Source organism: Hibiscus syriacus, unplaced genomic scaffold (assembly GCF_006381635.1).
Source record: "Hibiscus syriacus cultivar Baekdansim isolate YM2019G1 unplaced genomic scaffold, ASM638163v2 tig00112079_pilon, whole genome shotgun sequence".
Taxonomy (NCBI): Eukaryota; Viridiplantae; Streptophyta; class Magnoliopsida; order Malvales; family Malvaceae; genus Hibiscus; species Hibiscus syriacus.
Window position 1 is genome coordinate 236,434 of NW_024063250.1, and position 72,089 is coordinate 308,522.

At 32.9% G+C, this 72,089-nt stretch overlaps 6 protein-coding genes and 1 pseudogene across 7 annotated transcripts; 5 read left to right on the top strand and 2 right to left on the bottom strand.

Annotated features, from left to right (window-relative positions):
* Positions 1–11,395: 11,395 nt before the first annotated feature.
* On the bottom strand, positions 11,396–13,640 carry LOC120174412 (annexin D2-like). The gene is made up of 5 exons (XM_039181272.1): positions 13,436–13,640; positions 12,610–12,755; positions 12,294–12,512; positions 11,987–12,199; positions 11,396–11,909 (listed from the first exon to the last, which is right to left on the bottom strand). Exons 1-5 carry the CDS (start codon positions 13,509–13,511, stop codon positions 11,613–11,615), a joined length of 951 nt encoding a protein of 316 aa, XP_039037203.1. The 5' UTR covers positions 13,512–13,640; the 3' UTR covers positions 11,396–11,612.
* Positions 13,641–34,896: 21,256 nt separating this feature from the next.
* Positions 34,897–38,196, top strand: LOC120174405 (UDP-N-acetylglucosamine transporter ROCK1-like). The gene is made up of 7 exons (XM_039181268.1): positions 34,897–35,217; positions 36,081–36,129; positions 36,225–36,451; positions 36,836–37,034; positions 37,115–37,258; positions 37,475–37,549; positions 37,879–38,196. The coding sequence occupies exons 1-7, from the start codon at positions 35,090–35,092 to the stop codon at positions 38,038–38,040; spliced, it is 984 nt and encodes a 327-aa protein (XP_039037199.1). The 5' UTR covers positions 34,897–35,089; the 3' UTR covers positions 38,041–38,196.
* Positions 38,197–39,415: 1,219 nt separating this feature from the next.
* LOC120174404 (ras-related protein RABH1e) lies at positions 39,416–41,584 on the top strand. Of its 2 annotated transcripts, none has more exons than XM_039181266.1 (6): positions 39,416–39,668; positions 40,105–40,175; positions 40,663–40,766; positions 40,889–41,063; positions 41,223–41,313; positions 41,436–41,584. In XM_039181266.1, the coding sequence occupies exons 1-6, from the start codon at positions 39,552–39,554 to the stop codon at positions 41,580–41,582; spliced, it is 705 nt and encodes a 234-aa protein (XP_039037197.1). In that variant the 5' UTR covers positions 39,416–39,551; the 3' UTR covers positions 41,583–41,584. The 2 variants fall into 2 exon arrangements, with proteins under 2 accessions (XP_039037197.1, XP_039037198.1); XM_039181267.1 differs by having other exon boundaries at positions 39,418–39,668; positions 40,663–40,751; positions 40,952–41,063.
* Positions 41,585–42,936: 1,352 nt separating this feature from the next.
* LOC120174395 (50S ribosomal protein L29, chloroplastic-like) lies at positions 42,937–45,010 on the top strand. Its single transcript, XM_039181258.1, has 2 exons — positions 42,937–43,325; positions 44,746–45,010. Exons 1-2 carry the CDS (start codon positions 42,990–42,992, stop codon positions 44,920–44,922), a joined length of 513 nt encoding a protein of 170 aa, XP_039037189.1. The 5' UTR covers positions 42,937–42,989; the 3' UTR covers positions 44,923–45,010.
* Positions 45,011–47,401: 2,391 nt separating this feature from the next.
* On the top strand, positions 47,402–47,575 carry LOC120174427 (annotated as a pseudogene).
* A 10,275-nt stretch (positions 47,576–57,850) lies between these two features.
* On the top strand, positions 57,851–61,174 carry LOC120174396 (programmed cell death protein 2-like). Its single transcript, XM_039181259.1, has 7 exons — positions 57,851–58,093; positions 58,189–58,278; positions 58,369–58,466; positions 58,583–58,884; positions 59,211–59,445; positions 60,518–60,722; positions 60,851–61,174. Exons 1-7 carry the CDS (start codon positions 58,001–58,003, stop codon positions 60,974–60,976), a joined length of 1,149 nt encoding a protein of 382 aa, XP_039037190.1. The 5' UTR covers positions 57,851–58,000; the 3' UTR covers positions 60,977–61,174.
* A 759-nt stretch (positions 61,175–61,933) lies between these two features.
* On the bottom strand, positions 61,934–63,828 carry LOC120174407 (uncharacterized protein At5g64816-like). The gene is given in 4 exon segments (XM_039181269.1): positions 61,934–62,224; positions 62,227–62,247; positions 62,250–62,449; positions 63,716–63,828. Coding segments are annotated over 3 exon segments (372 nt in total). The 5' UTR covers positions 62,386–62,449; positions 63,716–63,828; the 3' UTR covers positions 61,934–62,009.
* Positions 63,829–72,089: the final 8,261 nt, after the last annotated feature.

The following is a 72,089-nucleotide window of genomic DNA, read 5'->3' on the forward strand; positions in this document are numbered from 1 at the left end:
AAAGGGGATGATATATGAAGTGTTTGAGAGGAAATGAAGTAATTTTCGGGTTGAAAATATGATTTCTGGGCAAGGGGAATCGGTACCCATTCAAGGGGAACCGATACCCCTTCAAACGACAAAATTTCCAGAATGTCATGAGGGAATCGATACCCCCTCAGTAGGGAACCGATTCCCCCTAAAGGAAAAATGGGAATATTGGTTTAATAAGTTCGTTTAAGTTGCTAGTATCTAATTAAAAAGTGTAGGTATCTAATGATTACCTCGAAATGTACATTTATGTAGATTCTACGCATAAAGAAATTCCGGAACGTTTGGCAAGTAAGATCGATCAAGGGAAAGATAAGAGATTGGAATTGACTATTGAGGCCAGGTGAGTGCATATTCAATAGTATACGATGTGCGATGGGAATAAGACTTGCGATGAGTCTATTTCCTAAAGTGTTACACATGAATTCATGATTAAAGGCATGAGTGGAATATGCATGTATGTATGCTTGATTATATGGATTGATCTGTTCTTTTATGTGTTGGATGATAAAGTATAAGTAATTCCATAAGAAAGGTTATGAATTATATGAGATATAAACTATGTGATCATAGAAAAATATAATTATTATTATATGATAAGTGAAATAAGCTGGATAATATTGATCTATAGGATGAAGTGAGAATAGTACACTAACTAGGAGATTTGAACATAAATGATAAGATGAACATATAAGATAAGCTAGATGGGAAAGATTCATATGTTTAAATAAAACTATAACACATGGGTTGTATGATAGAAAATTATGAAGTTATATGAGAAGATTATAGGAGTTATATGAAATTGAATTAAGTAAACATATTAGATTATATATAGAGAAATAATAGAAGTGAGATATGTTTATAAGTCTACCCTAGATGAATATGAATACGAAATATAAGAGTGCTATATGATTTATATTAGGATAATCTTGAGGATATATATATATATAGATAGATATGAAATGAAATGAGTTATATGAATACACAATTATGTGATGAAATGGTGGATTACCTGAACATGTGAATATATATATATATATATGTCTAAGAGAAGGCATAAGATTAAGATATAAGCAATGTGACTATAAGTATATGTGCTCTAAGTGATATGACTTATAAGTATTTCTATTATAATGTTACATGATATGTTATGTATGTTAAAGGAATTATGTGATGGTATAAGAATTGATATGAAATATATATGTGAAAACAAGTATATGTTATGAGACAAAACCTATGATTATAAGCTATGTGAAAGTGTTCCTATCTGTTATATGAAGTATATGATCATATGTGAACAAGATATGATGAGTATGTGTACATGAATAAAGGTGATTGGGTGAGAAATGATAGAAATTATATGAAAACATGACAATGTGACATGTGAATTATATGGAAATGATCTACGTGTAAGTGAACTACGTGACTATGTGATCATATGAAAAGAAGCTATGTGATAAGTGATATGTGAAAGTGAATTACAAGTTTATGTGAATATTTGAAATGAAATAAATGATAACGCCCATGTTATGTGTCGTGAGAGCTAGGGGTATAGTTGGCATGCCAAGAGTCGAGGGTCTACGCGGTTCTTCGGGACATATGTATATTCTTTGGAACATGTGTGAAGTCTGGAAAGACACATACTTGATCCCTAGAATATGTATATGATTCTTAAAGAATTCTATGTGGTCCTTATGGACATTATTATATGGCACTACGGTGCAATTCTACGCGGTTCTTCGGGACATATGTATATTCTTTGGAACATGTGTGAAGTCTGGAAAGACACATACTTGATCCCTAGTATATGTATATGATTCTTAAAGAATTCTATGTGGTCCTTATGGACATCATTATATGGCACTACGGTGCAATTCTACGGGGCACTTCGGTGTATTTATACGAGCTGTTGTGACAGCATAGTGCACAACCTCTATAGACTCACATATCGATAGTTCTCACATATGTACATGGGCTAATCCAGAGATATGAACAAATATAAGTTAGTGGTATGATAAATGCTATAGAAATGATATGATGTTGTGTGTGTATAGTGTTTGATTGAAAAAGTATGTGATTATATGATAAACTGTTAATGATGAATTATGTGTATGTGTGTATTTACTGTAATTAATCTGATATGATTTTATACGATATGAAAAATGCATGGAATTGCTATAACATGATAGAACAGAACATGCATGTATCAATATATGTTTTAAAGTGCATTATAAGTTGTTATGCCTCACTAAGTCTTCAACTTAGCGTGTGATTGTTTCACACGTAGGTTTCGAGAAGAGTAAGGAGGGATGCGGAGCAAGACAGGTCAGTTTTCCTTACCAAAAGATCAGATCAGAAATATTTGACAAAGTATGTATTTGGTTATGTATAAAGTGTTGGCATGTAATAAGGCATTAAGTACGAGCACTCTGATAAAGTCTTTATTTTGATTTAAATAAAGTTTTAAATTTCCCGGGATTTTTCTTAAGAGTCAAGGTTTGAAAAGTCAATGTGACACTTCAGACTCGTATCCGGGTCGGATACGGGTTTGGGGTGTTACAGATATCAGTGCTGACATCACCTTAAATCCGCGAAGAAATGTCACTCCATATAATCTGAATTGTGAAAGATATATCACCATCCGCTCATGTGACTCTTCATTCGTCATTCCTCGATGACGAATAGTTCGTTCTTCTCGCTACAATTTGAAAATAAATTATTTAATACAATTACATAAATAATTATTATTAATATTATAATTTTGTCAAAACTAAAATGAAATAAAATAAATTAAACTTACCGTTGTCAACTTAATCGACGAAATATGAACATCATCAAGACGTAACATTTCTTCTCTTGAGGCCATTTTAACACAAATTTGTCAACAGAAAAGTTTTTGCTCTCAATAGAATGTTTGATTACAAGTAAAAAAATCAATCCAACCCAAACCTCTATTTATACTACTCTACCCAACAACTAGTTTTTTCAAATTGAAAATAACCATTGAAACTCGTCACACCGGAGTGACGAGTTCCATTGAAATTTTAAAAAATTCGACCGTTGAACAACGATAAAAAAAGTCAAAATTATACCCATTGGAACTCGTCACACCAGCGTGACGAGTCCCTTAAGATATATTAAATTTATTTCAGTTGTGGGGCCACCTGACATGTCCCATTAAAAAATTATATCCCAGGACTGCTGCAATTACCGTAGATCTCATATTAAAAGTTTGGGTGCCCTATTGGGCCAAATAATCTACATGGTGGATTATTTGCTCAATTTGGCCCAAATCTCTCCATTTTATATTATCAACCACTAATATTCACCCTACAATATCAACACTCAACACTACTAACAATATTGAGTTTGTAACGAAATGTTGAAAACGAAGTCTTGGAGAGAGGCTTGGTAAACCCATCCGCCAATTGAAAATGACCTGACACATAGTTAATACAGACTACTCCATTCGATACCCATTCCCGAATAAAATAGATGTTAAGCTCCACGTGCTTAGATTGAGTGTGAAAAAAAATATTAGCACTCACCGCCACCACACTTGTACTATCACTTTACACAGCTAGAACCATAGTAAATTCAATCCCCATTTCACCAACTAGTGCTTGCAACCACATAATTTCTAACACTACATCATCTATTCCCGGGTATTCAGCTTCCGTAGTCAAACGAGATTCAAATATTTGTTTATTTGAACACCAAGAAACAAGATTATCTCCAACATATACACAATAACCTGAAACAGATCGCTGATCATCAGAATTACTTGTCCAATCTGCATCCGAAAAAGCACGTACCTGAAGATCATCACTAGAAGCTCGAAACAACAACCCATAGTTTATTGTATCACTTAAGTAACGTAAAATGTGTTTGATGGCTAAACAATGCAACTCACCCGGTTGATGCATGTATTGATCCTTTCACGTTCGTGGTGGTGATAACTATCAATCTTGATCCATTGTCTTTTGAACATGTTACTTCAATGTTGGTTGATGTATGTATTGAGCAACCCGTCCAACACTAAAGGATATATCAGGTCGTGTATGACTAAGATATTGTAATCTACCCACCACACTACGATACAATTGTGGATCATTAAGAATTTAACCACTATCTCGAGATAACTTAGGAGAGGGTAATATCGAGGTTGGAGTAGGTCTAGCATCACTCATATCTGCACACTCCAACAACTCTCGAATATATTTTCATTGACTTAAAAGTAAGGATCCTTCATTGCGATCAACTTCAAGGCTAAGAAAGAAATTCAAGTCACCAAGATCTTTTAAAGAGAACTCCTTACCAAGAATACAAACCATATCTTCAACAAGATCATCACTAGTACCAGTGATAACAATGTTATCAACATAAACAAGAACATAGACACACTGAGTTCTATCTTGCTTAATAAAAAGAGAGAAATATGTCTGAGTACGAATAAACCCATTGTTAAGTAAAAAAATCACGAAGCTTCACATACCAATTTCGAGGTTCTTGTTTTAGACCATAGAGAGCTTTTTGAAATTTACACACAAGATGTTCACCTATAGCAGACTTCTGTTCAAATCGAGGCGGTTGAACCATGAAAACTTCCTAAGTCAAATCACTATTAAGAAAGGCAACCTGTCAAAGCTTCCAATTATGTTGAACTGCTAAAGCGATAATAATATGAACTGTGGATGCCTTCATAATCGAGCTAAACATATCGCGAAAATCTTGACCCAGAATTTGAGCAAACCCCTTTGCTAGCAACCATCCCTTATATCGATCTATAAAACCATCCAGACTTTTCTTTATTCGAAATAATCACTTACAACCAATGGTCATTCGATTTTTCAATAAATGAACCACTTTTCACGTCCCATTCTTGATAAGCACATCATACTCATCAATGACCGCCTGCTTCCATTTAGGAGAAGCAAGAGCTTATCGTATTGTTGTTGGCTTAATATCTAAGCTACTCTCTACTGCGTGAAAAACTCTTAGCTTAAAAATACCCTCTTTATACCTAGTCACCATAGGATGACTATTTTGAACTGTAGCTAACGATCCTGATGAAAAAATTTGAGATTCCTCATGACCATCAAATTCAATTTCATCATGCCTAAGCAGAGCACCATACTCTCCACATAAATTAATTGAATTGGGCCCTAGATTTAACAAAAACATTCAAATAAATATCCGAAGATGAAACCAGAAAAGAAACTATAGTACCACCCGAAGCAAATGTAAAAACAAGCTCATCAAAGATATCATGACGGGATATATACACATGACCATCCTTCGCCAATTAAAAATATCCATTGTGGTCCGAACTATAGACAAGAAAAGTGTATAACTCTGAATGAAAATTAAATTTGTGTGGGTGATACGGACGTAAACAAGGATAACAACCACAACTAAATACATGCATATGATCATACGATGGAGAGTTACTGTAGCACCCCAAATTCTAGGTAGTAGTTTCGGGTTTAACTGAGAGGTAAGCGGGCTTTTTGAATTTAATTAATAAAGTTGTTGGGCTTAATTGGGTTGGTTTTGGTCCCAATTAGACATAAAAAAAAGGGATTTTTAATTAAGGGACAAAATGCAAAGGACTAAAAGAGAAATTAGATCATTGTTGGAAACTGAAGCTAAAATCGGGGTTTTATTTCAAGTTTGAACATAAGCTTCACATTTTCCTCTCAATCTTCTTTATTTTTTATTCCTTCATTTTCTCCATGTAACCATAGTTCCAAGGTAAGATCTTGAACCTTTTTCTTATTATATTTTCGTCCTAAATGCCTCCCAACAATATCATTTTGGAGATTCAAGGTTTGGGTTTTTATTTTGCAAGAAAAAAAGAGGTTTCTTCATCCAAGCCTTGAGGAGGGTGATTTCTAGCTAAATGAGGTTTATTTCGAAATTGTAAAATCAAGGTAGTGTATTTCTAATCCTTTGGAGTATTAAGATTTTATAAATCATGAGTATTGCTAAGATTTGTGAATTTGAGTATATTAGGGTTTAAATTTGATTTCAAGATTTAAGGACGTTTTAGGTGTTATTAATGTATTTTATGACACTTAGGGACCCTAGTTAACTCCTCAAAACTTTAATGCATGAATCAAACTATTGCCTTTAGAATGATTTTCAAGTGTTTTCTAAGCCTGAAATACCTATTCCAGAGTTTGAGTAGAGTTACTGGGATGAACGGCGTCGATACTAGTTGGACCGAGGAAAAAATTAGGGTTTCTAGCAGGGAGTATTGATATTGTCGTTGTAGTATTGATATTGATTTTGCAGTAACGATACTGCGAGTACATTACCAATAATTTTCAACACCAAAAGATTCAAAACATCGCTCGTTGCATCTGAATATCTATAGATTGCAATAAAATGTACAAGTAAGTTTAGGGAGGGGTCCTAAATTATGAAATGACCAAAATGCCCCCTAGATGGTTTAAATTACCAAAATACCCTTAATGAGTGAGAAACTTTAAAAATACCCTCAAAAGAGTGCATATCAAATATTCGTGAATGATGGACTGTTGCGAAGGACATGCTTGCAAGAGGGTGGTGTAGTATACGAATAACATGATAGAAAAGTTGTGTACCATGTAAAATTACTGAAATACCCTTATTTTCCTAAGTGAATAAGTTAATCTATGCTAGTAAGAGTTAAGGATGATTCGTAATGGTGGAACTTAGTCCGTGGGGGACATAAATGACAAAATATACATAGAAACACTCATAGGAGTGGGTTACAACAGATGTAACCATATTATGTAAAATACGCCGAAGTATCTTCGATCGATGATACATACGAATAGTTGGGGGACCAAGGATCGTTACGTGAGACATCTGATAAGTGGTATTATGAATATGTCAAATTCGCTAATAACGAAAAGCATGAGCTTCAAGAATGTCAATAAACTCAGGAAGAGTGAATCATCATTTTCAGTTCAAAAGGTTTTGAAGGGAATTATGATAAGTCCGAATAGAGTATCGCTACTCATAATTAACCTGAGCCAATTTCACCAATAATAAGTAAGCTTTCGCATAGCGTTCTAAATGAAAGAACGAGCGAGATAATAGTCAGTTTGACATTGACTTCACTTTAGTAAGTCCAGTCATGTTAAGATGTACCCATGTTACCTTAGTTGCCCTAGTGGGGCATTGTCAGTGCGCGAGGCGCTTCAAGGGCTAACTAGGGTGCGAGACCCGAACATTCGGTAGGAGTGGGTTGGCGATATCAGTGTTGTGTGGCCTTTAGGCCTTAGATATGCATGGGTAGTTATGTTTGATATATTTAGTTGCGTAAGCTTTCGATGCATGTAAATTTCGTTCTTACCCTTACGATGTTTCGTATTCAAGGTAGGTTGGGGTATTGCTTAGAGATGCACTTAAATTCCTCCGACCACACCACTAGACCTTTCGCATGTATGTTTGTGTTTGTTATGCATGTGTAGTCCCATCATTTCAGTATGTCAGATATGTTAAAGATTGGCTTGAGGGCTATGTGAGACCAAGTCAATGCTTCAGTTTGTGTGGGAATTGTACCGATACTACGTGACACCGTGTTCCCCTCAATGATCTACTTGATGGCTATGTGAGGACCATGAGATCATTCAGTATGTTTTATAGGAATTACACCGATGTTATGTGACACCTGGGTTCCCTCAGTTACTAGTGTCTAAGAGTTATATGAGACCAGATACTAGTCAGATTTGCATTCAGATAATGCACAGTATGACAATTTTTCATTTAAATAATGTATAGCATGCTTAGTCGTTAGGGTTAGAAATGCTTTAGAGGTGTACTCATGGAGAGGCTCTTAGCAGAGGATTAAGAGAAGCGTGAGACCCCTACTTCAGTGATAGAGTAGTAAAGCCTTAGGTAGGTAGCACTTGATCTAGGTCATAAATGTACCTACTGCTTAGTATCACGTCTCAACATTTCTATGTTTATGAAATTCTTATGTTGCTCTAGATTAGCGATTATACTACTAGGCTTTATAAGCTCAGCCTTCGGATGTTTTCCGTTAGCAAGTCATTAGCTTGGGCAGTTACTGGAGCTCCATTGTAGCAGGACTTCTAGCATCTCCGACAGAGTATCGTACTGTATCTTTAGTGGGCATGTGTATTCCTAGAACATTACTCATGTATTTGAGTTGTAAACTTCAAGATGTATTATTTTGTTTTAAATTATATGTCACAGAGCTCTGATTTTGTAAAATGTTTATATATCAGTTATTTATGTTTTATTATAATACCATTTAGTACGTTTGAAAAGAAAATAAACATATTTTGAAAATTAGGGGTTGCCTCGGCAGCCCAATGTGGCACTTTAGGCCCAATCGGGTTTAGAGTGTTACAGTTACCAAATAATTTCTCATACGGAGACATACCATGGAGAATTTTAGTCAGAATACGATTAATTTAGTGAACCAGCGAGACCACCGCATATGACCAATACTTCAAATGCAACAAAGCTTGTGCTAACAAGGTGAGAGCCATGTTAATGACATGTCGATGTTTGCGCTCAACAACCCTATTTTGTTATGTTGTATGCAGACAAGTAACCCGATGAACCATACCACTATCATGGAGCACTTTCGACAACGTCCAATACTCTAATAAGTGTTTTATTTGGTTAATATTTTGTTATTAATTATTCTGTGTTACTTTCTTTTATAGTGCTAATTTGGGTTATTTATGTTCGAATCTGTGCATGACTCTATTTTCCAATAAATAATAATTAAAAGTCAAATTAAATATATTTTCCTATTTATTTGGGAGAAGTTAGCGCCAACTCAGATTCAAAGATCGATCCAAGCACAAACTTTGATTAAATAATCCAAGTAACAAGATCAAAAGAGGAAAGCAAAGTGAATCATAATTCTTTAGGAATTAAAAGTTGTAATTAAATTCAAATATCTTAGATTTTATTATTTATTTTATTAGGAATTTATTTTGCATAGAATTTTAGTTCACTGTTATTAGAATATTTAATATTTATTAATTAAGATTTTTAGTTTGTTAGGAATTAAGAGTTTGAATATTTTAAAAGTTAGTATTTTATTTTCATTAGGTTAACTCAAAACTATAAATACCCCATAGGGGTGAAGCTTGAGAGATGTACATGTTTAGAATTCAATATAGAACTGGTTCTAGCTTTTCTTTTGTTTTTAGATTTTCAGTTTAATCAAATTATTTTTCTTCCTCATCTTCTTTGTTTTTACATGCCAAGCATGATCTCTACCATGCTTGGCTAATTTTTCTTTAGCTGATAGCTAAGTGAAGACTCGATGCATTCTCTTAAGAATTGCAAAAATGTTTCATATCTTCATATTTCTTTCTTGATTTTCGACAGACAATGGGAGGCAATCGACCTTCCTTCAAATATCTTAATGTCTTCAATCCAAAGTGTATACATTAGCTTGATCAACGCTGTGATCTATAGTGGGGGAGGAGAGTCAGCTTGTAACAAATTCAATTTCCTAAGAACAAACTTAGCGGTGGTTCGCTAAGGGAAATCAAGATCGAGTTCGATTCTCATTGAGACACCATAATCCGAGCACGAGCTTTTCCGATTCCAAACCAGCATTGCGTTAATATAGATAGCCAATATTAACCCAAATAAGGGTTAATTTTCATGGATTGACTTAGAAATCAATTCATAAGAGAGAATATCAAGTTATAAGGGTTGGACTTTATATATTGTAACCGGAAAGTATTCGAAGTAAAATCTATTTCAGTGATCGAGATGGATTAAGGCGAAACGAAGCTAGAGGTTATCTCTCATCTTTATTATTTTTTTACAATTTACTTTTCTTATTTTTTTTCTTGCACCTTAGTTTTATTTTATTTATTTATTTATTTAGTTTACTTGATTATTTTAAAACCTCTTATTTTTAATTTTCTTGTTTTACATATTTTTTAGTTAAAGATTAATTCAGATTGATATTAGGAATTTTTGAATCCCTGTAGAGTGACACCTTCTTCTCTATACTACGTTTTTAGCATAATTATTTCAAAAAAAAGATTAATTATTTGACAATTATGATGTTTGTCATACTCCCCACCCCAATCACTCTTAGTGGCTTTCATATCAACATTGAATTGAACATGTAAACTTTGGTGGGCTATGCCACAAGTCCTATAATCAAAACCTGACTATGATACCATGCAAACTTTAACGATTTTTTAAATTGCACAATTTTAATTAAAGGCTACATGCCTCAAGCTTTTACACTTACACTCTATATATAGACTTCACGTCACACTTATCTTGTCTCTAATAACCAACCAATTACTTTCCTATCTTGGGTTTCATTGATAACAAAAATCAGTTGTTATCCTCACCGATTATCATGGGTCCCGCTAGTCACCAATCTCTCCATTTTATATTATCAACTACTAACATTTACTCTACAATATAAACACTCAACACTGCTATCAATAAATAAATAAAACCAAATGCATTATTGAAATTTAAAAAAAAAATCCAAATGCAGGCAAAAAGTTATTGGAACCAAATTTGATGTACCATATTTTATCTGGGCCTATCAGATTATTATTGCAAAGGTGGCTTTGAGCCTTTGGATTAAATTTCTTTCGTCTTTTATTTTGCTTTGGATCTTTGTTGGGCCGATATTATTATTATTTAATATTTACAACAAAAAAATATAAAAAACTACAAAGACAACCCTATCCCGAGCCGAAGGCCCCACTACCTTTGCATTGCATTCTCTGTTGCACCTGCAGGTATCTGTTCCATTTTGCAGGTAAATTATTTGATAAACTACATATTTAGTCAGTTAACTATCACTTTTATTTTGTTTCGGACACTCAATTATTTCTTTTTCAAAAATCATACCTAACTTGAACGTCACGTTTTGGTGCCTTTTGATTATCTGCTATTAAAAAAATAAATAGAACTACTTATGTGATACTTTTTTATTTTTATAATGATGATACGATATTATCTTATAGTGATATGTCAATATTCTCATTAATTTTTTAACGGTAACTGATTAAAATAAAACTAAAACTAAACATTAGATATTATCTTGAAAAAATAGTTGGATACCTAAAACAAAACTAAAATGATTGTTAAGCGAATATATATATAGATTACCCTAAATTATTAGAAGATTATGAACAGTTGGTAGAATAGTTTAAGATTTGTGATCTTTTCACATTACATAATTTGACAAACATCAAATAAAAAAACTAATTTTCATGTTATCGAATAAATCTAAAATTATCTTACTATCCTATAACATGAACATTTGAATTTTTTTACCATTAAATTATGTAGCAACATATAAAAAAAATTATAACATATGAACCCATACTTCAAAGTTAAATGATATTAAAAACATAATTTATTTAATCATTAAATATATTGTTATTGTGCAACTGACATGTTGTGACCGCAAAAACACTTGATAAAAACACCAAACTCAAGCCATGTTCAGACACTGAAGGACAAAAACAATAAAACATAAGTCTCACACCTCAAGGTCCATACTAAATACATTATTATTACCAAGTACTGAATATAGAAAAGCAGCTCAGCTCAGGTCAGACATCTCCAGCTCCAATCAAGGCAAGAAGCATTTTCTCGTAGTCTCCGGAAGCATCACCGGCAATCGCCTTTTCAAAAGTCACACTGTTCCTTCGCTGATATTCCTCCTTAATACGTACCATGTCTACCTCGGCTCTAGTCGTCACAACTCTAGTTAGTGCCCATTCATCTGTTCCCATCTTGTTGATGGCTTGTCGTAGAACCTTCTCGAAATATTTCTCGGGGACAGTCAGGCACTTAATTGCTGCTCTCAGCAGTTTGAGGAATTCATCGTCGGCGTCGGCCTTCAAGTCCTGCAAACCAGTACTTCATTATCAGTTTGAATTACAACATAGCATATGTTTGAACTTTCATGAAGGTTTAGAAGAACCTTGTTGATAGCATTCCCAAAGGCATTATTGTAGTGATTCAGGGTCGCATTTAGCTGTGCCTTACTCCTTGTTGTTACAATTCTGATGACTTCCTCGTCACTGTATTCCTTGTCTGAGATCTTATCGCGAAGTATCTTTGCCTCCGACTTTGCCAATGTCAAGTTCACCTCCTCTCCCTCATATCGAAATGCACTAACGAGTGGGACTAAAAGCTGCGACAAGCAAGTAATCGATTAACACACGAAGGAAACAAAGGTAAAAAAACATCGGAATGGCACAGATGGCAATGAAAGTTCAAGACCGAACCTTGCGGTAATCTCCCTTGGTATGGTGTGCAACATCTTCTTCAAGGGATTTCTTATAGCGAGCGTGATACGCCTTCCTCACATTGAACAGTTCATGTGAAGACCTAGTGCATGCTATTTCCATGATAACCCAATTGCTTGATGTTAATCTCTTGGTAAATTCATTAGCCAGATATGAATCACGTTCTGCAGGGTCCAATGTAAACAGCACCACTGCTCGCTATCGAGTTTCGAAAGAAAAAAAAAAACGAAGTTAAAAACACATAATGGCTTCCAAACATCAAGTTGATTAAGGAAAAGGGGTATTAAAATCTGACCTCAAAGTCACTTGTAAGTTCCTCGTCCAAAGACTTAAGGAGGTCTTTCCCATAAGCTTCATGGTAAGTTTTTCGGATCAAATTTCGCTGTTCGGCATTTCTGTGAGCCAATATGTCGATGATCAATTGCTCATTAGTACCCCAGCCTGCCATAGATCATCAAACACAAGCAAATATTAATTGGTGTAAACCAATTTCCAAAACCCATACCCGCAAATGCTGGTTGAGAAAAGATAGGCATACAGATGGCAGATACATTCAAAAGATCAAATACTTTGTAAAGGTAAAATCTGATGCAACTAGGTATATAATCGAAGGTCCAAGTACCCTTTTAGCCTTGCTTCAAATTAAGCAAAAAATTCTTCCACAAATGTTTCAAGAATCACAGTGATCATCAATGTTCAATCAAAGTATCATCAGATCAGAAATACATGATCAGTGTTCAGTGAACGAAACCATTTCCAGTTGAACCTCATCACCATCAATTTCTCACTTAGTTCACTTAGACAAATCTCACAATTTTCTCTTTTTTTTCAAAAAGAAAACTTTAGTCTTATCAAATCACATCAGCTAACTCCAAAGATCATAACGCAAAATACAGATGAAAAAAGAACATGAAGCCAGAACAGATCAGATCAATAAAAAATCAAAATACATAAAACCCATGATCCAAAATAGTGCACTACCATGATCAATTCATTAAGTCAACAACAACAAATCAACAGGGGAAAAAAGGGGCATCTTTACTTCTAAAAAGAAAAGGAAAAGAAGGGTAACAGAGATTCATTAATGATTCTGTTTAGAAAGGATAGATCTAATGAAAAACCTTCAAAAGCTTTACGAAGCTGCTCTGCATCCTCGGAAGGAGCAGGAACATGAGCTGGAACTTTGAGGGTTGCCATTATCACTCTCTCTCTGCTTTGTTTTTAGGTTTGTGTAGTAGAACTGCAGACTAGCCTTACCATTTGTTTTATAGTGCATGAAAGGTAATTTCCATATGGTAATAAAGCGTCATTCAAAAAGGGGGGAAAATACATAGTCGTTCATATGGAAATTTCCACCATTGTTTTCAACTTTTGCATCATTTTCCAGGATTTAATACGTAACGACAGAAATAATATTATTGTAATACAAAGCGAATCTGAGCTGTGATTAACTGATTATACACGCGTTGGGGTTAGTTGCGTTTCAGAGGCAACTGTTCACATTTCAAACGCTCTATCTTTCTTTCTTCCTTTTTTTAAAAGTGAAAAATAAGTAGGATAAACTACATATTTAGTACCTAAAGTCTTACTTTTGCTTGTTTTAGTATATAAACTTTCAATTTTTTCAAAATCATACCTAACATTTACTTTTTATTTCATTTTAGTACCTCATTTTTAACTTTTTGTTTCATTTTAGTACCTAAATTTTTAATGTCTGATACTAAAATGAAATAAAAAATAAATTTAGGTATGATTTTGAAAAAAATTAAAAGTTTAGATACTAAATTAAAATAAAAGTGATAGTTTAGGTACTAACTATGTAGTTTACCCAAATAAATATCTAAACTATGTTTTTTGGGTACTTAAATTATTTTTTGTCAAGTGAGATACTTAAACTATTATATTTAATTATTTTAAATCCTAAATTTTTTTTAATTAGAAAATTATTTTTTAACCAATAAGATATCAATACGTCACATAAAATTAAGTACTTATTTTTTATCAGAAAAATATTTTAAAGGCCTAAAGCAAAAAATAAGTATAGTTTAGGGACTTATATTAACCAAAAAAATTAAGATACTTAAAGATTTATTTTGATCAAAAAATAGTTTAGGCACTTAAAGAAAAAAAATGGTATAGTTTAAGTAAATTTTTTAGTTTAAGCCTTTTGTTTTACTCTAACGTATTTTTCCATCGGGAAACACACCTTATTATTAGGGTTAGACACAGCACAAGGTAGATAGTGAGTTATTCAAGTTTGATCTAATTAAAATTTAATCAATATTCAGATTGAATGGACTCGAATTGAGTTTTTAACAAGTAAAAATAATAAATTAAAGTTTTAAAATTATCAATTAAATTACCAAAGTTATATTTTCACCCAAATTATAACTTATAATTAAGTTGAATTTTATTATAATTCTAATGGTTAAGTATTATTTGATAATTATGTTTATTTAATAAAATAAACATTTATTTTAGTTAAGAATTTTTATTCCATAAGAATTATTGGTAAGCAAATATTTGACTTTACAAATAGAGATTATGTTTTAACATTTAGGGATGTTGGAAGAATGTTTTGGGACATATCGGGTTTTGGTATATACACAAGGTGTTGGGATACATGTGATATCATGTATTTGTACTTTTAGTGTTCTTTATATTTATAGTGGGTTATTGTTCATCTTCGTTCGTGGAGGTAGACAATGTCGAACCACATTAAATATTGTCTCTTGTGTATGTCTTACTTTATATTGATATCGCTTTGGTTATTTTTCTGCTCTCAAATTCTTAACAAGTGATATCAAAACTATGGTTCGAGATGTGAAGTTTTTAAAAAAATTTGTTGATGTGGATTTTATTAGCGATTTTGAAGACATGCAATAAGAGTTTGTTGTAATGAGTGTTTAGTTACATAGGAGTAGTTCTCAATTGTTCTAGGGATAATTCAATAAATATGGCATAAGAATTGAAGTTGTTGAAGACTTGGCGGTGGTGTTTAAACTAATATGCTGCTTACGTAAAGATTGAAGTTGTGGAAGACTTGAAGACCAATTTTTTTTTAAATTTAGGTTAAGATAGATTTATTATATTTTGACTCAAATTATAATTGATAATTAAGTTGGGTTTTATTGTAATTTTAGTAGTTAAAGATTACATGGTAGATTTATTTAATAAAATAAATATTTATTTTAGGTAAGATCAATACAAGTTATTGGTAACCAAGTATATAAATAGAGATTGTGTTTTAGTTTTTATGATTATGGAAGAGGTAATTATTTTGGAGATATATAATTCTTTTAGGGTTCTATGCAATTTTTGGGTTTACATTGTAGAGATAATTTTGTAGGGATGTTGAAAGAGTATTGTAGGATATATCAAGTTTTGATATATATACCAGGTGTTAGGATACATGTGGTATCATGTATTTGTACTCTTTGTATTCTTTATGTTTGTAATGAATTATTATTCATCTTACCCGTAAAGATAGGTAATATCGAACCACGTTAAATATTGCATCTTGTTTATGTCTTATTTTATGTTGATATCACTTTGATTATTTTAGTAGTTAAAGATTACATGGTAGATTTATTTAATAAAATAAATATTTATTTTAGGTAAGATCAATACAAGTTATTGGTAACCAAGTATATAAATAGAGATTGTGTTTTAGTTTTTATGATTATGGAAGAGGTAATTATTTTGGAGATATATAATTCTTTTAGGGTTCTATGCAATTTTTGGGTTTACATTGTAGAGATAATTTTGTAGGGATGTTGAAAGAGTATTGTAGGATATATCAAGTTTTGATATATATACCAGGTGTTAGGATACATGTGGTATCATGTATTTGTACTCTTTGTATTCTTTACGTTTGTAATGAATTATTATTCATCTTACCCGTAATGATAGGTAATATCGAACCACGTTAAATATTGCATCTTGTTTATGTCTTATTTTATGTTGATATAACTTTGATTATTTTTTCGATCTCAAATTCGTAACAATTAATAATATTAACATTCATATGTTGTTTTATTTTTAAAATATAATATAAGGTTTTCATCTACTTAAAGTTTAGGTTCGAATTTGAACCGAGCTCGAGTTTAAACTTTTTCAAGCTCAAGTCGAACTTCAATTTTTGATTTCGCTTCAAGCTTAAAAAATTTAAAGTCACAAACTTTCGAGCTCGATTCTAGCTTTAATTTTTTATTTTGAGCCAAGAATAAAAATTTTAAGCTCACAAAATTTCGAGTCTAATCGAGTTCAACTTCAAACTTTTAAAATCAAGTCGAGCTTCACAATGCTCAAACTCGACTCGACTCCTCCTTATCATAAAACTGATTTTTCTTCTTCTTTCGAGCACTGATTTTAAGAAAATAATGTTTTCATTTTTACGTTATCGATGCGTAAAGTAGCACTTCCAAGTCCCAATAGATGATCTTTTCCACTATTTTTGAAGTCACATGTATTTTAAATCTAGGATTCAAGTTAAAATTATAAACGTAAAATATCTTTACAAATTTCTAGTATAATCTTTTTATTAACTCTCTCTTGGGATAGTCGTTAGCTATTTTTTATATAAAGCATATTATTTATAATAAGAATTAGAAAGAATCTATTATTTTACATACATAAATTACAAAATATTTCAAGCCTTTTGTACATGACATAGGGATAATTTATTTGAGACTCCATTTAGTTTATTTATTTGGTAAAATTTATAAACTCAAACTAACAATGTGGAAATAATTTTAACGTGTTATGGGAAAATAGTTAAATAACTAAAATTTTCTTTAAAGTTTAAAATTATTTACATAAACAATGTAATTAAATCTTAGGCGCAAACCAACGATCTCGGTGATAAAAACAACTTTCAATTTTTTCATTTAGTTTTAATTTATTAAAATTCAACATCATCAATTTATAATTAACCACAGATAAATTTATGAAATTAATTGTATATGGTTTGTTTTTGAATAATTGTATATGAAACTCAGTTACATCGAAACCAAAATTTAGGTATACTTTTAAGATTTATTCATATGTTTTAGGTACTTCTATTTTAAATTGACAAATGTCTGGAAATATATAATTGTTTATTTAAATATCTACAATTGTTTATTTAAATATCTACAATATAAAGTTTAAAAACCTTAGCTGTTTTGTTCCTCCCTTTCTTTCTTTCTTTTCTTCTTTATAACATGTTACCTGTATTAATTTTATTGATTAATCTAACTTTTTCTTCTTTAATTTTGTTTAATTGGTGACGACATCAATTTTGATGTAGTTGTCGGTTTTCTTTTTTCTTTCTTTTTTATATTTTTAATAAGAATTATCTGCTTTTATAACACATTTATATATGTCTTTGTGGTACGTTTTTCTGTCTTTGTGATGTATTTTTCTTTGTCTTTTGGTAGTTTACGATTTTTTATTGTTGTTTTGGTTTATCTTTTTTCTTAGGGTTGGATTTGACATTGCTACGACTGATCAATATGTCACTTATTTGTTATCATGCCAATCTTTTCTACTTTGAACCCTCAGATTGATTTGGATACGCGTTTTGCATTCTTGGATAGTTTTCTCACGTCAATTGACTCTAATTTACAATTTGTCGATGGTTTTTAGTAGCTTCATCCCCTTTTATGGTTCGTTTACCGATGCAGTCAGATTTGTTCGTATCTTTATTTTGTTCGAGCATTGATTAGGTTTTTTTAAACTTTTTTTGTCCTTGTGTGACCTATGAAAATGTACTAATTATTATTTAGTTTATGTTTACGTTTATAATTATACTTGTAAATCTTTTTTATAATTCTAGATATTTTTTAATTTTAGTTAAACAATCCGGGAATGTCTCAGGAAAGGCGGGTTAATATACGGCTAATATACAGCATTACCGGATACATTAAAATGTATTTAATAAATTCGGTTTAGCGGTACCTATTATGTTGACAACTAATAATGTTTTAGGTAGAAAATATGAAAAACTATTAAAAAATTTGGTAACCGGTAAACTTTGGTTATCGGTAAGTATATATCATTTTTATAAAAGTGTCCATACTTTTAACATATCAAGTAAATTTTACCGGTTTTGTCATAATGAATCTGGTTTTGTCATATTTTTACCTGTTATATTGTAAATTATCTATCCTTTTTATAAAAGTGTCCATACTTATTTCACTGTGAAAATATATTTATTATTATCTTTAGTTAATATTGTTAAATTTAAAATCTAAATAATATTTTATAAAATATCAAAACAATCAAATAATTTTTTGTGTAAATGAATTATTAAATTAATATTGTAGGTGGAAAACATGAAACACTATTAAAAAAAATTGAAACATAAATTACATAACTTTCAAAAAAGTATATATCATTTTTATAAAAGTGTCCATATTTATTTCACTGTTGAAAACATATTTATTATTATATTTGGTTAATATTGTTAAATTTAAATTCTAATAATATTTTATAAATATCAAAACAATCAAATAATATTTTGTGTAAATTAAATTATTAAATTAATATTGTAGGTGGAAAACATGAAACACATTAAATAAATTGAAACATAAATTACATAACTTTCAAAAAGTATATATCATTTTTAAAAAGTGTCCATACTTATAAAAGTAGGTCTAAGTCATGAAGAAATATTAAAAAATTGTGCTACCGGTTCGTGTCGATCCAAATTAAAAATGTGTCGATCCAAAACGATATAACAGGTAAAACTATGACAAAACCGGTATAGAAATGATAAAACCGGTCAAGCGCTACCGGATACATTTAAAGTGTCGGTACTTTAATATAAGGATCGACACTTCGTGAATTTAAAAGAGAATCAGTTTTAAATCCTATAAAGTGTCGATACTTTTAAAAAATGTATCGATCCAAAACGATATACCAGGTAAAAATATGATAAAACCGGTAACAAAATGATAAAACCGGTAAAACGTTACCAGATATATTAAAAGTGTTGATACTTTATATAAGGATCGACACTTTGTGAATTTAAAAGAGAAGCAGTTATAGCGCCTATAATGTGTCGATACTTTAAAAAAATATATCGATCCACAACGATATAACAGGTAAAAATATGATAAAACCGGTATCAAAATGATAAAACCGATAAAATGATACCAGATATATTGAAAGTGTCGATACTTTCGTAAGTACGTGTAATAAATTATCGACACTTTCAAAGAAATAGGTAATTATCCTTTCGAAAGTATCGACACCTGACATAAAAGTATCGACACTTTTGTATTTGTATCGATTAAATAAATAACATATCCGATGAAAATATAAAGGCCATAGCTAAATATCCTCTGAAAAAAGATAGAACGGACGAGTTTTTGAAATCGAAGGTAATTGTTGCTGCATTTCAGAAGGCGTTTCTAAAGCGAAGTTTGTTTGTTTGTTGCTGCAGTCGAATCGAAAAGTATGTTGTCGAAACCCTAATTTTTTATTATTACAGTAATCGCGATAGGGTTTTTTATGTGTTGTTTGGGGTTTTGGAGTAAGGAAGCATTTGAGACCGATTGCAGGTAGAAATAGATATTCAAGGAAAAATATAATGTCGATACTTTTATTAAATATTATAGGTAGAAAATGATATTATAGGTTGTATAAATGTGCTGACACATTTTGGTGTGGCCATTCAAATTCTTTGAAGAAAACCGTTTTACCACAAGAGTAGTTATCTATATTGTATATTGAATAAAGTGTATGTAACAAAATAATTTGATTTGCGTAAACTGATATGAAGGAAAAAATGGAGTCAATGGGTTGGAAAATTGTTGGTGGAGCAGATGACTTTGAAATTGAGGCCGAGACTCGAAAGCAACCAAAGGGTGGATATATGTACTTCTAGTAAGTATCAATGTCCTTTTGTTATTATTGTTGAAATGGTAATTGGATTAAAGTATCGATAAACTTTAAATTGATTACAAATTTTAAATGTTAACAGTATGGCCGAATGCAAAAGGATGAAGGGAGATGGCACACAGAGCGGTTCGGTATGTAAAATGAAATTGACATTGAGTAGTATTAGTATTTAGTGTTAATGTATTGATTAAGAAACGTTTATGTTTAATATTAGGTGAAAAAAGATGTGATGTCCAAATGGAATCAATGAGTGATGCTGAAAAGGAACCTTACTCACACAGTCAAGGAATGATAGTAAAGAATACAAAGAACGGAGGAAGCACATGAAAATAAGGTATTCATTAAACTTGTAAATACGTTGATACAAAATATATAAGAACTATAACATTATATTGTTAAAAAATGTAGGAAGTGTCGACAAGATGCAGCATTAAAAGGGTGAATTTATTAATTAAACACCTTAAGGAGAAGGGTCAGTTGAATGTGCTGGGAGAATAGGTTTTGGATCGTTGATCGGAGTAAGGGATCGACCTATTCGGAGGGAATTGTGTCGATCCTTGATGGCACAATTTGATGTCAGTCAATGTATGGCTAAGTATGGTGATTATTCATTCCCTCTGGGGGTATCGACTGCTGCAGCCGTCTTGGGGATACAAAACAAAGGCAAAAGTGTTATAGAAGTCTGTAGGAGTAAGAACTGGAAAGCACTTGCCTCCAAATGGTTTGAATCATAAGGTGACATATGCTGAAGTTGAAGAGGATATCAAAAGTGGATCTTACTGGGGGGATGAGCTGAAGGCCCGAGTTCTATTGTACCTTGTCGGGATATTTCTTTGTCCAACGGGTGATACGTCACGAACAAGGAATATATGAAGCTCATTTGCGATGAAGGCTTGAAGGGTGAATTCAATTGGGCTGAATATCCATTCGAGATTGATTGAATCAATAATCACCTTTAAAAAGGGCAGCCAGAGATACCTCAAAGGGTGCATAGCAATCTTAGAGGTAATGAGTTGAATCACTTTTTTGTGTTTTTATATAAAAATATAAATTTATTATAAATGCAGGTTGCACTGTTCGATTTTTGGTTGGGCTGTGAGGCAGTGCCGGCTTATGAAAGAACCGGAGTGGCACGCATCCGTGCATAGGGGAAGGAAGAGATGGTTAGAGTGATGGTGAAGTTGAAGTTGGATAGAGGGAAGAAGCAAGAAATGGTAATAAATGTAATTAAATAATTAAGAATATAATCAATGTCTTAATATTGTAATTTAATTTTGAAGGTTATTGGCAAGGATGTAGAGGAGGCAGAGGAGAAGAAATGAGAGATGGTTGTATTGGGGGATAACGGTGAGGGGGACGACGGTGAGGGAAAACAGAGTAACTTCGACATTTTGATGTATGAATTGGCTTATATAAAAAAAATCCAATTTGAAATCATGCAAAGACAATCAAGAGTCGAAGAGAAACTTGATCGAGTCGTAGAGAACTCGAGAGAGTCGAAGATACACTGAGAGGCATAAGGGGGTAGTGGAAGGAAAAATAGATGGAGTGGTGAAAGAAGTAGAGGTGTTGAGGGGTGAAGTGGTGAAAGAAGTTGGGGTGTTAAGGGTGATATTAAGATGGTGACGGGAGAAAAATTTGAGGGAGTGGTGAAGGAGGTTGTAGATTTGAGGAGTGAACTTACGGGGGTGAAGGGGGTGGTTGATAAATACTCGGATGGAGGAGCTCAATTGAAGGGTGAAATAAAAGAGATGAAGAGCTATGTAGAAAAAAAGTACGATGAACTGAAAAAATATGAAGAGAAAAGAAGAGGAGAAGAAGAAGAGATGGAAGAAATGAGGAGGAAGGAAGTCGATGTCATTTATACACCGGAGAGTGTTATAGCAGCAGTTTGGATTCGGAATGTCCTGCACCCCAGAAGAAGAAGCAAAAGGTAAGTTTAATAAAAGAATACTTAATTTGATTTTTATTATGTTGGTGTGACAAAAATTTGTATGCAAAATTGTAGGTTGAAAAAAGCGGATATTCCAAGCGGAATTGATGACATCGAAGCTGCAATTTGTGATTATTTATGGAATAGCGAGTTAGAATCGGGGTAAGTGAAATATATTGTTTTGTGAGTGATTTAAATATTTCATGACAACATATTAATCCTAATGATTCATACAGATATTCTGTAATCTCAATGGGAAATCAATTCGCTACTGTATACGACGTTGCAACGTTGAAGCCTACGGAATGGGTTGGCGGTGTGGTAAGTAGAAAGTAGAAAATGTTAAAACTTATTGAATATGTTCTGATTGTGTAATTAATTTTGTTAGGTTATCGATTTGCTCGCCTGGACCATATGCTACGATTCTCAAAAGTCACTCCGGAGGATTGGCTACCTTCCATACCTCTTAGTGGTGAGTTAAATTAATAATATTGAAAAGTAGTGTTATAGACGGTAAATTAATAATGTTTGTTGCGTAATTACAGCAACAGGCGTTGGATGCCAACAACAAAGAAAGTGTTGAGAGTATTTCTACCTTCTAGGGTGTCATATTGGATAACTATGTGAAATTCACCGACTGTGAGAAGGTAAGACACCATACCAATTGCAAATGATGTTTTCGGATATAGAATGTTGAATTTTGTCAAATTGGGTGTGAAATTTGTTGCAGATCATGATCACAATAAACTACCATAATTCACATTGGTATCTGTTGGTGTTGGATATGGTAGATCGTGTTGTAACAATATATGATAGTATGTTTACAACTGAAACAACTAAACAGAGAGTGAAGGATGCTAAGAGATTGGTATGTATGTATGTATGAAAGGACATTATGTAAATTATAATGCATAATTTTTTTGGTGCATAACTTCTTCTATTTTAATGCAGATTAAAATATTAGATTCTTATAATAAGAAACGCATTTGGGTTGAGTCCTGTGGATCTCTAGGAAAGTATCCCTTGAAAAATTTCAAATTTGTGGAGCATAAGAAGAATAAGCAATTGAATGGGTATGAGATGTTATCACAAATAGAAAGCTTAATTTATGCAGTATCCATCATAATTGACATGTGTGGTTTTCAAATTTTGTAACAGATATGATTGCGGCATGTATGTGATGATGTGGATGGAATCGATCGATTCTACAGGGGCAACTGGTGATTTTGTAAGTGGATAGAAAAAATCGTTTGTGGTAAAATTGTTAAAAGTCGTAGATTGAATGCTGTAGTTGACAATACTTAACGTTCTGACAATTTGAATATAGGTTGTTGGAGACTGGGATTGATCGCGAATATTAAACGATCTCGTAAGCCACAATCAAAATGAACGAAGACAGGAGATAACAAAAGCTGCAATATTACATAAGAATAACAAAAGGATGCAATGATGTAAATGTAGGGTTAATTTTGTATAAGATTTATAATTTTGTATACGATTTATATTTTTGTATGTGAATATAATTATGAATGAGATGAGAAAAGTTAGCAGTATGTTGTTGTACATGTTTCTTATACACATTAAGGGTCATGTTGATACTTTGAAGTAAAAGGCAAATTTACCATAAAGTGTCGATCCATATATAAAAAGTGTCAATCCCAAAAACATCGAAAACCAAAAGTATAATGTAATATGTAATTTTTCAATCTAACCGGTACAAGTCTACCGGTTTTATGAGAGAATATGTCTAAATAATGTGTCGACACTAATATAGTTTGTGTCGATATTTTCTTTTCCAGAATGAATGGAAAACAGGGTGCACCCATAAAGTGTCGATCCATATAAAAAGTGTCGATCCGAAAATCATCGAACCCAAAAGTATAATGTAATATGTAATTTTTAAATCTAACCGGTACAATTATACCGGTTTTATGAGATAATATGTCTAAATAATGTGTCGACACTAATATAGTTTGTGTCGATATTTTTTTTTCCAGAATGAATGGAAAACAGGGTGCACCCATAAAGTGTCGATCCATATATAAAAAGTATCGATCCCAAAATCATCGAACCCAAAAGTATAATGTAATATGTAATTTTTCAATCTAACCGTACAATTATACCGTTTTATGAGATAATATGTATAAATAATGTGTCGACACTAATATAGTTTGTGTCGATATTTTTTTTCCAGAATGAATGGAAAACAGGGTGCACCCATAAAGTGTCGATCCATATATAAAAAGTGTCGATCCCAAAATTATCGAACCCAAAAGTATAATGTAATATGTAATTTTTCAATCTAACCGGTACAAGTATACCGGTTTTATGAGAGAATATGTCTAAATAATGTGTCGACACTAATATAGTTTGTGTCGATATTTTTTTTCCAGAATGAATGGAAAACAGGGTGCACCCATAAAGTGTCGATCCATATATAAAAAGTGTCGATCCCAAAATCATCGAACCCAAAAGTATAATGTAATATGTAATTTTTCAATCTAATCGGTACAAGTATACCGGTTTTATGAGAGAATATGTCTAAATAATGTGTCGACACTAATATAGTTTGTGTCGATACTAATTTAAATATCAAGTGTTTTTCCACCGTTTACGATATAGTACTCTTAATCGAGAAACCCTAAACATAAAGGCAAGCAAGCAAATCTTCCTCTTTCTTCTACCGTTATCATAAGTGACGATCAGATTCAGGTAAATTTATCGATATTTTATGGGTTTGATTGATTTCTATATTGGAGTTTTTATCCTGAATGTGTTTGTGTTCCATTGTAATAGGGTAGCATCCAACCAAAATGGCTCCAAAACGTCAGCGTCAGAAGCGAGGTCTTTCTCAAAGCTCTTCTCAACCCAGTTCTTCTCAACCACCTCCTTCTGTAACAAACGATTCTTCTGAGGAAATCAGGTCCTTCGAAACTCTGAACTTTAGATCCGACTGGAGAAACAAAGATGGCAGACGAGTTTTAAAGTAAGGAAGATTCGTCCCGAACGTGTCATTGACCTGGGTTTCTTGTTTGATGATAAATATGCATTTAGTTTTAAATCCACATTTACATCTTGGGGTTGGCTTGAATTCCTTGGTGTAGAACCAAGATATTATCCCAACCTAGTTAGAGTCTTCTACAACAATGCTTCCTTACAGCACGAGCCTAATAAGACTAATATAATAGGAATTAATACACATGTCATGGGGAAGGATATATATATCTTCATAAACTATTGCGGAGGGTTTAGGTGTAGCGAATACAGGGGATTCAGATGAAAATGGTGTAGATTGGTCTACAATTAAACGGGTTACTAGAAATAGCCCAATTCACCTCGATGTAGAGTCGAGAGTGTTTCACAAAATGCTCACATGGTATATCCGGCCTAGTGGGGGAAAACATTCAACGCTTCGAGACAGCGATTATTGGTGGATAGCAAAGTATAAATCCAAAACGGCTCCAAACATTGCAAAACTCATATTTAATACAATGTATATATGGTCACAAAGGGAGCAACAATTCAACTACACTACCATATGGATGTGTCATCACCCATCTGTTGAAGAAGAAGGAAGTTGATTTTTCGCATGACGCCCCTGTTCGATTAACCCGCAAGATTGACATGGTATTTATTAAAAAAGCGGGATATGATTTTGTTGAAAAACTCGGTTGGAAGCGTGTCAAGGAGGTCGGATTAGATCAAGAGAGGAAGGAAATGGACCCCGTTGGCCATGAAGAAGAGCAACCAAGTGGAGACGCAATGATGGAAGAAGCTCCAGTTGCACAGGATGTCACAATTAAGACCGTGATGGAATACATGGTCAATTTTCGGGAGCATATTGATTCCCTTGTGAGTGGAATGCGATCCGATATTTCATCATTGCAACGTGAAGTCTCCATGTTGCGTAACGAATTACGTCAACGACATCAAACGAGTTAGGTAATTCATTATCTATGTTTCTTAACATTTACACGTTCTGAACTTTATTTTATTTTCTTTTAACAGATGTGGACAACCAAGCGGTCGCAGAAGATGAAGCTGACGATGAAGATGACGATGATGATGACGATGAAGCTGGCGATGAAGATGATGACGATGATGATGATGATGATGAAGATGATGATCAAACAAGTATATCGTGTCTACAACGCCGCCTTCAAGAAAACTTTTAATTTTTGATCTCAATGGTGTCCTTGCCTACATCCCAAGACTGCCGGCAGGTTTTAATTCTATTCTTTTGTATCCATTATTTTAACATATAAGCGTAGAACTTTATGCAATTTTTCTTCATGTTGTAGATGTTGTCCTCAGAAGAGGATTATTTGAATTTATGCAATTTTGTGTCGACAACTTTGTTGTTGCCCTTTGGTCTTCAAAGATGAGGTTAGAACATGTTTGAGGCAATTGAATTACTGTAGTCAAAATCGTTAATACATTTGAATGTTAACATTCAAACTTGATTACAATCTCAGGCATAACGTCGACCGTGTACTTGAGAAACTACCTGTATTTTCCGAGCATTTTCTATTCGTGTGGGTAAGATGAATGTCATTACAGTTTGCTGACTTTTCGTTGTCTATGATTCCTACATATTTATGTTCGACTGTTTGTGAACAGGATCAAAAAAAATGCAAAACATACGATTCTGTTACCTACTGTAAAGATCTCAATGATGTTTGGAACGCGTGTCCAGATTTTAACGAGCTAAATACACTTTTGGTCGATGATTCAGCGGAAAAAATGATTTATAATCCGGTAAGTTGCATTTATGCAATATGTTTTTCCAGTTGAACAGGTGTTCAGACATTGATTATTTTAACAACTTATGTGTTTATATAGAAATACAATTACATATGTCCACATACCTTTGACGCTGCTTCCCATTCGAACGAAAAAGCTCTAGGTATGACACAACTTTATTCATGCTTATACGAATTTAATTTATTGTTAGTAAAATTGCACCTCATTAGTTTGATAATTGAAATTATTTATGTATGTCCTCAGAAAAAGGCGGAAACATACGAGTATTTGGAAATTTGTTGAAGGCCTCTAATGTTCCGGACTTCGTTAGAAACAACCCTTTTTCATCGGATTAATTTTGTTTGTCGGTACATTATTTGAACATTCTTGTGTATTTATATTTTGGTCTAAATATTGTGTGTATATTTTCATTAATTATTCCATATTTGCTTCTATGTGTACATATACATTTGAGTGTCTATACTTTTTTAATATATTGTAAAGTATCTATCATTTTTATAAAAGTGTCTATACTTTTTCCACTGTGGAAAACATTAATTTAAGGTTATCTTTTGAGTGAGTTTTAAGATATTAATTTAGTAATTATAGGCGTCTAATGATTTATTTTTTACGTTACGGTATATATTATTATTAAATTAAAAATTCTTAATATTATTTTATAAAATATCAAAACAATCAACTAATTTTTTGTGCAAATGAAATTATTAAATTAATATTGTAGGTGGAAAACATGAAACATACTTAAAAAAAATTGAAACATAAATTACATATCTTTAAAAAAAGTATCGATCCTTTTTATAAAAAGTATGGACACTTTCAACATATTATAAATATACCGGTTTTATGCGCGAATAGGTCTACAACCTATATCGACACTTTTTAATCTTGTGTCGGTACTTTATGTCCAGATTGGAAGAAAAATGTGTCGGTAATCCGCTTTCAACTCGTTCATACGCATTCTACTAATTCCATCTTCAATTGCACGAACAACATCTAAATATGTCTTCTTGTGTTTTAGTGCAATAGCTAGTGAAGCATTCATAGACTCGCACCTTTGTGTTGAGCGAATATTGGCAAAGAAATGACTGGTTAGATATGCTTGTGCCCATAAGTGTCGTGTATTTCCCTTCTCAATCACCCATGGATGCTTTTGGACGTTGAATTCTGAAACAATCGAACGCCATTGAATATCAAATTCCTTGGTTGTCCACCAGGAAGCCATGCATTTTGAGAATGCTGCTGTAAACTTTGGGTCACCAATGTTAGCTTGTGCATTGCAAGAAAGATGCCAAGAACATAATCTGTGCTTAGCATAAGGGATAACAGATTTGATAGCCCTCTGCATTGCCCTATCCCCATCGATTACAACGGAAATAGGTGATTTATTCATCATGACTTCTAAAAAATTCTGTAGCACCCACTCGAAAGATTGAGACGTCTCGTCAGCGATTATGACAGTGGCAAACACAATTGTGTTATGGTGATGATTGACACCAACAATAGGCATAATTGGTCGACCATACAAATTATCTTTGTACGTTGTGTCGAACGCAATTACATCACCGAAACATGTGTAATCCGATCTCGATGTAGAATCCGACCAAATAAGATTATACAATGCCCCTGATTCGTCTACCGAGTATGTCATAAAAAACCCGGGATCATCATGTTTCTTATAATCAAAGTAGGCAATAAGCGCATTCACATCCCCATCGACGATTTCCTTTGCTTTACCTCTTTGAAGTGCATTGTAGAGGTCTTTATGTGTAAATCCAACATTATGATAGCCCCCTGCCTGCTGCGTTAAATAGTTCATTACTTGTGACGTGCCAACACCGACCTCTTTCAATGTTGTTGCCTCATCGATATCAGCCTTACTTACAGCTCTATTAGAACACATAAATGGTGTCATAGCAGATGTGCACAATGCATGATTATGTTTCTGATCAGACTTACTTATAACCCACTGATCGTTTGTATTTGTTGCTGTAACTACGACTCTAGCCTTACATCCTGTTCTTGTGACTGGCGTATGAGCACGTTGACGATCAACAGTATTGACTTTTGATACTCGAAACCCTTCTTTGGAACAACAAAATTCTTGTGTCTTCAAATTCCCTTCCACGTCAAGCCGTGTTGTTCCCTTACGTGCACTAAACCCATGTTCCCGTGCGAATCCCTTGTAAAAGTGCCAAGCTTGATCACGTGAACAGAAGAGCTGACCAACCAATCTGCCAGATTCATCAACATTATGTACTTCATGGCATTCCTCGGTTGGCTTAACATTATCTACATCAGTATTATCCATGGCAAAAATTTTGTTGTGCAAGTTCAGTGCTCCAGGAGTTGATGGAGATGTAAGCAAAGGTTCATTTTGAACATGTTTCAGTCGTGTTGCTTTCAATAGGATGTGGCATTGGTAGTGGTAGTTAAAGGGTGGGTACACCATTAAATTCGCAGTACATATTTAGGTATGTACAATAACTACAAGTATATATTATCATTAAATTTAGGTATGTACAATAACTACATATTTAGGTATGTTTGTTAACTACATATTTAGGTATATACATCTTTTGAGTGAGTTTTAAGATATTAATTTAGTAATTATAGGCGTCTAATGATTTATTTTTTATGTTACGGTATATATTATTATTAAATTAAAAACAATAAACATATATATTATATATTTTATTATCTTTGGTTAATGTTGTTAAATTTAAATTATAAATATTATTTTATAAAATATCAAAACAATCAAATAATTTTTTGTGTAAATGAAAATATTAAATTAATATTGTAGGTGGAAAACATGAAACACTGTTAAAAAATTGAAACATAAATTACATAACTTTTAAAAAAAGTATCGATCCTTTTTATAAAAAGTATGGACACTTTCAATATAATAGGTAAACATATGATGTAATAGGTAGCGCTTATATAATGTAATAGGTATCGTTTATATAATGTAATAGGTAGTGGTTATATTGTAAAGTATCTATCCTTTTTATAAAAGTGTCCATACTTTTTCACTGTGGAAAACATTAATTTAAGGTTATCTTTTGAGTGAGTTTAAGATATTAATTTAGTAATTATAGGTGTCTAATGATTTATTTTTTACGTTACGATATATTATTATTAAATTAAAAATTCTAAATATTATTTTATAAAATATCAAAACAATCAAATAATTTTTTGTGCAAATAAAATTATTAAATCAAATTACTTTATTCCAACCATGTGACAAGTGTGACAACTCCATCAACTCACAACTCAGCTTTGAACTCAATCAATATGTCTTTTAGCTTGATGGTTCTTAAAGCATGTTACTTGAATAGTATGAATCAATATGCAATTTTCATGTTCAATTTAACACTGCATTTCAAATTCATTTCATATGTAATTGGAGTTGAATTTAAATTTCAATTTGAGTTTGAATTTCAATATATATTTCGGCTCCACTATAAATATTAGCCCAAGCCAATATGCATGTTATCATTGATTATTCCTAATTTCCATTGTTTTTTTCCAACGTTTAAACGCGAGGGAAATCCCGACCATTGTATTTTTTGGTCAACTTTAAAGCGTCAGAAACGTTTCGGGCGTATGATCTGGGTGGTAAACAAATAGCAACTAAAATCATAAGTCCGAAATGCTTCTGAGTATCACCCAAATCATAAGTCTGAAATACTTCCGATGCTCATCAAATCCAAAGCTCATATGGTGCCAAGCAAAAGGAAATCAAAATTCAATCTCATATGATGCCAAGCAAAAAGAAATCAAAATCTACAACTTGAGTTTGAACATTGATATGATATATTCAGTTGTTATCATGTTGGGATTTTCTCGTTTTTGATTGCTTGGATAGTTGTTCTCTTGCTTCTTCAAGTGTCCTTAGCTTGTAATTTATAGCTTGGAATGTGTTTGATGTTGTATATATTATTATTAAATTAAAAACAATAAACATATATTACATATTTATTATTATCTTTGGTTAATGTTGTTAAATTTAAATTATAAATATTATTTTATAAAATATCAAAACAATCAAATAATTTTTTGTGTAAATGAAATTATTAAATTAATATTGTAGGTGGAAAATATGAAACACTGTTAAAAAATTGAAACATAAATTACATAACTTTTAAAAAAAGTATCGATCCTTTTTATAAAAAGTATGGACACTTTCAATATAATAGGTAAACATATGATGTAATAGGTAGCGCTTATATAATGTAATAGGTATCGTTTATATAATGTAATAGGTAGTGGTTATATTGTAAAGTGTCTATCCTTTTATAAAAGTGTCCATACTTTTTTCACTGTGGAAAACATTAATTTAAGGTTATCTTTTGAGTGAGTTTTAAGATATTAATTTAGTAATTATAGGCGTCTAATGATTTATTTTTTACGTTACGATATATATTATTATTAAATTAAAAATTCTAAATAATATTTTATAAAATATCAAATAATCAAATAATTTTTTGTGCAAATGAAATTATTAAATTAATATTGTAGGTGGAAAACATGAAACAATATTAAAAAAAATTGAAACATAAATTACATAACTTTAAAAGAAGTATCGATCCTTTTTATAAAAAGTATGGACACTTTCAATATAATATAATGTAATAGGTAAATTTGCAATACTATCGGTATAAATATACTGGATTACTTATAAAATAGGTAAATATAAGCGCTACCTATTACATTATATAAGCGCTACCTAGTATGTTATTGTACTTTATAATATTTCCGGTTAAATAATATAACATAACCGGTATAAATTTTAACCGGTCAATTGTTTAACCGATCACGCCGTATATTAACCGTTTTTTAGGCGCTGCACCGCAGAACTACCCAAACAATCCACTTTCTATCAAAAAAAAATATGCAATATAAAAATATAATAAAAATCAATACGGACACATAATTATGCACCCAACATTCATATTGAAATTAGTAAAATATAAGTAGGTCGTATGACGATGGTTTGGTCCCTACACATACAATTGTCGAAGGGTCGTGGCACGTGTTACCAATTCCATAGTTCACAATCATCCCCTCTCCTTTTCATCTTCATTGACTTTATCTTTGTTGCTTTAAAATTAGTTTAATATGCCATCGGTATGTTTTAATAAATTGATTTAAAATTGTCAACATAAAAACTTATGTAAGGATTTAATATAGATTTCATATTCATTTTTTCTAAATCCCATTTATGATATATATATATATATATATATATATATATTAATAAATTAAATTAAATAATATTATTAATTTGTTTAACGAGATAAAGCAGTAAATCTCTTAAATAATGTTAAAAATTTAAATTTTGACATTATGAATGGAGCAATTGAGTTGAAATGGTCACCTTTATAAAATAATAGATCTTTACAAAATTCGATATGTTTTCATTAATCAATAATTTAAATACCAATATAATTTACCTAAAATAAAAAATTAAACAATTTTGATGAATCATACAAATTATAGTAATTTGAGACATTATATGAATGCAACTTAGGACAATAAATTTATTATATGTGTAAGGTATTTAGTATATGTTTTGAAATTTAAAAAATAATAGAGAGTTCATCATGTTGATGTGTGTTATGGAATGTGAAATGAAAGCTTGGTATTGAATAATGCCATAAACATAATATGTATATCATGTTAAGCCTTGTGCGAAATTTTATTTGAATGGATAGTACAATGAAAGAACTATAAAAATATCATTATATCCCGAAAATGAATATAAGTGTACTTTGTGTGATCAAATGAGAGTTTGGAGGAATATTATTAAGATTTAATATAAAAAATAAGTGTTTAAATTTTGCATCGAAAAACGTTTTAATGCTTATAACAAAAAAATGTTTTAATCTCTAAAGATTTTTTCGTTAAAATTAAGTGCCTAACGTTTACATCGGAGCAATTTCAAGTGCCTAATGTTTACATCGGAGCACTTTCAAGTGCCTAGACTGTAACGGCCGTTAAATTTGACCGTTAAGTGACACGTATTAAGCCCTAGTAATTTTGGGAATTTATTTTAAAAAATTTAAAAAATAAAATAATTTTGTATTAAAATAAGCAAATCACCCCGCATTCACATAATCGCCCCCTTCTTCTTTTTCTCCCCCTTCTCCCTTTCCACTCTCTCCCTTCCATGGTCGTCGTCCGGTCAGTCGTGACTATTACTGCCACTGTCTTTAGTCCCGACGTTGACTTCCGATCAAACCCTCATTGGCCTTTCGCTGTAAGCTACCATTGTTTTCCATGGAGAAGTGTTTGAAGGTTCGTCGGATTTTAAGGCACCATCGTTGTTTTTCGTCGATTCTGGCAATCTCGACATCCATAAGCCACACTCTCACTACCATTCGAACCACCGTGTAGTTCCGCTCAAAACCCATCCTCGTCCTCGCTCTGTCGGTGATCCTTTGACGCTCCATGGTTGGTAACAAGTTGAAATGAAATTTTTTAGTTTTTTAGAGTTATTTTATAATTTCATTAATTTTTGGGGTTCTTTTGTAAATAAATTAAGTTTTTTTATTAAAACTAATATTTTTAGTATTAAAAAGTTAAAAAATATAACAGGCACCTAAAAGTTTAATTGAAAAAAGTTAGATACCAATTTTTAATGAATATTTTTTTAAACACCAAATCATTTTTCGAGGTAAGTTTAGTAACTTATTTTTGTATCAAGGGTATGGATGTATAGATAATAAAAGAAAGTGTATAACTATGAAGTATTAAAAATATATAAGCAAAAAGTATTAATAGTAAATTTCACTGAAATAAAATCAAATTAATTCTTAATGTGAAGAATAAATGATAATGACCAAAAATAATAATTGGTTAGAAAGACAATATGTATATTCAAGTGATAATCTGTAATGTTATTTTATGAAGTTTATTGTGTTTTATGTCTTATATGATTGTTTTGTGTATTGATTATATTAATACACTCTTTCAAGATTTATTTTATTTGTTATTTTGTTTGCATGATTTTATGTTAAAAAATCGATTATAAATTGCATTATAAATATCACCTATCAGTCTTCAATAAAAATTGATGCACATACCCTGAACTTTTAGAAAATGTAATATATGGATGTCCCTTTTTCTCATATGTATGGGGTAAGGGGGAGGTAAGATAGTAAGTTACCACCAACACCAGGTTGAGAGCAGCTTCCGTAAGAGACTTTCGAATTATGAAATGCCCTCCGTGGGACTCGATCTCACGACCTCAAAGTTAAGAATCTTGTGCTCTACCAACTGAGCTAGATGGTCATTTCTTTTAGAAAATGTAACATATATTTAATATCTTAAAGATATTTTTGATATATGTATATACTATGTTATATTAAAGATACATGTGCTATGTTGATGGTATGCCAAAGTATACTATGATTGTATATGATTATATAAAATTATAATAATATGATATAAATTAATATTATTATGGGTAAATATGTGAAGAAATGCACGAAGTAATATGTTTGGATAAATAGAATTTGTATGTGTATTATTGCATTGATAAATGTCAAATGAAGGTTTTCATGTTATTGAAAAGAGTAATGCAATGATCATGTTACAAGGGAAGTATGTTATAAGATGTCTATTAATTGTATATCATATGAGATCAGATTATTTCACTTTTGTTACTGTTTTTTTTTGTCTCTCCTGATATTGTTTCGTATATAATTGATTAAATATAATTTATTAAAATATCATTAAATTGTTGATGATGAGAGAGAAAAATAATAAAATTATCACATTAGTATCGTCGAACATGTGATTAAAACAAAAATATAATATAATATCATGTATGGTTTTGAAAAAAATAATAGTTAAGTGATCAAAATTAAATGTAGGAATAAATTAGTGATTAAAATATATGGTTTATCCTTTTTTATGGTATCGGATTGTCTACTTAGTGTTTGAGCCATCATTGACTATTATTACCCTTGACCAGGTCTAAAACTAGAGAAGGCGAAAGAAACGTCCTTGGCTTAACGAAGATACGAAGACAAATGGCAAAAGTAACCGCGATTTCTCGTCTCGAGGGTAAAAAGAATCCAGTTTGAATCAACCTCCGGCAAAATCATCGTATTGTCCAGGCCAGGAACGGCGTTGGTAGTGTAACAACAAATCCAACACAGACTATTCGCGACGGTCGCCAGCAATGGCGGCTAAACCCCCCAAAATTTCGGCTCTGAACCCTGGTAAACTGAGTCCACGAGTTTGGTTTTACTCCTCTTTGCTAGCTCTTCAATACGGAGCCCTGCCGATTATCTCCAAACGCTTCACCAGGTCAATAATCTCCCTCCAAATGTTTTGATCTCTTAATTCTAGTTATTTACTTTCGATTTCGCTTCTAATTGATAACCTGTTGGATTCGGTTTTATTTTTGAGTGATCATTTCTTTGGAGTATGGTGGGAAAGTAGCGTGTCATGCGTATTTTTATTGGCATCAATTGCTCAAATGTATTCATGGTTGCTTATCTTTTATCTTGATGTGATCTTCGCGAATAAAGTTTAACAATGATGTGCAGGTTGAAATATATAAATAGGGCTATAAAACATTCTATTTATATGGTGATAGTTTTACCAAAGTAACTCCTAAATTAAAGCTACATACATAAAGAATAAAATCTATGAATTAGACACAAAAATCACCGAGATTCTGAAATCATTAATTACTAAGATCATGTAGAGAATAAGAGAGAATCAGTATTAGTGAACTCTAGATCATGAAAATGTCCAGGAAGATGTGTTCTACCGAAAATGCCTGCAGTCTGATCAGCTGAAGAAACAAAGATAAGATGCTGTGTTCCATGAAACAAGATGTTTCGCAATGTGTATGAAACATCTAAATCCTATAATATCCAACTCAAGTACCTCAAAATTATTATCAGTAGAGAGTCTATATTCAGGTTCAGTGCTTGATCTAGCAATGACAGTCTTGCTTTGCCAGGAAATAAGAGAACTTCTTAAGGATAACTATTACCTTTGATGTGTCAAAGGATACGCAGAACAACAGCAAAATGTGTAGTATGAGGAGCTTCCATTTATTGACTATCGACATGAATTGCATAAAAGATGTAAATTGTGTGAAAAATAAGATAAGTCCAAGTTAATATCTTATTATAATTGATACTTTTTTTCTTCTACAGACTAGAAGTAATTGTAACCTCATTAGTCTTGACATGTGAGGTAGCCAAGGTAATATTCCGAATGATTTTTCCTTTATTTCTAGCTCCTTTAGCATTTAAAAATATGAACTTCTAAGATCATTTGCTTTTGAACATGTTTACTAGGTTGTGTGCTCTCTTATTCTCATGGCAAAAGATGGCAGCTTAAAGAAACTGACAAAGGAATGGACTTTGATGGGTTCACTTACAACATCTGGTCTTCCTGCAGCAATTTATGCACTTCAAAATAGCTTGTTGCAGATATCTTACAGGAATCTGGATTCCCTTGCTTTCTCAATGCTGAACCAGACAAAAATCATTTTCACTGCCTTATTTACATATATCATACTGAGGTATCTTTCCCAATATGTCCTTTATCATTTTCTCCTTTGATTGTTCTCCATCGAAAGGAAATGCCTAGATTAGAGAATTTTGTACTGATCAAGTGGTTCCTATTATTGCTAGAAACTAGGTTTATGTTTAAATATTTTGCTCAGAATTCACCAATATGTCTATCTGCTTTGGAATTTTGGGATTTCCAAATGACTTAATTATTAATTATAACTTGTTTCTTGAATTTGATAGATCTTATAATTGTTTTTTTCCTTTCAAAATGCATCTTTTAATCAAAACCATCATGACAAAGACATATAGCATTTATTGACATGTACAAAATAGTAATGATATTTTGGGATATATGCGAGCTTATTTGGCCCAATTTTTGGTTAACTATGTAGTAATAGGTTGTCAATTCAACAAATTGGGGCTCTGTTTTTGTTGATCATCGCAGCTGTTCTTCTAAGCATTGGTGAAGGCTCTAGCAAAGGCAGCAGCAGTGGTGACCCCGAGCAAATTCTATTTTATGGAATTGTCCCCGTATTAGTTGCTTCTGCGCTCTCTGGTCTGGCTTCTGCATTATGCCAATGGGCTTCTCAGGTGAGAAATCAACTATTTTTCTGCTTTAACTGAAGGCTTCCCTATTTTCTTTCCGTTCCTTAAGGTTTTCTTTATTTCAGGTCAAAAAGCACTCGCCATACTTGATGACCATAGAAATGTCTATTGTTGGAAGCTTGTGCTTACTGGGTAGTACCTATAAGTCCCCCGATGGAGATGCTATCAGACGCCATGGGTTCTTTTATGGTTGGACTCCACTAACTTTGGTAATACTATTTTATTTGAAAATTTCTCTGAAGAATGTTAGGGATGTTTTTGACATATAATTAAGCTGGAAAAGGATAGAGTAAGGCTAGGTAGGGAATTTAGACTGTTTCTCTGTATTGGATGCCGTAACTTTATGTTGGCAATAGTTTCATGTGTTAACTGCTATGGTACATGCATTCTAAAGTTTAAACACAATTGCCTTTTTCTTTTTTCAGATTCCAGTTGTAGCCAATGCTCTTTGTGGTATTCTTGTTGGCCTTGTCACCAGCCTTGCTGGTGGTGTGAGAAAGGTAACCCCAACTACATAAAGTAATGGGGAGTATTGAAGCCTAGAGTAATTTTTAAAACTAAAAAAGATGCAGGTCAACATGGGGGCTCTGAATTCCGTATAATTGTAGATCATCAAGAAAAAAGAATATCAAGTTTAAAGTCATTGACCTTCCTTCTTAATTAGTAATTTTACCAGTCCATGTAAAGAACACAGATCTCTTCAATGGAGCATTAAAGCTAAAGATCACCCTTACTTTAATCCATATATATTTGTTGTCTGAAGTTATTGTTTGTACCACATTATCTTCTTAAGGACACACGTCAACAAAATTTTCTCAAATGCATGCAGGGGTTTGTCTTGGTTTCGGCACTTCTAGTAACAGCCATGCTGCAGTTTCTTTTTGAAGGAAAACCACCATCTGTTTATTGTCTTGTGGCTCTTCCGCTAGTCATCAGCAGCATTTCGATATACCAGAAATATCCATACCAAGTCAAAAAGAAAGAAGCCTAACAACCGGCAGGTAGATAAGGGGATTTCTCAGAGTTGCCTCAATTATTCAAGTTTCAATTTGTTTTCCCAGCATGATATGTTTTAGGATTTATTTATACTCGGTGGCTAATAGTATAGGCAAGGAAGAAGGCATATTATAGGTATACTTGCTTTCATGGACATTTGAATTGATTCTGACTGAAACTGGGAAGAGAAAGAACAAGGCTATGTTGTGTGGAGGGGAGTCCAAAATTGCATGAATTATGAAGTGAATAATGATGATGCATGTAATTGAGAAGTTGTTCATCATGGCTTGAATGACTGAATTGAACAAAGCAGTAAAAAATAAATAATATCATTTGTAACTTGAGATATGATTTGATATCTGTAAATTCTACTATATCATTTATAAGTTACATACCTAATATATCAACCATTACTTTACTACTTTGAGACACGTCGGTTTTTGATATGTCAAAGCATAGTCACATACAAGTAGTTCTACATTTACTTAGGATTAAAGAGAGCATATTTCAAACATCTCAAGAGAATTAAATACATAAAAATATTTTAGATTAATTCACCTTGAACTCAACCCAATGTGTTAATCTCAATCAAACACACACACACACACACACACACATATCTACTTAGGTGTCAACCTCCTCTGATAGCCAAGATGTACCATCTCCTCTTCGGACTTTATACAATATAAGAATCCTAACATGAGATAACTGCTTAGGGTGATTCCATGGACAATATACTTATTTATATTACCTTCTAAAAGTCTAATCATAAGTTGTCTTTTGCATTACAAATCAATCCTTATAATGTAATTCATTATTAGTTAAATCTTAAATCATTTGATAATCAATGAGTCAATATTTTCTTTCACTATTATTTTATATGTAATTCCACCATTTAAAACATAATGTGCACAATAAATAGATAAATAAAATAAATTTATTAAATTAACTAGTTTAGATTAATATAATAATTAAGTGAAATAATCATTACATTATAGACACAAAAATTCTAATAAACTATAATTAAAGACATTTAATTGATTGTAATTTTTTAAATGATGACTCATAATTAAAAACGAGGAATCAATTTTTTTTATACAATTAGAATGACTAAAAAGAAATTTTAGCCTAACTATAATTATAATTGTTCTGTATCTAAACCATTTTATAAAAATAACATTGTGGTGGTGCTACCGTGCTAGGGGTAAAATTGGAAAGACGAAACCGGTTCAAAGATTTTGACTTAGCCGTCCTGCTCGTCAAGGTTGGCTGTTTCTCCTGCTCTTTATATATATATATATATATATATATAAAGGGAATTAAACTCGATTCTGAAAGCTTTCCTTCCTTTTCTTCTCCTTTAATTTTTTTTCTCAAAAAAGGAAATCCATTTCCATCAATCATAATTATAAAAATAAGAACAACAATTTAGACATCATTTGTCTTCCATATTCAGATCTGAATCTCTGTCGTTTAGAATAAAAAACTAGAGAATAGATTGCAAAAATGGCGACGGTGTCCCCTCTGGCCAAATACAAATTGGTGTTCTTAGGCGATCAATCCGCTGGCAAAACCAGTATCATCACCCGTTTCATGTACGATAAATTCGACACCACTTACCAGGTACACTTTTCCATTCTTTATTTTTAACACTTCGTTGATTCTTACGGATTCAAACCAGATTTGACCGTTTCTCAAGTTCCTCTGATTCGTACATTGTTTGAATTTGATTTAGTTGACGTGTTCGAGGTAGACATTGATCCCTAGCATTAATCACGGTTTTAATATCATTATTTGATTGTGTTGTTGGATCTCCAACGAAATTATTTTAGTTTAGAAATGCTTGTTTCAATTGTACAAGGAATTATTATCAATTTGGTTTAACATCTTGAAACAGATTTCTCCTATTTTTTAGCCCATCATAATTGTTACGAACTCTTTGAATTTTGAATATCGTTACTCTAGATCATAGAATATGTGACTTGACTGTTTATTTTCCTTGATTATTGCTTTTTTAAGAATAATTTGCTCATGAGTTTTTGATATAAATCAATTGCAGGCTACTATAGGAATTGACTTTTTGTCAAAAACAATGTATCTCGAAGATAGAACGGTTCGATTGCAGCTTTGGTACTTCAGTTTCTTCCTCCTCTCTCTCTCTCTAACAATGTAATCTTGGATAACTCTGTTCAACGCCATATACAACTGTCTAACGGTTTCCATAAATGTTGAATGAATTTAAGCACGATTCTTGTGAACTGAAGGACGTTGTTTTGATTGTTTATATAGATTTTAGACTACAAATTTGTTCCAGAAAGCATTTGCTTTTTTTTGCAAGGCAGATGTAATCTGTTGTCAGCCGGTAAAAAGCAACATTTCTTGTCGAATCTCCCAGCATTTCCTCTTTTATGCATGCAATTAGGAAATGTGACAACTTTATGCTTGGTCGAACTTGAAATTTGTTATAGCAATTTAGTCTGCCATATTCAGTTTCTGATGACCAGTTTGAAGAGTATATTACCGCATGCTAATCTAATTTATTGGCTTATAAAGTTCATATGCTCTTCAAATTTTCAATTGTCCCATCTTCAATTGAGTTTTATCTATAATTTCACAGGGATACTGCTGGCCAGGAGAGATTCAGGAGTCTTATTCCAAGTTATATTAGAGATTCTTCTGTTGCAGTAATTGTCTATGACGTAGCTAGTGAGTATAAGCTAACCCCAGTACCTTTTTTTTTCCTTTTCTTATTTTTGATTTCATTAGATGACAGGATAATGGAAAGATTCCATAATTTAATGTATGATACCTCTGGTAAACTACTCTCCCATGATAGCCACTGGCATTAAATTGGAGTACGTTAACCTTAATTATTGTACATTCCTCACTCGGATATGTCCTTGCAGATAGGCAATCATTTTTGAACACTTCTAAGTGGGTTGAGGTGGTACGCACGGAACGGGGAAGCGATGTCATTATTGTCCTTGTTGGGAACAAAACTGATCTTGTTGATAAAAGGTCAGTGTTGAGTTGGAAAGCTCAACTTTTAGATCTGTTTTCCATGTCACTGGAAGATGATCATATTTGCTTTGTTTGGTACTTTTAGAGGGTTTAACACAAAAGCTTTTGAGTAATTCTTTATGCTGTTTCCATTTACACCGTTTGGCGATTAAACAGGCAGGTTTCTATAGAGGAAGGAGATAACAAGGCTCGTGAATTCGGAATTATGTTCCTTGAAACCAGTGCAAAAGCAGGATTCAACATCAAGGTGGAAAACCAAACCAAACAAAACTATTGGATAGTCGTACATATACACGTACAAATACCCGTAAATATATATGCATACATGTTTGTTAACTTGCCAGTTTTATCATGAATGTGAAATGGCAGCCTCTATTCCGCAAGATTGCTGCAGCTTTACCAGGGATGGAAACGCTTTCTTCGACAAAACAGGAAGACATGGTTGATGTGAACTTGAAGTCAAGCGGCAATTCATCCCAGAATACGGAGCAGCAAGGAGGGGGTTGTGCATGTTAAACTGAAAATGTGTCAACTAAACAAGAAAGGAAGCATTCAAGCATTTTACTCAACCTTCAAAATACACAAGCCAACTTAGCAAACACGGCAAAGGTTTGTCCTTCATTTTGTTCTTCCTATTAAGTAGAGTTCTAACTAGTATTTTGTTTTGTCTCGGAAAATACCTTATAGGATATTCATTCATTGGGATTGGGTTCTTTAATGTTCATATTGTTTTTATACAGATAATTTGTTTTTTATATTATCTTTCTGCAGATTATATTCTATATAAATGACATTGAAAATGAAAGCATTGTTCTGAAGAAATTGATTTCCCCCCTCTTTTTCACTAAAAATATGAATTTAAGATATTTATTGCTTTATTTTTAAAATTCGAGCTTGGTTCAAAATAAAAATCAATCTGATTGGACTTACCGAATTAGGATTTGTTTGTTTAAATAAAAAAAATGAATTTAATTGTTATGCTACAATCATTTATACCATAACTTAAGATTTTCTAATTTTTAGAAAATAAATAATGAATACATAGACACAACTACCTAAACTTAAGATCTTTCCTAGAGAACAATAACAACAAGAGTTACATTCTCTATTCTATTATTTTTATTTCTCCATACAACAACAAGAAGTCTAATGACTTGGTTGAGAATTTGCTGACGCTAGAAGAAAAGCTTTTTCTTTCCTGATTCGTCCATCCATTGCAATTTTATCATATCCGTCACAACACTGTTGCATAAAAAATCAAGTTTTTATGGTTCAACTTTTTTCCAAATAAAATATCATATTGTATTAATAATTAAAATGAGGGTAAAAAATTAAGAATAATGGTCACAAATTAAAATAAAATAACACACATGTATGTAAATAAAGGTAACAATAAAAAAGAAAACACATGTAATTTTCCGGTTAAGAATAAAAATCAAGCTATTTAATATTGCTTTAAAATCACCATTTAAAAATTCGACTGTTAGATTAAAATTATTGATTTGCTAATAAAACAAGTCACTCAAAATGGTCTCGAATCATAAGTCGATCAATTATCTGACAATCATCCTTGGGTGAAACAAATAAAGCCATTTGTTATAAATATGTTTATAATTATTGAAGATGTACACATATCATGCGTGTGGAATCTGACAGTTAAGTAATATTTTGTTATAAATAGTCAAATAGATACAGATTATACTTATTTTATAATTTTTTAAACTTTATGGTGAAAACATAAATATATTCAAATGTTAATGACCATTGTTTAGTTTACCCATTTTTTCATTTTGAAAAAAAAGGAGGATAAAAAAAGCACATCTATAATCTATATTCCGAGTGCTAAAACCCGAGAAAGAAGCGAGCTTACACTTGCAGGGGGAAAAAAGCCACGATTTCAAAACTGAATTCAAAGAAGCATATATGTTGAGCGTCTCAATTGCTTCACCAGCAACCTTAACTGTCCCTCCAAAACCCAAACCTTCAATCCCGAAAACCTCCTTCACCGGCGTCAGGATCCAGCACACATGTCCCCAACGGTTGCCTTCTCTGACGACATCGTTTCGAAGACCACCGCCTTCGTCTTCGGTGGTAATGATGGCTAAGCGAGATGAAGAAATGAAGGAAATAAGAGCTAAAACGACCGAGAAAATCAACGATGAAGTGGTTGAGTTGAAAGGAGAGTTTTTTATGCTTCGTCTTCAGAAATCGGTTCGTAATGAGTTCAAGTCCAGCGAATTTCGGCGTATGCGCAAGAGGGTATCCTCCCTACACACATTTTATTGTTTTAAATGATTTTCTCTTAACAGTTTAATTGAAGTTCAAATGGGATTTCAGAATCTGGGTATTACTTTAGTTATATTTTAAGTCTTAAGATATGGAGAATCAAATGAAGGGATATTTCGATTCACAAATCTCACAATTTTTAATATAGATTGGGCTGCTGAACTTTACTGAGAATCAAATGATTTTCTAGGTATGCATGTAAGTGCATGTGTATTGATTCATCACCTTTTTTTTGGCTACTACATTTGGTTGCCTATAAAGCTTTTCAAGTTTTATTAAGTAGGTTGAGAAATCAACTGCTTCTGTGTCTTTTTCCTCTCAAATTTTGGGTGGTTTTCTTTTGCCTGTGTTGTTTAGGAAACCAATGTTCTTATTGCCAAATGGCACCGATCCTCTTATGAAGTTTAAAAGGAAAGTTGTATGATTTAGGGCTTGGAAGGAGAGAGGGTGTTAAAACATTTTATCTAAATGGAGGAAATATTCAATTATTCATGGAAAATCATGCCTTGTTCGAAAGCTTGGAGGGGGGATTGTTGGCTTTGGTAGGCTGTTTTTCACGTATTTGTTGCCTTTAGTTGGTTACATGTTCTGTAATTATTGTTTTTCTTTTGTCAAACCAGAATTATTCATTGTCTATAGAGTAAGAGGATGGCTAAAGAGGACATAGATGGAAGCATATAGGACAGCGGTGTTTATGGAATGCTGGACAGTGTTGGAAACATGATATGTATTTCTTTAAGGACTGTGAGAAAATCTGGTTGTTGTTCTTGACAATGGCACGCCAAGATTTTGTGGTTTTATTTGTATTATAGTTCATTACTTCATTTAGCCGTTATCTTTGCCAGTTATTTTTTATTATGCCATTTCTTTATGTACCTGGGCTTTGGGATCAGACTTTTCAGGGCCGAAGATAATAAGTCTAAATATTGAGTGAAAGCAGAGATTAGCTAATGTTATGACAGTTCACTGATCAAATATCAAGATCACTGTTTGGAAAATTAGGAGCACTATTTGGACTTAATGTTAGAGGCCTTTGCCATTATCTTTTATTGGTTTACTCAATGACGAGCAATGCTTTGCCATTATCTCTGTTCCTTTAACATGTTATTGGCATTGCTTGATTTCTTAGATGATTGTAGTTTTGTTTCACCATCCAAAGAAAGTAGAAAAGTTTCTGCTGCGAAGATTTCTAGCTGAGAAAAGGACCCAGAAAAAGCAGCTAGTTTGGCTGGCTTTTACACTGCCTTTTTGTGCATGCTCCAGGCACAAAATTAAAGCCTGACCTTTAGTTATGCGTTATTGGTCTCTTTTGTGAAGATAATGGTACTTTTACGACTTATTTAAACTTCGAGTACGATATTGTAATAACAAAGAACGTGTTGTATCTTTATAGATTGCTTGCATGCTTACTGTTAAGCGAGAACGAGAGGTGGAGGAGGGTATCAACAAGCGATTGTCGAGAAAGCTGGATAGGCAATGGAAGAAAAGCATTGTTGTGAAGCCACCCGCATCTTTGATCAAGTTGAGAGAGCAAGAGGCAGCAGAAGAAGCTGAGAAATCCGCTGCTTGAATGAACCACTCTTAGATGCTTTGACATTTTCATGGCTTGCAGTTCTATTTTAGACCCATTTTGTAGGAGCATTTATTTTATGCAATGTACGAAGAAAAGGCTTTTAAGAAATTAAAACTGGTTTTATCTATGAATTAGAAAACAAGTAAGCATTGCCTTTCATTAGAATTGTAGGATTAAATTTCGTTGACAAATATAAAAAATTGGTGAATGATTGTTTAAAGTTCAGCCCTAATTAGGGGTGATAATTGAGTTGAACAACTCGTAAGCAGTTCGAGTTGATTTAATTTGACTCAACTCGAATTTGAACTCGACTTGAGACTTTAATAAATAGAATCAAGCAAGGACTTTAACTCAATAAGTTCACGAACAACTCATTATTATTTTTAATAATTTTTAAGACATTTGATTGTCTTGTTTTTTTAGGATTGATTATGTGTAGTTAAAATTTTCAAGAATAGTTGTAATATGTTAGTTTGGTGTGTTTGTGGATTGTTGTTTTGGTTGTAATATGTTAATTCGGTGTATTTGTGGATAGTTACTTTAGAGTTTAGGCTTCGGAATTGCTTCACACATTATTTTGATCATGTTATTTGTTAATTTTGTTAAATTATGTTTATATTAAGCTCTGTCTAATATTATTAGATTTTACTTATATTTTAAAAATAAAACAAATTTTGACGAGCTTAATGAAGAACGAGCAAGGCCGGTCCAATGAATTTTAATGCCCTGGACGAGATAATAATTTTATGCCCCTATATTTGTACCGTATAATAGACAAAACATAAATAATTTTTTTAAAACAAAAATGTAATAGAAATTATAGTCAAACAATATCAACATTAATACAAACCAAAACCAAAAAGATGAATATCCACCTAAGAGAAAAATCATATAGACAAATATTATTGATTGGGATCACAAAGAACATAGGAAGTCGGTCTTATAATTTTTCTATCATACGACTCCGTGGAGTACGATTTAACTCTTACGTAATGGTTGATTTTAGGTTTGTTTGTTTTACTATAAACGAATTTCTCAAAATTTATTATAAAAATTATTTCTTTAATTTCTCAAAATTTATTTCAGCAAAACAAACGAATTTTTATTGTGTTATATAAATTACAACTTCATCGCTTGGTTAGCTTAGTTATGCAGGCCTATATTAGTGGCTCAGTTAGGGTCACTTTGAATCACCGCCAAAATCTCGATAAAATTGGGCCAACGTCGTAAGGCGGGTTAATTACCTAGCTTAACACGGCATCGAATTTTTTATTTTAAAAATTACGGTATTTACTATAGTGATTTGTAACTCATTATAGTTATGAGACGAGTTTTAATAAAATATATTTTTTATTGAAACTTGTCATTTTAAAGACACAAAATCTAATAAAAATTATATTTTATTAAAATTTATCACTTTGATGTGACGAGTTTAAATAAAAAAAATATTATTTGGATAAACTCGTCATGTGAGTGTGACGAGTTTGTCGTGCACTGTAACATTTGATATAGATCCCAAAATAAATTTGGAAATGATCTAATGAACTAATTTTTTTAGCCGCATCACCTAATGGGAAAAAAAACCTTTCTTTGATCATTGTAAGCTCAATCTATGGTCACTGGTTCAATGACCTCAAGTTTACTAAAATGACTCGTTCGAATGATATTGAGTGAATCCTAAGGTTAATTTAATCTTTATTAAATTTATGAGCCTGAATCTTCTACATATAAGGAAAAGTTACCTATAGAAGCGGATCTTCCAGTGAACCTTTTACATATAATAGAAAACTAATGCTCTACTCAAACATGCTGTCCTGGGCTAAGGCCTATCTGGCACATGTATTGGGACGGGCATGAGAATGAGTCGAGTCGAGCAACGTTTTTTTTAATGAACACGAGTTGAGTAAAATTTTATCGAGCTTATCAACTCGAGTCAAGCACAAGTCAAACAATTTTTAAGTCGAATCGAGCATTGCTTAGCTCATGATCAACTCGCCCGATCCCTACCCGATCACGCGGGACATCATAACTGAAAAGGGTAGACAATTGTTGGGGACTCCGTTGTAGCTGCTGTAGTGATTGTCTTTATATTACTGACTTGTCTCCGAGCGCAAGTTTAAGTATTTCATGAAAGAAGTGAGGCAGGTTTTCTCAACCATGGGTTTTCAAATGTTGAGGAGCCACAAACTTGGTTGAGTTTTTCAAACGATGATTTGCTCGCTTCAAAATCTAGTTCATTGTGTGGAGTGTGGACAGCAAGAATTTGTTGTTGGCAGCGGCAGCCATGGAACTCTTCGTAATGGTCATCTGTTGCTTGTAGGACTGGTTTAAAATAAGAAAGAATTTGCTAAACAAGTTAAAAAAGATAGGATCTGTAAGGCATCCTAACTTTGTTCTTAGGTTCAAGGGAACTAGAGGAAGAGAAGGGTCCAGGAGCTGGACTTAATAAATAAGAGGCAATTAGCGACCTTGAAACATACTTACCTGGATGGGGTCAATGGGTGATCAACAAGGCCCATGGCCTAGGTTAGCGACCTCCATTGCACTCGGGAGGGGTGGTCGCCTAAGGTCTCCCCAAAGGGGGAGAGCCTAAGTCATATAATTATGCTCCCTAATTAAGCATCGGGTCTTGCGTTCGCGCTGCCCCCTTCCAATCTTTGTTCGAAAGTTAAATGTGCACAGTAAATAATTATGCTCCCTAATTAAGCATCGGTAAGTTCAACCTTAATGTTTGGATTCTGCTTTCTAATTGATACCTGGGTTGTCATAGATTTAGCCGTCCTTGAAACCATCACCTCTGTTCAGAAAAGCTTGGAGGACAATTCTTTTGGAAGCTCATCGGAGAAGGCATTGTGTAATTATGAGTCTATACCCTTTGCAACTGCCAAGTATGCCAATCTGATTCTGGTATGACCACTCATTAGCTCGACCAGAATGGACTTCATCATGGAGGAGTATTCATTTTCCTCATTCCTTTCCTTGGTCAATAACGAACAACCTCTTAAAAGATCCATTCTTGTAACATTGGAAGACCTTCTTCATTTACATTATGGTTTGCCAGTGCGACTACGAAAGCCTGTGATGCGATGGCTACGACTTTATCTTTGTTCCACGAGACCACGTACCTGGAAAAATCTGTTCTAGTGTTCTTTCCAAATGCTCGACAGTTTGATGAAAGAAGTGTTCTATTATGACGTGGGTAGATAAATGAGTGACTACTGTCCACACGCTCAATCGAGGGTTATTGCTCCTTTTTGTTCAAGATTTGATTGACCCAGCTCTCGCTAATGGAACCTTGAATCTTCTTAGACCAATTTCCGACTTCCAAAGAGGATGAAGTTTTTGAAAAGAGGTATGATAGATTGACAAGTATTGCAGGGAGGATGATGACAATGATCGGAGGCTTGGCAACTCAAGCTTGTGGGCTTAATTCTATTCTATGTTGCTAAGGTGGTGAGATCCCATCCCAGGGCTGTTTCATTGTTCTTGGCCTTTTGTTTAATCGCTTGCATAGCATTCCATCTTGTTCCTTGCCGCTTATTTGCACTTGGATTTGGCTTTTTCCGCGATGAGATATCCTCCATTTCGAATCACCATTCCTTCATTGCCCCCAAAACTTCTTCAAAAGATTGCCTGCAAGAACATATAGTATGATATGAGAAGGAAAGATGCTGCAGCCTGCGGATAAGAGAGGAGTGTTTAGGATATCGGAATTCGAACTTGAACCTTCTTGATGTTCAAAGAAAGCCATGCAAATTCTTCACTTTTACAGTTTTTTCTGTATACTTGGGAGGTCAATCCTGAACAGGTTGCACCATTCAAAACTTTATTTGTTAAGTTTTTGATTACTTGGGAAGATGACTCTTTTTTGGGCGAGATTTGATGAAAGTCTGTTTCTATTTTCTCTCATACGTTTTCAGTAATCATAAAAAAATTTAAATATGCAGAAGTTATTAAATTATAAAATGTTCAGTTTTCAAATTTTCAATAAAAATCATAAATCTATAAAAAATATTATTTAAGAACTTAAAATTTTGCCTCTTTCTTGTTTTAGCTTGATTAATATTTTAAGTTCATTTTTTTAAATTATTAAAACGTTAAATATTTAATAAGAGAATTTTGTAACCTATGTGAATTGATCTCTTGACACCCTAAAAATATTAGTTTAATGTAAAAACAAGTGACTAAACTTTATCTAAAAAATGATTTGACGTATAAAGAATTTTTTGAAAGAAGATGTCTAATGTTTTTTCAGTTATACTTTTATGTGTCTTCGTTATATTTTTTGTTTTTTTAATAATAAAAATATTATTTTTTTAATTTAAAAAAATTTAAAAAACTTAATTTATTTACAAAAAAACCCCAAAATTTAATAAAACTATAAAGAAACTCTAAAAAATTAAAATCTTTCATTTCAACCCATTACCAATCGTGGAACGCCGGAGGAGCACCGACGGAGCGACGACGTGGATGGGTTTAGAGCTGAACTACACGATGGTTTGAATGGTAGTGACGAAGTGGCTTATGGATGTCAGGATCGGCCGGAATCGACGAAAAATAGCGACGGTGGCGACGAACCTTCGAACGCTTCTCCACAGCAAACGGTGATAACTTACGACGAAAGGCCAATGGGGTTTGATCGGGAGTCAATGTCGACGCTAACTAAGGTGGCGGTGATGATCACGGTCGTCCGGCCGACGACTATGGAAGGGGGAAAGTTGGGAAGGGAGAAGGGAGAAATCGGAGGGGACTGCAATGAGCAAACAAGTTTTTTTTTTAATTAAAAAATAATTTTTATTTTTTAAAATTTAAAATAATTCTTAAAATTACCATGGCTCGACATATGTCAATTAACGATCAAATTTAACGGCCGCTACGTTCAAGATACCTAAAAGTGCTCCGATGGAAACGTCAGATACCTAATTTTAGCGAAAAATTCTTTAGATACTAAAACGTTTTTCAAGACAAAGTTCAAACACTTATTTTTGTATTAAGCCAAAAATATACTCCATAAAAGTTCAATAACTTCGTCTATTAACTCGATAATTAAGTCAAAATGAATAAATCTTTTATTTTTATTATTATATCTTTTTAGCAATGTGATAAATAGTAGATTGTAAAATAAAATCCATATATATATATATATATATTATTTGATTTAAACTTTATTTAATTATTTTTATTAATAAAATATTTAAGTCTAAAATTCAAATACTCAATTAAATACTTAATGATTAATGAATCTAAATTAATTTTAATATATAGCTGATTATGATAAAAATGATTTTTATCTACTAAATAGTTTTTGTATAATACAATTCTAATTTCATAAAATCATAACAACTTTATTATCTTAAAATTTATGTAAAATCTATTTATTTTTCTATTTTTATTGATTTAATATCTATTTTAAATTCTATTATTATTGATACAAAAATATTAAATTAATATTATATCATTCAAATAATGATTATTAGTTTAATATTTCATTTTTGAATTCAATTAAATAATGATATAAAATTATTAAACTCATTTTTAAACCATTTTTTTGACAATGAATGTTCAATATCACTATGTTGCAGTTGCTAGTGCTTGAACTTGTGACCTCTAAAAATAACAATATTTACTTTAACCACTAAAGTAATTTTATTCGTGCAAATCATTTAAATTAAATCATGGCCTATCAATTTAATATTATATTTTGAACCAATTAAATAACCTTCAAAGCCGTTAGATTAATTTCTAAATCATTTTAATTCTTTTATATATGAAAAAAGTAATTACTATCAATAAAAAGAGTTTATTTTTTAATATAAAATATTTATTTTAATTCTAATATAAAATTAAAATATTATCAATTTATGTAAAAAAAACCCTAGTCGCTTTCTTCCTCATCCTCTCTCTCTTTCTTCTTTACAACTTGTGTCAATTTTATTGATCAATCCAATTTTTTCTTCTTTAATTTTGTTTAACCAACGGCGACACCGGTTTTGATGCTGGTTGCCGCCCATCGGTTATCTATTTTCTTTGTTTTTTAGTTTTTAATAAGAATAATTATGTCTTTGTGACATGTTATCTGCCTTTATGGCATGTTTATCTCTGTCTTTGTGACACATTTTTTTTTCTGCCTTTTGGTAGCTTACATTTTCCCATTTTTTTTGTTTATCTTTTTTCACAGGGTTGGATTTGACATCGCCACGACTTATCAAGATGACGCTTATTTGTTATCCTACTGATCTTCCCTACTTTGGACCCTCGGATTGATTTGAATATGCGTTTTGTGGTTGTGGATAGTTTTCTCACGTGACTTGGCTCTGATTTGCGATTTGTCGGTGATCTTTCAGTAGTTTCATATTCTTTTATGGTTCATTTGCCGATACAGTCAGATTTGTTCGTATATTTATTTTATTTGAGCATTGGTTATGTTTTTAACCTTTTCTTTTTACGGGCATTGTGTGATCTAGGTGACTAGTTTTTTTGTTAATGGTTATAGGAAAATATCATAATTATAATTTAATTTACGTTTATGATTATGCTCGTAAATCTTCATTATAATTCTAGATATTTTATATTTTTAATAAAACTAGCGGTTTTCTATAAAAAAAAATTAAAATTTTATCAATGATATCATATCATTTGTAAAATTATTTAAATTAATATTCATTTAAATATAATTATTCTATTATTTAAAATAAATAAATATATTGTATCTATAATAAACGTTAAACATTAAACATTAAACATATAATTTAAAATTTTAATCATAATACAATGGCTTAATTATAAAATATGTTAAATTAATGTTTTGATATAACAATAAATTGTAAAATTGATTTTGGACTTAATTGAATTTGTCAAAATTTTATAAAAAATAATTCAATGTCCAAATTAGCCTGAAAAATATGTTTTAAATGTTTTCTAACTTAGTCAAACATTTTGAAAAACTTACTCAATCTTTTTCGCGCTTTAAAGTTAAGTTTCAAAGGTTTTTTAGCTTGAAGGATTAATCCCTTTGACTAAAGGATAAATCCCTTGGATTCCAGTAAGTTTTGGGTCAATCCCTTCACAAAAGGATCGATTACTCAACGAAAAGGATTGATCCTTTCACCAAAATGATCGATCCTTCGATGAAAAGAATCGATCCCTTCCCCTAACGGATTGATCCCTTTCTTGCAACAGTCAAATTATTTGAAAAATGATCGATCTCTTGTGCAATAAATGTTGTTTTTGGTTGTAGGTAATAGTTATAACTCATCCCCAACGGCTAGTAACTCATTGCACACTATAAAAACAAGTCAATGGCACTTTAAGAAGGTTACCACACCTACCTAAGCTTAGAGATCAAGAGAAAATAGTTTTCATTCTTATTTTCTTCAATTTTCTCTTGTACATAAGTGTATAGAGCTTAATTGCATATCATTTAATTTGTTTTTATTCTTGTGAGCTTAAATCTTTATAAACATCTGCCTCATGAAGCATTATTGTTTACCAAACTTCCTTTGTAAAAGGGGATAGGTTTTAGATGAGCCTAAGAAAAACTAGAGTTGTAAATGTTACTCTTTGTCCTAGAAAAAGAAACAACAAATTAGTGAACTTGTTAGAAAATCTTTAGTGTGGAGCTAAGGTAGTGGATGTAGATTTGGTTGAGAAGTTGAACCACTCTAAATCATTGTGTCAATTTTTCTATCTTTTATTGCTTCAACACCAAAGATTTTTAAGGCCAATTCACCCCCTATTAGTGGTTTTCATTTGATCGATTGAGCCTATCAATTGGTATCAAAGTGGGTCACAATCGATGGTTTAACAAATTTGTGAAAATCCTAGAAATGCTCTATGCTCTATTTATTTCCTATTCAACTGAAAAGATGAGTTCCACTTCTGGCTCATTATACATGATGGACTCCTAACTGATCAACAAGCCTCCATACTTCAATTGATTTCAACCCATTGATCTTGGAGCATGGTAGATGATTATAAATGGTTATTCTTCTCTAACAAAGAATATGAAGGAGTGGAGTGACCAAGAATGAGAGAAATGCCAACAAAACGCCATGGCAATGCACATTTTACTTTGAGCATTTGGTCACAATATATATGAAGGAGTTTCTTCATGTTCTAATGTCAATAAGCTATGGGAGAAGCTTGAGTAAATTCAAGGTGACAAGAAAGAAGAATAATCAAGTTGAAACCTCTTCTCAAATCCAAAGGTGGTGTGTTTTATGGCTCTTGAATAGCAAGAGGTATCTTTTAACTCAAATGAATTAAATTCATATTCTTTTAATGAATTACAAGATGCATACGATGAATTATTTTTGGAGTTTGAGATCATGAATTCTAAATACAAGAAATCGATTTCAAATTTTAAAGTTGAAAACGATTTTCTTTTGAAAGCAAAATTAGATTTTGAAAATCAAAATAAAATTTTAAAAAATGATTTAGAGCTTTCAAAAGTGAAAATTGAAAAGTCTGAAAAACAAAATTTTGATTTAAAAGTCAAACTTAAATGCTTAACAAAATAAAAGTAAATCATTTTAAATAATTCATCTAGCTTAATAATTGCAAAATGCTTACATTGTCATTATCATGGTCATAATGTACATATGTGTCCTATAAAGAAAAAATTCTTTTTTTAAAATTAAACAAGTGTGGGTTCTTAAGGAAACGACAGACATTGACACTAATCCTCAAAGATCCAAAGCAATTTGGGCACCAACATCCAAATGAATATCTCTTGTAGGTGTGTTGAGCAATGAAGTGAAATGTCAATATATTTTAATGTTCTAGTCACACAAAAGGGAGTATGGCTAACCTCTAAACTCAATATTTATTGATTTTGTATGTCGGTTGCCTATTTTGATGTTTTTGATTCATATGAGATTTTGAGCATGATTGTTCATGTCATTTGTTATCTCATGTATGTTGAAATTGTATTATGATGGACATGTTTTAAAATTAAATGTTTTTATCAACTTTTGATTCATCATAATATTTTTTACCAAGTTAAACTTTTATGTTTTAACGATTTCTTCAAAATATCATGACCTTAATTTGTGTTCTATTGAAAACTATTTTCAAAACAAGTAATATCCTTAATTTATTGAATAATTTTAACATTTGGAATCACTTTAAACCTATGATGTCAAGTTTGATAAGTTTTTAAAATCTTTTTCAATTAGTTACGTTTTTAAAAGGTGCATATGGAAGAAATCTTAAAGTTTTCTTCTTGTTTGCATATGTCTTCTTTTGTCTATTTGCATATGTGTGCCTAATTTATTTTTACATTTTTGATATGCAAATGCAGATGAAATTAAATGTTCATGTATGTGTTCTTACTAGCAAATGATATAATTGATATAGATATTCAATGCATGACATTATGTAGTGTTTTACTCATATGCAATTCATTGTGAATTTTTATTGCATAAAGTATGATAGTCTTAGATTTATTGAATTTCATGTGTTACTAACATGTTTTCTCATCTTATTGAAATTCAATATTCTTCTTAAGTGCCTAAGTGTTTTTATGCCAAAACTTTTCATGAAATGTCTTATTAAGGGAGCTTTATTTTCAATTGAATTATGTGCTTAATTTTTTTTTGTTTTAACTTAATCACCTTTGTTATATGATACTAACATTGTTGAATTATTTTTGATATAATAAAAAGGAAAGCAGTAAGTATAAAATGAAAAATGATTTTTTAAAATTAATTTGGAGGTCAAAATCTTTCACAAATTCACAAATTATTATATTTTTTATGGGGAGTATTTTTCAAAAAAAATTTTCAAAGAGTTTTGTTATATCAAGAGTGGGAGATTTTAAATTAATGTTTGTTATAACAATAAATTGTAAAATTGATTTTGGACTTAATTGAATATGTCAAAAATTTATCAAAAAATAGTTCAAAGTCGAAATTAACTTGAAAAATATGTTTTCCAACTTAGTCGAACTTTATAAAAAACTTACTCGATGGTTTTCGCGTTTTAAACTCAAGTTTTCAAGGATTTTGCTCAAATGATTGATCCCTTTGACCAAAGGATCGATCCACTTGAAAAAAGATCAATCCCTTAGATTCAAGTAAGTTTTAGATCGGTCCCTTTATAAAAGGATAGATCCTCAAGGAAAATGATCGATCCCTCTATGAAAAGGATCAATCTTTTTCCCTAATAGGTTGATCTTTTTCTTACAACAGTCAAATTATTAGAAAAATTATCGATCCCTTTCACAAAAGGATCGATCCCTTGTGCAATAGATGTTTTTTGTTGTAGATATGACTATAACTCAACTCCATCTATCATTCTTGTTTACCAAGCATCATTTGTAAAAGGGGAAAAGCTTTAGTTGAGCCTCAGAAAAACTAGAATAGTAAATGTTACTTTTTGTCCAAGAAAAAGAAAGAATAAATTAATGAATTTGTTAGAAAAACCTTAGTGTAGAGCTCAAGGTAGAAAAAGAGATTTGGTTGAGAAGTTGAAACATTGTAAATCGTTGTGCTAAATTTTTTATTTTTTATTGCTTCTACACCAAATATTTTCAAGGCCAATTTACCTCCTCTTGGCAGTTTTCAGTTTATCAATAGAGCCTAACAAAATAAGTGTCCAAACTGTATCACTTTTCTCAAATAAGTGCCCAAACTTTTTTTAATCATCCAGGTGCCTAATGTTACAAACATTACCACTTTAGGTGTCCGGGTCGTAACGATTGTTAAATTCTATCGTTAAGTAACATGTATCACGCTCTGGTAATTTTAAAAATTTTATTTAAAATAAAAAATAAATTTATATATTAAAAATTGAAAAACTTTATAAAAAACCATCAAAACTTTGAAAACTCCAATTTCAATCCCTAAATTCATGTCGGTCAGCACCATTTGACGCCACTCAGACCTCTACCAGAACTTCCACCCTAGGAAAAGTTAAACCTGACCATAAACATCGCGTCTCTGACGAAGAAACTGGTAAAATCATGACCTAAAATTACATCTCCAACGAACTCAAATTCGCGATACCCAAGCGATCCAATGACGCGTAGGATAGTAAGGGAGACGGCGATTGACCAGAGAGATGGCAAGGATGGCATTGGTGACAGTGTTCGTGGCCAGAAAGAAAGGTTATGGTTGATCAGGGTTAGGAGTTTTTAGGGTTTTGAGATTTTTTTTTTGTAATTTAAGAAAAATTCAGTTTTTTATAAATATAATCTTTTTAATCTTTTTTTAAAAAATTAATATTATCAGAGCGTGACATATATCACTTAACAATTTTTTTAAATGCTCATTACATCCCGGGAACCTAGAATAATAATATTTGTAACGTTAGGCACATGTATGATTCAAAATAAAGTTTGGACACCTATTTGGAAAAAACGGTATAGTTTGAGCACTTATTTTATAATTATACCTAATACAATTTATAACTAAAAAATTATACCTAATACGAAAAGTGTCATAAAATCTAACACCTCAAGTTAAATTGTCATTCCTAAATGATTATTGAATTCAAATAAAATTAAGCCTAAATGATAAGACTGACAAGTAAAATGACACATATTTTACAAGAATATATATATAGGGATAGGATCTTATTACACAATGTAAAACTCTTTTAGTTTTACACAAATTTAGAACTGTTGGATGAGAGAAAATAGATTGGTGAGATTAACAATAGGAAATGAGAAGATATTCAATAGAAAAAAGTAATGAGTCAATCTTAATCATCTACTTTCACTCATCTAACGATCCTAAATCTGTGTAAAACTAAAAAGTTTTACATTATGTAGTAAATCCTAACTCATATATATATATATATATATATATATATATATATAGATTCATACCCAACTCAACTTGAATTGACCAAAGATTCAAGATTGACCCGAATTAAAAATGACTTATATGATATTTATTCAATTAAATAATCAACTAATTCGATATTCCATACACAAAAATTGACTGATTCGATATTGACTCAAATTAAAAACCAATTATTCGAATATTAACCCAAATAAAAAAAATAACTAATTCAATATTAACCCGATTTGATACCTAATTTAACTCAATTTATCATAAACTCGAATTAAATCTAAATACATAATGATTCAACTCAAACTAGTTCGAACGACCCAATTGACACCCATACATGCAATCAACTCCGGCAATTGCTGACCTAATTACCTAAACACTGAGCTGGAGCTGGGGCTGGAGCTGGGGCTGGGGCTGGAGCTGGGGCTGGGGCTGGGGCTGGGGCTGGGGCTGGTTATAGAGGTCAATGGCTTGCTCGTTAGACTTGGGATGTATTTAGTATTTTTTTTTTTTTAAAAATGAACATACAAATAATACTAATGATTTAAAATGTTTTTAAAATTAAGTTGAAAAATATTTGGAAAAAAATAGAACTTATAGTTTTTATTTTTATCAAAAAAATATTAAAAAAAATTATTTATTTACAATTAGATCTAAGGTGATGATGATTATTTTTACACTGACAAAGTAAATAGATTTGGCTGTCAATAGATTTAACTGATAGATAACATAAAAAAATTTGAAGTATATACAAATTATTAAGTGAAATAATATATTAATAATATTAAAAGTTTAATATCCCAGTTCGTATTTTTTATGTTATTTTTATAGAAAATACTGATTCATTTTTTTTAATATTGAAAATTAAATTAAATATTTTTAAAAATTTGAATTTAACCAATAAAATCATTTAATAACAATTCATGCATTTTTTATAATTGAATTTAAACAAAATAAATTATTTAATTTTTATCCGAACCGAATTTGACAGGAAAGCTCAAAATCGTAATCTCAAACTAAGTTAGAAATGTCACTTTTACCTCTTTGTAATATGTGATTTGAATTAATCAATCTATAAATAGAATAAAATGATTAATTAAAAAAATCCGAAAGGGAGCCGTACAGATCATTGAAGTGAATGACCAAAGCCCTAGCTTTTGTTATGTCTGTCCATTGTCCATGCGGCAAAAAAGAGCTTAGGCTTGGATTCTACTCGTTTAATCTCGTACTTTCTCTGCGATGTGAATTTTGTTCACACCGCTACTGACGTCCTTGGCTTGATGAGCGGTGTTTTGCTAGGCTTGCCGGGGCCATGGGCTGAGGATAGCCGTGAGCCCTCTGATCATTATACTACCAAAATTGGTGGACTCCCTGTACTTCTCTTTCTCTTTCTATTTCTCTTTTCATTTTCATATGTGTTGTTGATGTCCTCTGGCAGTTCAATGTCTTAACTTTATTCTTTTATCAGGATTGGCCTCTTCCTATAGAGGCTCTCAACATAAACCCTACTCTCCTTCTCTGCACTCAGTGTGGGAGTAAACTATGTCTTGTTGCTCAGGTTTATGTTTTTCCCTTTCATGTTATTGCCAACCAACTTTAACATGGGAATCCAATTATTTATTTTACTTCTGCTAAATTCCTGGTTAAGGTTTATGCTCCAGTTTCAAGTGGAGCTTTGAACATTGAAGACCGTCTTCTTCTTGTTTTTGGTTGTGTGACACCAAATTGTGGTAGCTCTCCTCTCAGGTTCCTTTCTCTATCATAATGCAAACTTTTAATTGTTCAAGTGTTATGTTCTCTTTTATTACCTGAATAATGACCACTTAGATGGATGCTTTGTTTAATGAAATATAACCATATAGTTGGCGAGCTCTTCGAATTCAGAAAGTGGAAACTGAATCAAAGGAATCATCTTCCTCTGCTAATGTGGATAAACCACCTGCAGCTTCATCTACTGTTTCTCTTTCACAAACTAACTGGTGGGAGAATTTGAGTGATGAGGATGATGAAGATGTGGATTTGAAGGACTTGAGTAAAGCATTTTCTGAAGTTGCTAGCTTGAGTTCTGAGCCCAAGAAGACGAATAACAACCGGAACTCTGAGGGTGCTATGAAGCATTCATCTTTAACTGCAAAAACAAGAGGGGTGGATACTGATACTCCAGGTGAGGTTGCCCTTATTATCATGTTTGCATCTCAATTCCCTTTATATACGTATACTTATATGCGATAGCTTGGACTCTACAATTTGTTCTACAATTGTCATTGGAGTCAAAAGTAACATCCTAGTCTTCAAACACTGCATTCCTATCCTTTCGGTTTCATATGTAAAGCTTTAACTCGGTTTTCTTGTATTGTTGGGTCTTGGAGAGTTGCATTATGATTAAAAGTTGCATTGAATTGCCATCTAAATTTCTTCCTCACATTTTTGTATACCAGTTTTGTTGTGCAAAAATTCTTCTGCTTGATTCATTTTGTTCCCTTGTTGCAGTAATGCCATGCTTCTACATTTATAGTCAGATGGAGTCATCATCAAAGAATTTTGCTTCTGTGTGTTCAAATCACTTGTCACTTCCAGTCAAGGAGAAAGAAGGTGATGTCGATGATCATGGACATGGAGAAACGTGGGAAGCTGAAAATTATGAGTATGATAAGGCTCTGAATGCTGACAGAACTTATCTCAAGTTCAAGAAACAATTGGATGCATCTCCAGAGCAATGTTTCAGGTAATTTGTATGCTGTATATATTGGCATATTGTTCATTAAAATTTATACATGATTTCTTCAATGTTTCAGGTAATTTGTATGCTTGTAGAGAAGCTCCTTAATCAGCGGAAGACGAAAGAGTGCCTTTAGATTTCATTAAACATAAGAGAGTACAAGATACATCCAGAGAGCCACCCCCAACATAAACAGAACACCAAAACAACCGAAAACAACCGTATACAACAACACTAACTCAGCCTAATCCAACTTAGCTACAACAACAGCCTCTAAAATGGCTGACCAGACTTAAAGCCAAAACTTGGCCCGAAAGACACCACAAAACAAAACAACTATAATAGAAGCCAAATATATTAGCTGACTCAATCCATAGAAGCGAAATTCTAACACAAAAGACATGAGCTTCCACATGATAAAAGAACAGACAAGCAAGCTTCGAAAACACTCTATCCGCCTTTATGTCACAAATTGCTCGTCTTGTCGTCGGATACCATCCGAACCTCCAACTCCAATATCAATAATCATATGCGAATCATCTTAAACTATTCACTACATTATGTTCTTGAATCAACACAATCTCACACTTTTACATCCAACAATCCTCCTTAGTTCAGAAACATAAAACATTTGAGCCCATCCCTCGTACGATCCAAGAAAGATCCTCATCTCTACCTACTTCCTCTGAAAACAGCTAAAAATCAATAGAAAGGGATTGTAACACACCTTCCAATACTTCCACTGCTATAATTTTCCGAAATCAAAACCACTTTTGAGCCTTTAGACTCTATACAATTCTGTTAGTTTTTTTCCTTACTGGATCCTGGTCACATTTATGAGAAATAAAAAAGAAAAGAAAAGAGAAAGTATGCATAAAGAATAAACTGGGAAGAAATCATAATTTTATTGCAGAGAGAGATAACATTGATTGTATTAGTAATTTGAGATGGGCACTGTTACTTTGCATATTATTTTTCTCACTGCATGTGGAAGGGAAAAGAACAGTGAAAAAATAAAGATAAACACTTTCATGTCTCTGATTATGGTGTATTATATCACCGATCATTGTGTTCTCAGATATGCATTTGGCGGGAAACCTCTTCTGGCTACAGCAGAGGTGGGAAATGCTGGGAATTGCGGGCTTTGTGGTTCTTCAAGGCACTTTGAACTGCAGCTTATGCCCCCATTAATATATTTTCTTCAAGAAGAAGCTGACCTTTGTCATAAAGGTTCTCTGGAGAATTGGAATTGGCTAACGCTGGCTGTCCATACTTGTTCCAAGGTCAGTTGTTGACTCTTTGATTACTTTAAATGAGCAATACACACACACACACACACATATTACTTTTTATTTCCTTTTTTTGGGTGGAAGAAGCCTTCCATTCACCCTTGTTATATATTTGTTTGCAGAGTTGTTCCAAGTCATTTGATAAAGAGCAGTCCACCTATGGTGCTTGGTTTGTTGTAGAGGAGACTGTTATGGTGCAATTTGATGAGAAGCCCTTAAACGAGCGTCTTCAACGCTATTTCTCATGATTTACAATTTGTCAAACTGTTGATTGAAATTCTTTCAGTGTTTAGTGTTTTTTATCTGCAGTTTCTATGAACCATCAAGGAACCTGAAAGTTCACTGATAATATAGCATGGGTTTGCCAGTTTTTATGTCATTGACAAATCTAGATTGCCTTTTAGATATATCCACAAGGGTCTGAAATGTCAGTCCCCAAGAAAGCGTTATGCATTGGGCGTCAAATTGTGTACAACTTTATTCACTATTTTGTTTAAGCTTTCTGCCATGGCTAATATATGATCTTTAGTTTAAAATTTATATTCGTCTGTTAACAAGTTTTTAAACAGAACCTGAATTGATGACCTTATAGTATGTACAAGGTTTTCATGGTATTAAATTGTATACACGTTTCACTTGCCGGACAAGTCTTTGATCATAACCCAAGTAGAAATAGATGGAAAAAATGTAAATAAAACCCTAAGATTGAACTGAGAAGTCGAATTCAACCTCGTTTGGCATTGAGGTTTACAAGGTTTTTGAGAATTTTCTTTTTTAATTAAAATTTGATCTTCTGGGTTTAAGGGTTTGCGTTACATCAATAATTCAGCAGACTTGGAAAAAAGGGTGAGGGAAAAATAAGGACGAGGAGCTTTAGAGTAAATGTTTTCTATTATTGATGATGGATGATACAAATGAGGTTTTCTTATGGTTGAGTCTCTAAACACAACCTTGCACCAATAAGTAACAGAGAAATTTGCTCAAGTAAAATTAGATTACAATGGTGTCCAACAATAGAGAACCCAATTTGTTTAATTCAAATGTCCATAGCCAGCAATTTCAGTTATGGTAATAGGTTCCTACACTCACTAAGATCAACGCGATGATTAATGCGACGAGAAAGGCGGACGGAGAGAGACCAAAATATGAAGCACGCGCAAAGATAATCTTTTCAGATAAAAAAATAAATCCAACAATTACGAGTGAAATAGCAGTTATTGGAACTAAATCCAAATGTTCTCCATATTTTGCCTTTCTGTTCAAAATCTAAAGAGAAGTGCATTAAGAGGAACTAGAAGCAGATAGTCTAAGACACTCACTCTGACACCTCCGTAGGCAAATGTCATTCCAGTTGGGCACCTGATGTTGGTTAACGCAAACAGTACGAGCACAAGCATCAGAGCAAGCATCGAGCTCGGACACACCACAGACGGTAACACAAGTATCGGGAATTGGATCCTTTGAAAATGCCCCAACCTTTTTCAACATTCTCTTGATGTGCACACTCTCTCACAAACAATATATCATCTGAACTCTTCTCCCCCCTGGCACTCTTGATTCTCTGTTCTTCAGCGTACTTTTTCTTCATCCTAAAAGCTTGTCCCGCAACAACAGCCGGAATGGCAGCCCCTAGAAGGGACCACCACATATCAACCATTGCAAATTGCAGTATGCAACCTCTTCAACCTTTCTTCTTTCCCAGCCTTCACTTCTGCACTCGTCAATGGAAGAGGAAATACAGCAATGAACTATCTTCATTCATTTCTTGACTGAACAGCTAGCAGTTTATATTTATCCGATTCAACTTTTCTTTTAACATAACAAGAAATTCCAGTGGAAAATGACGATCAAATCTATGATTTATGACAAGCAGCAGCAGATAAAAAAATGAAAAATAAAAGAGGTCGTGGGTTGTTTTAAAAGGCAAATAATTTCCATTTGCAGTTCGGAGGTTGGATTTTAGGTTGCCTGCCATTTTAAAATTCCCGCATGTCTAGCAACAACACATTCAAATTTTATGCATTCATGTCAGCATCAGTTTATGAAAACTTTGGAAAGTTCCATTTTCATCATACAATCTGTGAACTAGAGAGATAGAATCACAAACAGAATCAGCAAAGCTGCCACTGTCAGTTAATAGAACCTACCAATGTTATCAAGACTCAGGAGTGTTGGAAACCGATATTGTCCCATACAAATCTTTTCATCTTTTTCATATGTTTGGAGGATCGTATCCATATATGTCAAAAATATGTTTCCAACATAAATACCGGACATGAAAACTTTAGGAAAAATGACTAGTCCAAGTACACAAGAACCTACGCATTTCACCTCCCAATAACAACCATTTTCCAATTGGTTTCCAAACCAAAATAATAGAGTTACCCATCTTCCATCTGAAAGATTTTAAACCACTATAAAAGAAAATTCCAAACGAGGCATATCAATGCCCTTATTACAACCAAAAGCCATCAAAAAGCCTCAGAATCCCCAAATTTATAAATGTTTTACACATAACAAAAAAATGGTTAATTCCAGTCTCAGCATACTGCAAAAGCACATCCTTACATTTTTGTGAACAAAAACGATAGCTTTCTCAGACAATCACATAAATTAAACTCCCCAGATTAAGTTTCTTAATGTACAAAACCGAAATAATAATTCCTAAAGGCATGAGCTTTAGGAACCGTACTATTTTTAACAATTGAGCAAATACCCATTTCATAAAAGGAAGAAAAGCATCTCATCATGCAGCAACATAACCACATTATTGGAAGGATAATTATGCATAAATAGGCGAATAAACTCGAATTAAGAACCCGAAAATGAGATAAAATAATAAAAGGAAAAAAAGAAAAGAAAATTCCAGATGCTAAGTTACATATCAAATAACAAATTACATATCAAATAACAAAGAAGATATAACACATGCTGCCACTAATCGTTGAGGCTTGGTATTTAGAAGCTAAAGAAAGAAGAGCCTGACCTTTGAAGCAGGAATTTAGGGAAATACAGCGAAGAGGGTAGAGCAGCTAATACGTTCGCTTTTCGACTGTGGAAAAATGCTCGTCTTCAAGGGTTTTTGAACCCCACAACAAATCCATTAAGTGATGGGATTATTTTCCTATGTAGGCCGATTTTATTTTTTTTTTCGTTAAAACCAAGATGAATCAAATGTAGAACTTTAGGGTAAACTAAACAGATAGGCTTCTGATTAAAAGTATTTTTTTGACTGTGTCTTTCAATTATGAAAGATTATAAATAATCACTTAATTAATAAAAATAATATAATTATAAATTTAATTTGATCTTAATTTTAAAAATTAATTACCAATAATTTAATATTTATTAATTTAATCACTACTAACCCATTTTCAAGACAACCAGACGAATATTGGCCTAAAACAAAACCCATTCAACTTTCCTTCTTCTTTTCATTCTTCGGATGAAATTCATATAATCTTTTTAAAATGTTCAAATAATGAACTCTCTACTTAGCGGAGAGGGGAGTGTCGGAGAGTTTTTAACAATTTTTTTAGAGAAAATCGTCTAAGTGACAAAAATGCTTATAATATACGATTTTAACCAACTTTTTCCGGATTTGCCAAAATGACCAACAAAATCGCAATGCGATCGCTAATTCGCAATGCGATCTCCATTATCGCAATTCGCGTTGCATTTCGCGTTGCGATAGTTGGAAATCGCGTGCGATAGGAAATCGCGTTGCGATGGTCTACAGTGTCGTTGCGATTTTCCCAATTCGCAATGCGAATAAGTAAATCGCAACGCGAATTGGGAAATCGCAATGCGATACTGACTATCGCAATGCGATACTTACTATCGCAATGCGATAATACAAAATCGCAACGAGATACTGACTTTCGCAACGCGATTTACATAGCGCCATTCGTATTAACGCGTATTTTTTTTTCAATTCCAAACACGAATTTTTTCTTACTAAATCGGAAACTGAACCGTCCACAGTAATCGTAACTCTAACCTCAAACCCAAAATCACAACACTCAGTCCCATCTCCATCTCTCATCTCTACGGCGAAATCCGTCCCCATATCCGAAGATTTCCGTCCCATCGCCGGCGAAATCCTCACAACCATTCACAGTCAAAAATCCCTCACAATCATTCAGAAATGGAAAATCAACCTCCGAGGTTAGTTTTTTTTTATTTGAAATTTTTGCATTATTTTAGGTTTTTCATATTGAGATTGATGATAAGTTTACTGGTAATTTCATAATATATCGCAACGCGAAACCAAAATCGCATTGCGATTTTCATTTCGCGTTGCGATTTTCATTTCGCGTTGTGATTTTCATTTCGCGTTGCGATTCTCTCGTCGCGATAGTCATTTCGCGTTGCGATTCTCTCGTTGCGATAGTCATTTCCGCGTTGCGATTCTCATTATCTCGTTGTGATTTTCATTTCAACCAAAAGACAACAGTGTTGCAAATTTTAGTTTCAAGAATAAACTACTATTTATGTTTATTGTTTTTGGTATATCTTGACAATGTAGTTTTTGGTATATCTAACTTGGTATGTTTATTGTTTTTGTAGAATTTTTTTTTGGCTTCATTGACATTAAGGAATAAAGTTAGCCTAGCCACTACAATTGCTTCGAAGCTTTCACATGCACAAAGAAAATTGTTTGAAGAAACCTGCTTCGGGCCATGGCTGAGAGTACAGCATCCGGTGGAGATGCTAATTTGACCCATTTGTGGCTTCAGACCATGACTAGCGATCTACCCGACAGTATACAACATGGTGAGGAAGAGATATGGTTTCATTTTCCACCGGCGTATACTTGTTTTGGGCGGAAGGAGTTCTGCTTAATCACTGGGTCTACGATTCGGACAAGATGATGTAGGCCGGTACACTCGTCATATCACCCGCCCATCATGGTTATCCAGGGTTTTTCCTGATGAGTCAATAGAGAAGCCGAACTTACACGTCGACGACATGAAGAAATTGTTTAATAAGAAAGATGGTTTTACTCGGATGAATGACGTCGATGTTGTCCGAGTATGCCTTCTACTACTTTTGTATGCCTGCTTTTTAGGCAGAGAGGCCAGACAACCTATTCCTCATGAGCTAATATTATTGGTAGAGGACCTAAATGCATGGAATCTATTTCCGTGGGGTTCGTATATATGGAAAGCTACCTGGACTAAGTTGTCGTCTGCCTTTGATGACCGCAAAAGTTTGCGGGGGATGGGTCGAAATACTTTGTCAGGCTTTGTTTGGGCCTTTAAGGTAAGAATTTCTATATAATGTTTTCAAAATTATAATTAATTATTTAACAATTACTAATGTTTGTTATTATATTGTTTGTAGATTTGGATATTCGACGTCTTTCCCGCCATGAAGACATATACAATAAAAACTTCAAATGATATTCCCAGGGCTATTTCCTGGAAGAGGAAACGTCTGTTGGATTGGGAAGACTTAATACCATATGCGACATAAATAATGTAAGTTAACACAAATACTATCATATAAACAAGTTATTAATAGTAGACGTTTAACTTTGTTTGAGTTTTTATATTTTTAGGAGGCCAACATTCCATTAATTAGACTGACACCCACGGAGGCTGAGCTTGCCACTGATTGGTGGCAAGCTAGTCAGCGTTTTCTTGATGGCACGAATGATGAGCAGCCTCCACTTTCCACTTCGAGAGCCATCACACACCAGAGCCATCACCTGATCGACCGACTATACACCTCTACAACGAGAGCCATCACCTATCCCGTCACATCATCGAGCCTCTTTCCACCATCACCTCATGGTAGGCGACCGGCAAAGATGCCACGACTTCTATCTCCCTGTTCTCCACCTCTACGGGATGAGTCAAGGGAGTTACGTGATGAGGTCAATGCCTTGCGTGAGGAGATCGGTACTCTACTCGATAACGATGGGCATGGCATGTGGAGGTGTCTACTTTACGTGGTGAGGTTGCCGCTCTATGTGAGATGGTAGTATCGTTGTAGAATGAGGTTCATAGTCTACGCAACGAGGTAAATTTAAGATTTTCTATATTTAACTTGATGATAAATTTACTCGTAATTTCACTTAAATTAACCATTTCACTTAGATTGCTTAGTAAATTTATTCGGTTGCTGCCAATACTGCTAAACTATTTATTAACACTGTGAAGTTAGTATTTGTCTTTTTGTTTTGTCTTTTGGTTGAAGTAAATTTATTCGGTTGCTGCCAATTCTGCTAAACTGTGTATTCTTTAACACTGTGAAGTTAGTATTTGTCTTTGTTTTGTCTTTTGGTTGAAAGTTTGAAATATATTTGTCTTTGTTTTCACTGTTTAAATATCATGTCTGTTTATTTACTGATATTTGTATTTAATTATTTAGCGGACCGATAAGGTGGATGCTTTACGTCGGGTTTTTCTTGCACGACAGAGTTCACACATCAGACGGCGTGCACGTGCTATTAAGTCTCCGTATACCCCAATAGTGCAAAGACACCGCAAGAAGAAGCCCGACTCGCCTGTCATCCCTCAAGAGTTCACTCCTATCGTTGAAGAGGCCCCTATCATTCCTCGAGAGTCCCCTCCCACCGTTCAAGAGGCCACTGTCATCCCTCAAGAGTCCACTCCTATCGTTGAAGAGGCCCCTATCATTCCTCGAGAGTCCCCTCCCACCGTTCAAGAGGCCACTGTCATCGTTGAAGAGGTCCCTCCCACCATTCAAGGCCCGATTCACATGGCGTCATATGTAGGATTCTTGAAAAACCCTCTGACGTGCCGGACATGATGGATTCAAGTTGGCTCTCGTATGAGTTACCGGCCAGTACCATACCGGTATCTGAAGTGGAGAGGAAACAACTACCGGACACAATTCTGGATAACACCCTTTGGGCTAAGACCGCAGTTGATTTTATCTACATGAGCGAAGCCAGGGTTTCACTGACATATGCAAGCTCAATGATGATATATATTTGTTGCTTGATCGGTCTTGGGCGTATTATTAGGGGTCGAAGACAATGGCTATTTCGATGGAGGGGTAAGTCTTTATTTTTCTTATATTTTAATTTGATTATTTTTTTGTAATTTATGTAAGTTACTAATATATGTCTTTTTTTGTAAAACAGCATATCGATGCGTGGGTGTCACGTCTTCTAATAATTAGGAAACTTAAGGAAAATAAAAGAAATACACGATATACAATTATGCCGACGTCTTTTAACGCCGTTCACTTGAAGAATCAACGAGATGAATCATTTGCGTTGGGCAATGGACAAGCTAAACTTTATCCTGCATGGTGGGAGATCGATAAGGTTAGTGTTTATTTTAGATTGAGTTTAAAGGTATTCATAAATAAGTGCGCAAATGAATGAATTATTACTTATGATTGCAGGTGTTTATCCCTATTTTGGAACGTAACCATTGGCTTCTCGTCGAGCTTTAGATCCATCCCTTAAGGCATAGTATATGACAGCATGATAAATTACATATCATTGGCTGATTTAAGAGATTTATTAAGGGATGGAGCTCTTATTTGGCTAAATTCTTGGATGCGATAAATTATTGGACTCGTTTTGGAAACAAGAAGCCAAAGAAGCTCAATATTACAGTTAGCAGAGACGAGATCGCACCACAACAAACGAAAGGACCCAGAGGGGATTGTGGTCCTCTCGTATGCTTGGCGTTGGACCGTTTGATCACAGGAAGTATAAAGTATCTACCTCCCACTGATATAGATAGAGTTGCAGTAGGCTTGTGGTTTCGACATTATATGGCTAGATCGATATATACGAGACGCTGCCTACCTGCATCCGCGTTATAAAAATGTCCATAAACAATTGGTATGTTTATAGGCTTGTGGTTTGAAAATGTTTGGTTAAGTACCTAGAATTCAATAATTGCTGTTTGTAGGTTTTAGATGTGTAGAAAGTGTTGTTTGAGCAAATTTTTGGTTATGCAGGTTAATCTCAGAAGTGAACTGCGTGAAAATGATGTATGGCTGCAAAAGTTGATTCAATAGTAGAAGTGTTATTTTCTCTAATAATTATTGCTTATTTTTTGATTGTTTAATTGATTTGTAAAAGGTGATTTGTAAAAGTTGATTTGTTTAATTGATGTTAACATAATTCTTATTTGTGCTTGTTTAATTGATTGAAATGTAATGGTTGATTTTGTTGATTTCAATCTGCATTATGTTGAAGGCAAAAAGTACTATCGCAATGCGAAATGAAAATCGCAACGCGAAATGAAAAATCGCAATGCGAAATTAAATTCGCGTTGCGATTTTCATTTCGCATTGCGATTCCCTCGTTGCGATTTTCATTTCGCATTGCGAAATTAGCGTTGCGATTTCATTTCGCATTGCGATTCTCTCGTTGCGATTTTCATTTCGCATTGCGATAGTAATTTCCGCGTTGCGATAGACATTAAGATGATTGCCTATTAAGTGATAACAACTGAACAGATCATAGCAATTTTCAAACTCAAGTTACTAATACATGCCTAACTGAAAATGTTAAAAGTTCACAAAAATCTACATAATACAACGTTTGCATTTAAAATCACCTAAGTTAACAGTCCCAAAAGGTGAAGCCAGTTGTGATTGGGATTTTAAAGATGATTGCGATTTTGATTGCCTTTTTCTTGACACCATATGAGCTTTGGATTTTGATGATGATCCATATTTTTGGTAGAGGAAAAGATGATTGTGATGGCTGGTGATCCACATGTCAACCTTGTATGACCACTTTCCTTGCACCGACTACATGTCGATCTTCTTCTCTTCACCCTTAGACGGTATACGATCGTGACTTTTTGGTCGGCCAGGTAGCCTTCTGTCCATGGCTGGTGGAAAAAAATTTGTAAGTCATCTGGTATGTCCCACTCAGAAGGATGTGGAATAGGGTAGACAATCTCGGCATAAGTCTGATACTTCTGTAGTGTAGCAATCTATAGCGTATGTGCTTGAATCATCTTGGTTTAGATGAAGAGCAACTTTTACAACATGGCCACATGGATAACCAGATGTTTTCCATTTCATACAACTACACATCCTTGCATTTAGATCGACAAGCCCATTTAAGTATTATCAAGTACTTCAAACAAAGTGTTTGAACATGGTTCAACTCTCCATGACGTTGACTTCACAACACGTTTCGTTATCTTTTTTTCAGTCCATGGTGTAACACGATGTTCCAATGTTCCTGTAAATTTAAATAAATAATACTTAGTAAAATATATGATAAGTTACGAATTCAAAGAAATAATACCTGGTTTTTTTCTTGTAGTACCACTGTTGAATAGAGGCTCGAAAAAACTCCATTAACATAGTAATGGGTAATTTCCGGGAATGACGACTTAGAGCGTTGATTGATTCTGCACTATTAGACATCATGAAACCATATCTTGCTCCAAGTTGATGTACTCTTGACCATCTTTCAAACCCGACATCTTCTAGTGTTTGAGCACACTGAGGCAAAACACGTCTTAAACAGTTTATATGCTTATTGAAATCCACTTCCCGATAAGCCTTTACAGCATTCCAGTATGTCCATTTGTGCTTTTTTATACCAGCAGACCTTGATTTTAGATTTCTATACAAATGAACACCACAAAGTCCATGAAAAGCATCTGGGAAACACCTTCTAACAGCGTTGTCAATTGAGTTTGCCCTATCAGATATGATTGTCAGATTGCTAATAGGACCTATGCAATCCCTAAGATACCCCATAAACCATGTCCATGAATCAGAGGTTTCAGATTTGCCAACCCCGTAAGCTATTGACAATATCCCATTGTTAGCATCCAGATATGCTAATAAGTTTACTCCAAGGTATCGACCTTTCAAATGTGCTCCGTCAACTATAATAACTGGGCGCATGCAAGTAATAAACGAACGAATCTAAAAAATAATATACACAAGAAATATAATCATTTAAATGTGAAATGCATGTAACTAATAGAAATGAGTCAACAGAATTATATTGATTTACTAACCGCAGCACCAATGGCGATAAACATCAACTCAAGCGTCCCATCTCTATCTGTTTTGATATGAGTTACCGATCCAGGATTTTTCAGCTTTAAATTGTGACAATAAGCCGGCAGTTGGGCAAACGATGCTTCTAGCGACCCCCTCAACAATTCCAAGGCATAACATTTGGCTCTCCAAGCTTGAGAATATGATATACTAATCTTGAACCGAGCATTCATGTCAGTCATAATTTCATGTCCCCGATATACCCTGCCATTCAAAAACATTAAACTCAGCCAGAAAACCACACAACACCTTTTTGTTTGCCTGTCTATGGTTAGGAAAAACTTGGGTTCTTGAACATGTATGTTTATCAATAAAAGTCCTAACTTGAAACATTTCGTAATCTTTTATCCTCTTTGCAATCATACGCCACGTACAGTTTTTTTTTCAATCATACACCTTGTTTCGAAACGATCTTTGCTTGATTTGTTAACTTTTAGTTGATAGCCATCTTCCACACATTTGTATACAAAGCTATCTTCAAGTCTTCCTTTGTATCAAAACAATCATCTTTCTTGATACGAAAAACTTTTGTGTAACAATCAACTGCTTTCTTTGCCAACTCTTCTTCCGGTAGCTGAAGTAATTCTGGCATATTCCAGTTACTCCCGTGGCATTTTCTTTCTTCGGGGACTTTTTCTTCTTCTTTTTCTTCTTCAGGATTATATGAATTACAGAATGGATGTTCAACATGTTCATTCACAGTCGTAACTTCCTCCTCATTATCATCAATAGCATCTTCCTCGGCAACGGGTGTTTCATCATCAAAATTCGGGTATTGACCAATATCAAAATCATTACACGCAGGGTCTGTTTCTTCTTCTGAACATCATCAAAATCCGAGTATTGACCAATTCAAAGTCCGGGTATTGACCAAGATCAAATTTCGAATACTGACTAGTACTCACATTTTTTGTCTTGGCTCATCATCGTCTAATTGGTTAATACGAAAACCGGAATTTGGTGCTAAAAGTTTATTTGGATTTGGATTAGAGAAAGGTTGGGGTTTTGAGACCCACTTAGTTGATTACTACCCGCTACTGACCCAACAATACTACTTCTAGGTTCAACAACATACAATGTAATCATCACTTGAAATATTAATGTAAGCAATGAATCGTTCAACATCTTCATTGTCGGTTAACAAATAAACTTTACCATTTCTCTGATAAGATAGCCTAAATCCACTTAGGGGCTCTAAATTCAATTTCTTTGAAACACGTAACATTAGAGTTTCATAAGTTAACTTCTTTAATGACAGTTTTAGTTGAAGATTCATGGGTAAAGACATATATTATAAAACACCATGAACATTCTCCCATGACCCTCCAAAAC

Excerpts from the sequence above, each read along its gene's own strand:
- LOC120174396 (XM_039181259.1), top strand. The coding sequence starts at position 58,001 with ATGAGCGGTGTTTTGCTAGGCTTGCCGGGGCCATGGGCTGAGGATAGC. Across the intron at positions 58,467-58,582 it reads TGTGGTAGCTCTCCTCTCAG|TTGGCGAGCTCTTCGAATTC; the intron begins GTTCCTTTCTCT and ends ATAACCATATAG. Across the intron at positions 59,446-60,517 it reads TCTCCAGAGCAATGTTTCAG|ATATGCATTTGGCGGGAAAC; the intron begins GTAATTTGTATG and ends TTGTGTTCTCAG.
- LOC120174395 (XM_039181258.1), top strand. The coding sequence starts at position 42,990 with ATGTTGAGCGTCTCAATTGCTTCACCAGCAACCTTAACTGTCCCTCCA. Across the intron at positions 43,326-44,745 it reads TTCGGCGTATGCGCAAGAGG|ATTGCTTGCATGCTTACTGT; the intron begins GTATCCTCCCTA and ends GTATCTTTATAG.
- LOC120174405 (XM_039181268.1), top strand. The coding sequence starts at position 35,090 with ATGGCGGCTAAACCCCCCAAAATTTCGGCTCTGAACCCTGGTAAACTG. Across the intron at positions 35,218-36,080 it reads ATCTCCAAACGCTTCACCAG|ACTAGAAGTAATTGTAACCT; the intron begins GTCAATAATCTC and ends TTTCTTCTACAG. Across the intron at positions 37,259-37,474 it reads GTTGGACTCCACTAACTTTG|ATTCCAGTTGTAGCCAATGC; the intron begins GTAATACTATTT and ends TTCTTTTTTCAG.
- LOC120174412 (XM_039181272.1), bottom strand. The coding sequence starts at position 13,511 with ATGGCAACCCTCAAAGTTCCAGCTCATGTTCCTGCTCCTTCCGAGGAT. Across the intron at positions 12,756-13,435 it reads GCTTCGTAAAGCTTTTGAAG|GCTGGGGTACTAATGAGCAA; the intron begins GTTTTTCATTAG and ends GATCTATGGCAG. Across the intron at positions 11,910-11,986 it reads TTGGGAATGCTATCAACAAG|GACTTGAAGGCCGACGCCGA; the intron begins GTTCTTCTAAAC and ends ACTGGTTTGCAG.
- LOC120174404 (XM_039181266.1), top strand. The coding sequence starts at position 39,552 with ATGGCGACGGTGTCCCCTCTGGCCAAATACAAATTGGTGTTCTTAGGC. Across the intron at positions 39,669-40,104 it reads AATTCGACACCACTTACCAG|GCTACTATAGGAATTGACTT; the intron begins GTACACTTTTCC and ends AATCAATTGCAG. Across the intron at positions 41,064-41,222 it reads ACTGATCTTGTTGATAAAAG|GCAGGTTTCTATAGAGGAAG; the intron begins GTCAGTGTTGAG and ends GCGATTAAACAG.